The sequence below is a fragment of the Dreissena polymorpha genome, chromosome 1 (assembly GCF_020536995.1).
Source record: "Dreissena polymorpha isolate Duluth1 chromosome 1, UMN_Dpol_1.0, whole genome shotgun sequence".
Taxonomy (NCBI): Eukaryota; Metazoa; Mollusca; class Bivalvia; order Myida; family Dreissenidae; genus Dreissena; species Dreissena polymorpha.
The window spans coordinates 195169286-195226960 of NC_068355.1; the positions used below are offsets into that span (position 1 = coordinate 195169286).

At 36.4% G+C, this 57675-nt stretch overlaps 1 protein-coding gene and 2 long non-coding RNA genes across 4 annotated transcripts; 1 reads left to right on the forward strand and 2 right to left on the reverse strand.

Moving 5' to 3' along the window:
- Window positions 1–12218: 12218 nt before the first annotated feature.
- Window positions 12219–22191, reverse strand: LOC127865525 (uncharacterized). The gene is made up of 8 exons (XM_052405374.1): window positions 22183–22191; window positions 21198–21369; window positions 16752–16835; window positions 16160–16293; window positions 14818–14971; window positions 14328–14455; window positions 13617–13779; window positions 12219–12969 (listed from the first exon to the last, which is right to left on the reverse strand). Exons 1-8 carry the CDS (start codon window positions 22189–22191, stop codon window positions 12722–12724), a joined length of 1092 nt encoding a protein of 363 aa, XP_052261334.1. The 3' UTR covers window positions 12219–12721.
- A 14977-nt stretch (window positions 22192–37168) lies between these two features.
- Window positions 37169–49305, forward strand: LOC127864465 (uncharacterized). Of its 2 annotated transcripts, none has more exons than XR_008042048.1 (3): window positions 37169–37301; window positions 48542–48657; window positions 48914–49305. It is a non-coding gene; the product is annotated as an uncharacterized LOC127864465 (long non-coding RNA). The 2 variants fall into 2 exon arrangements; XR_008042049.1 differs by lacking the exon at window positions 37169–37301 and adding an exon at window positions 43031–43260.
- LOC127864467 (uncharacterized) lies at window positions 46141–47516 on the reverse strand. The gene is made up of 3 exons (XR_008042051.1): window positions 47434–47516; window positions 46902–47003; window positions 46141–46536 (listed from the first exon to the last, which is right to left on the reverse strand). It is a non-coding gene; the product is annotated as an uncharacterized LOC127864467 (long non-coding RNA).
- Window positions 49306–57675: the final 8370 nt, after the last annotated feature.

Genomic DNA, 57675 nt, shown 5'->3' on the forward strand with positions numbered 1-57675 from the left:
AAACAACCTCAAAAAACAGGTAGGAAAAAGACCCATAACTTTCTTATTACCCCCCTTACCCCGGCTGTAAAACCCTCACGCTCTAGATAGCTAACCCCTCTATTTATTTACGCGATATCAGGTATCCAAGTATCACAGCAGAGGAGCATTAGATATATAAAGAGAGTTTGATCGTAAAAAAGTTCGTATTTAACACTGTTGCAAAAATCAAAGGGCCATAACTCCTGAACGGATAGTTCGATTCCCAAAATTCAAACTGTTCCTGGTGGTGCTTGGCTAGACTTTTCCAACGGTGCCCATATTTTTTTTTTGGGGGGGGGGGTCACATGACCTACAAGAGGGTCATCTTCTTGTGCCACAAATATGCCACAATAGTCACTTGCAAACAATATCCCCGATGTGAGTGAGAAAATTATTTTTAGGGGTGAACTTTTGACCCCTAATGGGGTTAAGGTGTATGATTGGTATTTAAGTTCTGTACCTTTAGAGGGTGCCAACGCAATCCAGTGTCCGGACTAGGGTCGAAGATTTACGGACTTTTTACGATCAAACATAGGGTAAACTCAAGGGCCCAGATGGTTCCCTAAAATTCGACCCTCTGGTCTGGGAACGCTTCTATCGTTTCAGCTAGCTCCAAATTATATATGTACCAAATTTGACCTCTCTTGATTAACCCTATTTTTGTATAGGGTTTGAATAAAGCAATAGTGAAAAATCGACTTAGATCCTAATAAGGGAGATTTAAGATTACATATTAGTACATATCAGAGCGTACTTAATAAATAAGAGGTTTTTGTCAAACAACGGTTTTGTTCTTAAAATATGCCCTACTCAGAGCGCATCGTGCTACACTTTGTCATGAATTATCGTCTTATTAACCTCATGTCAAGGGGAAACAGTTGAGGCTAGAATAAATAGAAATTGAATCACTTTTCCGGTAACGTTAAATGTAACATGATACTAAATAATTGAGTCATGTAGGAGCTGTACACTCTTAAACAATCTTAGTTTACTCGAAGGCAGGGTTAACACGTTAGACTATTTTTCTGGTTTTATCTTTTGGGGATATTAATGGGGCATGCATATGTGTTTCCTACTAAATCGATCCCTGAAATACGATAAATTTGGAGACTATAGTGGAAAATTGCACTGGAAAAGGTTACATTCTATTAGAAAACGGCTGGATAAAAGAAGGTGCAAAAACAGTCGATTTTGATTTGTGTCATGTTCTTTCTTGGTGTGTACATGACATACCTTTTATATTGCTTAAATAGCTTTAGCTTAGAATGCCCTTTAAGAAAAAGTATGGTTATTGGGGTATGTCTCTAAATTAAAAATGTTGCATTTATTTTCGCTTATAGTTGTCGCTTTTACATTGAAATAGTAAGGAAAAATATTAAGTATATTGTGACCGTAATAGATTCTTATGGTAAACATATCATATCTAATTTGAAATGCAAAACACATATTGTTCAATTGAAACATTGTATTGCACGGTCTCGTTGTTAGTTTTTTAAGCGTTTTGTAGCCTTTTAATCATAACTCCTTTTATTAATAATTCAAATAATAAAGGTATGCAATAACATTTTAACTACCGGTAATTAAACTAATTATGGATTTTTTAAATTGCCCTTTTGTTTGTGACATTCTTCTAATGTGCAACCATTAGTTATATGAAGTACTTTGTCTTTACATTTACTTATAGAGCTTGGCATAATTTAGAATCACGTGAACATCAGATTTATCTTCAAACAGTCACTAAAATGTGCTGTGTTTGGGTAAACAAACGAAGTTAAACGCATATAATTTCAGTGGCTACTTTATTATTATTCAACGATAGAAGCGATCAATGCCTAACAACTAACTAACCAGATCAGAGGTCAACCTGCAGTTATGAAGAACATGGGGCGGGGCGTTGCTACGCTTCATTTACAAGTAGGCGTGGCGTAGCGGCATTATCTAAATACCCAACAATTATCCCCTTTTAATTTTATTGATCATACATGTTAATAAAAATGAACTTACAAACACATGCGTTTACATGTAAATATCAATGTACACAATTCTAACAATTATAATGAATAATCAATAAAACCTTGAACATTTCAAGTTCATGACCTCTTAACTAAGCATGACCTTTTATTCATTATAACATGCAATCAGAGAACATTAGTGAGCGTCCGAATTCGACACAGGTTGTAAAAACAACTGATGACCTCTCCTGACAACTAAAGTTAATGTCTGTATGTCACTATAAAACGTAATTGGCTAAACATTAAACCATCAGTGTCATTAGAACTGCAGGCGCTCGGGCGGTCTTCTATTGCGTAATGGATAGCGTCTTTCTGGCAATCGTAAATCCGTATCATTACAACGATTATCCCGGGACTCATTTATTTCCATCGAATTTGGTACCGGCTGAAGTTCACTGACATTTGTGTTCGCGGCATTTAAAATAGTTTCTAAGGGTGTGAAAACAAGTACATTTATGCCAGAATACTTCTGCATTTCCGACGCGCGAAGCTGATCAACATGGCGTTCACATGTCATATTATTCCCGATATCTACTTTGCATAATAGTGGACCATCTCGAGAAACTATTGACCCAGGGATCCATTTTTCCCTTGAAGTAGGTCTGAAATCTCGCGCTAAGACACGTTGGCCTAATTCGAATTCGCGAACTTTTCTATTGTCAGCCATTGACAATTGCATTTGACAGTTAGTGACTCGTGTCTGTATGTCGGGTATCATCAAATCAAGTTTACTGCGCAAATTCCGACCGAAAAACAGTTTTTCAGGAGTTTCCCCCGTCGTACAATGTGGCGTATTACGATATGCCGACGAGACAGAGTTGATCTTCAAATTGAAATCGGTGTTTTCATGCATTAAAGCGCGCATTGCAGATTTGAAAGAGCCATTGAACCTTTTCACAAGACCATTTGTGGACGGTTTTGCTACCGCAGTTCTTATATGACATATCCCGTTTCTCTTCATCAACAGAGAAAATTCTTCAGATGTAAATTGACAACCATTGTCTGATACTAATTGCTTGGGAAAGCGGTATCTTGCGAATATTGTACGCAATTCTTCAATTGTTCTTTCAGAAGTTATCGATTTCATTTCGATGACTTCTGGCCATTTCGAATGAGCATCTACGATAACAAAGAACATGCGTCCAAGAAATGGACCTATGAAATCTACATGTATTCGCTCCCAACTTGACGTAGGCCATTCCCACGGGTGTAACTGAACTTTCGCAGGCGATTTCTGTTGCATCTGACACGGTTCGCATCTTTTAACCATGTGTTCGATGTCAGTGTCAATGCCAGGCCACCAGACGTAACTACGCGCTAGTGCCTTCATTTCAACGATACCTGGATGGCTGATGTGCAATAAATCAAGCACACGTTCGCGCATCTTAATGAGAATTATCACCCTAATGCCCCACATTAAGCATCCGTGGTGAATCGTCAATTCATTTCGTCGCGCGTAATAGCCTTTCAAAAGAGGGTCATTATCATTGGTATTCAAACATTGTTGTACATGCCTAAATACGCATGACATAACTGCTGATTTCCGCGCTCGTGACCGGAATTTGTTCTAACTGAGAAGTGTAGAGCACATCTTCAACTGAAATTTCTTTACCCTTTTCTTTTGACGGCGCGGGGAAACGCGACAATCCGTCCACATTAGTATGCATTTTAGTACTTTTGTACTGTATATCGTAATCCAATCCAGAGAGAAATATAGAATATCTCTAATCGCGTGCGGCAGTCGTTGCCGGAATGCTTTTGCTCGGGCTGAATATTGAAGTGAGGGGTTAACAATCAGTAACCAATGTGAACTTTCCCCATAGAGATATTGGTAATACTTTTGTTCTGCCCAATAAATTGCAAATGCTTCTTTATCGATTTGAGCATATTTCATTTCAAAATATTAATCTTACAAGTTTAGTAGCTTACAATTCAAATATGTGTGAAAAATATTTTTTTTATAATGTCAATCTACAGAATTTAATAAAAATGAAAAAGCTCGTAAATCTCAGATGTGAAAAATATGACTTTTTAATAATAGCAATCTAAATAACTAAATGTGTCTTGTTCTGAGAAAACTGGGCTTAATGTATGTGCGTAAAGTGTCGTCCCAGATTAGCCTGTGCAGTCGGCAAAGGCTTATCAGGAACAGAACTTTCCGCCTTAATTGGATTTTTGTTAAGAGGAGACTTCATTTAAACGAAAAATGTCATAAAAGCGGAAAGTGTCGTCCCTGATTAGCCTATGCGGACTGCACAGGCTAATCTGGGACGACACTTTACGCACATGCATTATGCACAGTTTTCTCAGAACACGAATAATAGCAATCTAAATACATAACTAGCTCGTACCGACAAACTCATATTTCTTGGTCGTATGCGCGTCGAGTACGTCATTGTCGGTTGAGGTCACCTGACCCAGCGTACCGGAAGTGGAACCCACGGTTGCGCAGTACACGTAGGAGGTTTGCGACAGGAAGGGTTTGTTGTCGTCCTATTCCTTGATCTTTATGTTGAACTAAAATTTAGAAAAGGCTTAACCATAAAGCATAATTGTTTGAAAGTAATCTAATTATGGCCTCATGAAATAAACTAGCAATCTCCACGCAGAGTTGTCGTTCCTTACATACAATATCGTCCATCACATGAAAATCCTTCCAAAATGTGTTGGATTATATTTGTTTGTTTAAGTATTATATTATGAAAATTAAGATAATTTAAATATTTTTTTTAAGTTTAGGTTAATAATTTTAAAAAAATACCGAAATGAAAAAAAATTACAATGGTAAAATTATTGTACCACGTGGTTAGGCTATCATAACGTGTTGGTTATGAAGTCAGTGATTTGATCCGGCTATGCTGGTTTTAGTCAAATCTCTGCGCGGAGGTTGATAAACTAGATGTTTGTCACAACGATTGCTTTCCATTTCACTTAATTTTAAAATTTTACTTTATCAACCACGTCAACATTCCACTTTTAATTTGTGGATGACGACGTAACCTACGTCAGTCCCATAGTCACTTATATGCAATGTTGACGCATTTTACAAAAAGTTTCCTTTATGACGTCTTAACTTTTGCAAACTTGCCTAATCGTTCGTCCCCAGCCTGCTGAATATATGTATCCCGGAAAAAGCAACTTTTTGGAAAAACCACTAATCTGCTGGTACAAATAAACATGACCCATTTATAATCCTTTCAAAATCACACACCGTTTCAACCGTTATTATTTAAAGTAAGCTATCATTGGCTGATTTAATGTACCAGCGTTGTTTGTACCGGGGTGATTAGTGGGTTTTTCTAAACTCGTGCTTTTCCGGGATCAGTCTATTGACGCCATCACATTTAGTTTTTGAAATAATGTGTGACGTATTTCAGTCATATTTATAGTCTACACCTTGGTGTTACTCGAACTCATCGAGTCGGTGGTCTTAAGAATCAGTACAAGACATTGAGTATACACTCCGGGTCCTTCTTCATTATTATTTGCCATTTCGAATTACAGACAAGGGCATCCCCTTCGTTTTGCCTTTTTCATCAGCCTTTCATCGCCTACATTATCATATAAGTTAATAATTTACGTCATTGCCTACGTCATCATGTGAGTCATCGAAAACGTCATTTAAAATGTAATCGCTTACGGCAACATATACGTAATTATTTACATCAGTTTTATCTAAATCCATTAAAGAAATAAGAAAGACACTAAGGTTATAATAGTTCGCTCACATCCATGTGTATTGTCTAATTCAGAGAAAGGCACCAATATTACGATGACCGTCATCGTCTACGTCAGACTCACCGTGGCGGTGGTCTCCAGTCCCCGGCGGTCGGTGACCGTGACGGTGCACAGACTTACCGTGGCGATGGTCTCCAGTCCCCGGCGGTCCGTGGCCGTGACGGTGCACAGACTTACCGTGGCGGTGGTCTCCAGTCCCCGGCGGTCGGTGACCGTGACGGTGCACAGACTTACCGTGGCGGTGGTCTCCAGTCCCCGGTGGTCGGTGGCCGTGACGGTGCATGGACTTATCGTGGCAGGTCATCAGACCCCGGCGGTCGGTGGCCGTCACGGTGCAGAGACTTACCGTTGAAGTGGTCTCCAGACCCCGGCGGTCGGTGGCCGTGACGGTGTACAGACTTACCGTGGCGGTGGTCGTCAATCCACGGCGGTCAGTGGCCGTCACGGTGCACACAATAGTCTCCTCCCCCAAACGCTTGTTGGCCGCGTCCAGGTCCCACTCCTTGGTCATGGTAACGCATCCGGTGAGGGGATCCATGACGAAGACGCCAAGGCCCCGGGGGCACGACATCTTGTACGTGTGGACGTCGCCCACATCTTCGTCCTCGATGTCGTTCTTGAAGTCCGGATAGCTGATCTGCTCTCTGGGCTACAATTGAAGTAGTCTGGATTACCTGCCCTTATGTATACAATTTGTTTAAAATAGAAGCTGGGAACCAGACTAGAGCTCAAGTTGTTTACAACGTTAACTGTCATTTAAGATAAATTGGTCGTTGTCGGCTCAGGTATTACTTGAAAGCAACCCGGGTACTCGTAAGTATACTACAATGTACCCCGAGTACGGCAAATTTCCTTATAGACACCCGGTCATACTTCGTAATACTTTTTAGTATCATTGCCGCACACTAAGTACATTGAAGTTTACTTAAGAGAACTCTGGGTCCATTTTAATAGTAAGTTAGCCGACAATGACCAATTGAATGTTAGTTAAGCATAACCGTCGTAAACCTTTACAAAAATATTCATATTAATTCATTGTTAAACATGTGCTTAGTTTAAATAAAAAATGCAAATATCGACTAATTTTTCAATATGCGATAATATATGTTCGTTAAATTAACTTATCGATGTCTTCATTTATCAAGCTGTTAGATTTACTCGGCAGTAAAGTTATGTGAACAATGGTACTTATTCAGATTGTACGAATGTAAAGTCAAATATTTTTAGAACCAAGTATTAGTAATTATCGGATTATCATTATTTAACGATCGATAAACAATTCTGCACCGTTCTAATGCGTGGCTTAAGCCTCGTGGTTTCATTCATACAAATCCAAACACCAAATGAGCCGCTTTCTGATAAAACTGGGCTTAATGCATGTGCGTAAAGTGTCATCCCAGATGAGCCTGTGTAGTCCGCACAGGCTAACCAGGGACGTCACTTTCCGCTTGTATGACATTTTTCGTTTAAATGAAGTCTCTTCTTAGCAAAAATCCAATTAAGACGGATAGTTATGCCCAGTTTTCTCAGAACGCGACTCAAATAGTTTTTCCTGACCGATACACAACAATAAAACGAAAGCTATTTATAAAACACGCTTTAATTGATGTCTACAATGAGCGTCTTAAAAGCAACATATTAATACGAGCTATAAATAAACGGGAGTCATTCATCCATGACAAAATCAAAATTCGAAATCACTTTTACATGTACGTTTTGTCACACGTTACACATACGTATAATTGATTTTTATGTTGCAATAATATTAAAATTTCACATCAGAAAGATCTATATTTAGAAGGCGATATATTCAGATTTCAAACGTGTAAACGTGACCTTTTCATAGATCACACATATAAACGTTACATCTTCACATTTCGCACATGTTAACGTGACATATTCACAGGTCACAGATGTTAATGTATTCACACTTAACACATGTAAACCTGACATACTCACAGTTAACACATGTAAATGTGACATACTTTTTCGTTGGTGGGGGTCAGGGAGTTTTTTAAAATTTAAGCATCAAATGGCGCATTCTGGTGCGTTTTTATGCCTGATACCTGAGCTTATACACGTCTATTGCAGGCATATTCTGAATTACAAAAGTTGCGACAGACAGACAGACGATGGAGAAGTGATCTCTATATGTCGCAGTTTGTACTTTGTAGCAGGCGATACAACAATAAGGATCATGTGGGTTGAAAGAACGTTCTTCGGGATTTTTTGCCCGAAATTCCGTTTTTGAAATTTGGAATTCGTTGGTTGGTTTGGAGTAGACATATTGAAATGACACATAAAAGTGGTAAAAAACAATAAATAAGTTTTTTAGAATTATCGATTTACTTTGAGTTATTACACTTAATTCAGGTATCTTGAGGTATCTTTAATTTTGTGCAAATTAAGGACTATTGGCTATAGGCACATTTGTTTTATGTTACTCTTTTCTTTTAATTAATAAAAACAAGAAAAGGCGTAGGTCATACCGACAATTTAAGATTCCCAGGATTAATTACTCAAGAATAAAGGGATTATCGTTATAAAAGAGACCGATCGATTAACAACATAATTGACACGTACACTACCGCGGGCGGATGATGACAATCAACAATACACGTGTCATAACCGCGAAAGCGTGATTACCTTGATTCGTGGTAAAGATATTTTCAAATATACGGGTATTGAAATGAAAAAATGAAAAAGGTCTTTGCCGAAATTTCATTTTTGCAGAAAATATTAGGGCGGCGGCCGGCCACCGCCCCTGACGCCCCAACCCCGACGTATCTGAGTGGTCAATTAGTAACCCACACAAGGCATTTTCAAAATGGACGCACGTGTAATTGTCACTCTTAATAGTGACACAAACAAAACGCGAACGGACGCACATACATCACGTGACAACCCAAGACATAAAACAAGCGTGACATTTCTACACTCGACGCATTCGCACGCTGCGAGTAGCTCATTACCCCGCCTTCGTCGTTTTTCGTGATCGTCCAAGTCGTTGTTGTGAATTCCGGTTTCTCGTTGACGTCACTGATGAGCAGCGTCGAAGTCTCGGTCGTGGAATTGCCGTAGCCGTCGTAGGCGTGAATCACGACCTCGTACGAGAGTTTGTTGTCCTTTTCGAAATTAATCACGGACTTGGCGCGAATTTCGCCCGCTGAAAAGAAATCAAAGCGCTGAGAGCCTTAAAAAACTGTATGCGAGCCGATATACGTTATTAATATCAACGCGATTTATGAGTTTTATTTGTATACGACTCCAAACTAGGGTCTTTTTGTGTGGTAAAATATAGTTCGCACATAAACTGTAGAATACTTCACAATCGTAAATATTTGCCGACATGACATTCAGTGGTTTTCAAAAATGCCTGTTTCGTGGGCACGTTAATTCGTGTATTTTTCATTTTGGAGACAAACAAGAATTTGCGTCGCTCATTTTCCGATAAGTTTGTAAAAAAATATCAAATGAATATTAATTATTTTACAGAACAAAAAAAGGCTAACACTGCTTTCGATCTAACGATCGTGTATTAAAAACTCGAGGGAACAACATTTCTTGATATTCAATGCTTTAACTTTCAGTTAAGTTGCTATCGCTGGAACCAGTCGGGGAGAAATGTGAAATAATGAAAAATACCCGCCCTTGTCAAAACTCCTACGACTAATAATATTTGAATACTATTTGAGTATATATATTTTTTTTTTACAATGAATAGCACGCTTTCTTAAACATAGATTACTTGCGTAACATCTCATTTACATACATAACTTGATCCAAAAAGTTAAAGTGTTGATGAAGGTGTTTATCAACTGCGCTAAAAGAAGTACATATCACTTTCGTTTTATTTTAAAAGTGCAGTTTTAGTTTTTAACAAAGCGCATATCCTATTTTAATTAAATGATTTTGATTTTTTTTCCAATTTACAAAAAAAAAAAAAAAACACGGAAAAACATGTAAACGCCGTACTTGCAGAATCGCATGTGAAATAATCTGCGCCACCGTCCATGAAGTTGCAAAAGTACTTTATGACGTCTCCAACATCCGGGTCCTCGTGATTTACGTCATATATAACGTCACCGGCGGCGTTGTTTTCGTAGACGGCTAAAACGTCGATTTTTGGAACGTTCGTCAGCTTTGGCACAGTGTTTATATCTGGATTAAAAAACAGTTTAAATATGAAAACGCACACACGCAAAACAGATTTACATCTACGGAAATATTCCCAGGGAAAATCCATAAAGCGGTTAAAAAAGAAAATAAACAAAGCCGGTACTGCTTTCATAATTTTTTCCTTCAAAAAAAAGTTTTCGCTTTGGTAAATAAATTTTGAGTATTGCTAGAAAGGATTGATTGATTCATACTTTGTGGAATCTAAGAACAGTGCCAAAATGATTGTTTTGAAACAAATGTTATGATACAGATTAAGCATCTTACAGTGCCATGTCAGCATTATAATTCTTTGTAGTTTAAACCTATTTATTTTAGCTCGATTGCATCGAAAGCCTAAGGCTTATTGAAAGGCTCTAGAGTCCGAGTCCGTATCCTAGGACTCAAAACCAGTACTTGGTGTCTTTGGGGAGATCGAAAGAACGCTCCCACAACTCGAACTCATCACCACCCGGTCGTTGGGCGGACACCATATCCACTACACAACGGGGACTCTCTTTTTCTCTTTAACACCAGATCAAGAAGTGACCGAGTGAACAGAAACATTTAAGCAGGGGAGACAAATACAATTGCCTGTTATCTTGTTACTTAATCTTAATTACCTCCCCTCCAATAATCAAGGCGGAAAGGCAAACAATGACAGAAAGGAATATTTTAATGCGAAACTGGTCGGAGCGATTCGTAGCTATAAGACGAATCTCGACATTAAATGGTACATTTCACATGCACTGACAACATTAAATACCATGACATAAACAGCGAACACAATTACGAATATTGTCGTCGATTTGATTTGTTTCCTTTCGTCAGTTGTGGGTGTTCGTGTTTTGGTTTTATTTTTCCATCTGCTTTTTTTCAAAGGCGGAGAAACATTGACAAAACTAGAATATATCCGGTAACTGTGTCTAAAACGGATACGTTAACATTTACGTAACCAATGTTTGTGGTTTCGGTTTTGTTATCCTCGCTAAATCAATTTATCCAACACTTACCCAGTTGTCTCAATGTACTGACCAGCTATTACCACAATGACGGTGTACGGAGTCGGATTCTTGTTATACTTGTCTGTTGCCACAACAGTTGGAACGAGTTGTTAGGGTACGAATGAAGATCCGCATTCGTTACTATGTCTCCATCTAGAATTGCGCAATAGATTATGCCTGTACACAAGCTATCATTAATTAATTGAAGATTGATGCGGCGAATACCATCTGTTTTTTAAGATATGCAAATGAAGATGGTTGTACGCAATATAATGAATATTACTTCAATACATTTTCAAATTTTACCGAACCACAAAAAAGTAAAGAAAACAATTTAAGCAAACTTCAAAAGGCGGAGACTATAGAGTACCGCCGTTGTAATTGAAAATCCGTGTATACTTCAATAAATTACCTTTTAATGGACACTTTACATCATAGATTTTGGATTTGGGAACAAAAAGAGATTAAATTACGTAGCTGTGTTAAAAGCATTTTTTCAAGTTAAAAAATTACAGAATTTATGTGCTAACGAAATAGTCATTTTTTATGACGGAATTGTGTGCTGACGAAAATAAATTGGTCAACCCATGAAATCATTAAAAAAATAATAAAAGTTAAAATACTTTTACAGTGAATGGCTTTTTGTGATACATTATTCAGTGCATTTATGTTAACTCGTATTCCACAAAAGCTTATTTTTAAATCGAGCCACTTATTATGGTTATTAAATCTAAAGCACACTCTTAGATTAAACATGGGGCGTTTTCATAACAGGGCGGAAACCTTTATACACTTCGTTACCGCGTAAATGATTCACTCCGCGTGAAATATCTACTGAATAACCTACTCGGAGACATGATGAATGGACACGTGGCATTCAGGGTACAGGACAGTATACTGTAGATGACGTTATCGTTTTCCACGTCACTTCCGGAAGCGGTAAACACGGTGTCGGTAGCGCTGAAGTCTTTTGCGATGAGGCTAAGTTTTGTAATAGGCGACCCTTTGACGAAAGGTAAAATCGTTTGAAGCACTCAATAAAAACAGTTTGAAGATTCTTAAAGCAACTCAATGGCATCGTGATCCAAAATAAGGTTGATTCTATAAAACTAGTCCTCCGAACAGGCTAATCAAGGACGACACTTTCCGCTGTTATTGTGTTTTTCGTTTAAAGAACTTCAAATCCGGTGCCAGCGCAAAGTGTCGTCCCTTATAAAGCTGTGCGGTCTGCACAGGCTTTTTCGGGAAAACACTTAACGCACGTGCATTGAGACACGTTCTCCTAAAGCGAGGATCATTATGAGAGGGGGGTATAATGCGGGTTATAAAATTACAGCTCCTGCTCTCTTGCTGATATGTTAGCGGCATTTAAACAATTAATACAAGTATTAAAGGGTATAAAACGGCGAAAATACCTGTCTCGGCATGGACGTCACCATCTTTTTTGTCACGTGAATACCATATCTTGTAAGTCACACAAAGCTGTTTAAACGATGTTAATTAAAACAAACCGTAAGACGTTATAGCGGGAGACTTAAGGAATTATATTAAATCAATAAATTTCATAAACACGTTTTTATTTTAACAAACACGTTTTTTTGGATATCTTTAACATAAATCATGTTTCGGCCATAGCTTTCATCAGTAGTATGATTCGAAGCATAAACACAAAAAGTGACGTCAACGTAATACAGTAAAGTAACGTCGTTTGGCAAACAAAAAGACATCATGCGCAATACAAAGATGGATCAAAGTTAATACAATACTTTATAAGTAATACTATAATTCATTTTAAAAGTATCTAAATAACGCTAGAATTTTCGCAAGAATGTCCTTAATCAAGCATATGTTGTTCGGCTTACTGCTAATGTTGTCGATCGTCGGTGCTTTGTTATCGTTAATATGGACGGTGAAAATCTTCTCCGCCCCTTTGACCCCCGCGGCGTCGCTGCACTGAATGTGCAGGTTGTAGAAGGGGTTCGTGTCGTAGCTAAGCGACCGCCCAGCCACCGCCACGCTGACGTAGTAGATCACCCATACTGAAAGAAATCGTGCAGTCGTAATGAAGTCATAAATATGGGACATTCTCAAGAAAACATGTTTATTTATTGCATATTTTACTGGCATGTCTTCAAAAGAATGTATGTTTTGTATTATCTGCAAACGCATGTTTGTTTTTGTACATGCAAGTTACTGATGCTCACATCAAATAAACTGTCCTATTCTGTTCTATAAAAATACTTTAATTTAGTCTTTTGGCGATTTTAATATTATACATAATGACAATAGTGGATATGGCGTCATAAAGAAGTTGTTTAAAATAAGTAGAACATGAATGACGTCACTAGATGCAAGAATATAATTACTGAAAGGTAATACTTATAACGTAAACTGACGACATAAATATAAATATACTGTTTATACTGAAATTATGTTCATCAATGTTTCTAAATATAGAAGAAAAATGTAGGCCTATCCTGCATGTATAGATCGACGTTGCGTAATGGATATTGTGTCCGCCTAGCGACTGGGAGGTCATGGGTTCAAATACCACTGCGGAAGCTTTCTTTTGATCCCCAGTCCCAGAGACATCAAGTTACGCAGAAAACAAACTCAATAGCGTTTAAATAAGCCTGAGGTGTTTTATGCAGTAGAGCCAAAATAAATGGATATATACTGTTTATACCTTTTGTGGCGGGCTCGTATTTGACGTTAAACTCGTTATACGTCGGTGACGTCTGAACGCAGTCAGCCGCGTCCTCCGATAACGTCAACGTCGTGAGTTGCTTTTCCGCAGTCTGCCACTCGTCCAGAGTTGACGCCGTCGGCAAACTCGTTATCTTTGGACCCTTAAATGATACAGTATACATTGGGTTTCGTTTTTGAACTTGACTTAACCCATTTATGCCTAGAGTCTTTAAAAAAGGCATTGGCAAACAGCGCAGACCCAGATGAGACGCCGCATGATGCGGCGTCTCATCTGGGTCTGCGCTGTTTGCCTAAAGGAATTTATGTAAGAAATATTCTAAATATAGAAATAAATATACTCGACATCCCTATTTTTGGAAATAAATTGATCAAATTTAGAAGGATGGGAGAGTCCACTAGGCATAAATGGGTTAATGTATTTGCTTGAAGTGTCGTTCGTGCACAGGCACAGTCTAATCTGGGACGGCACCTAATGCGCATGCATTTACACCAATTTTATCAGAAAGACGCTCTCGTGAGGATGTACAAATCAACGTTAATCGCGACGTAAATATCAACGTTACTCGCGACGTAAATATCAACGTTATTCATTACGTAAATATCAACGCTACTCACGACGTAAATATCAAGATTTACTCAACACGTAAATATCAACGTTACTCAATACGTTAATATCAACGTTACTCACGACGTTTTGGACTTTGACGACGTAAGTATCCGTGGTTTGAAGAAGGCCGTCAGTGCACGTGACGTCAAGATTATACGTCGCCTTTGTCTCAAAGTTCAGAGCTCCATCCGTCTTCACGATTTGGTTGCCTGAAAGACGTCTGTGCGTGAGCGCAATATAAGTCTCATTCTGCGAAGCCTGGACTTAATGCATGTGCTAAAGCGTCATCTCAGATCAGCCTATGCAGTTCACACAGGCTAATCAGGGACGACACTGTCCACCTGAACTGGATTTTTGCTAAAGAGGCTTCCTTTAAACAAAACAAATAAATACCATAAAAGCGCAATTCGTGGAATTATGATTTTTTGGGAAACAAATGAGGAAATTGCGTCGGTCATTTTCCGATTTGTTTGTGCTAAATTCGTAAATGGGTCGACCCATGAAATCAAGGAAAATTAATACCCCACAAATAAAAATGATTTTACACTAATACGAGAGATTATGTACTAACCAGTGACGGCGAATGGTCCCCCGTCAGCGCTGGTCATTGAGCAGGTGGCGTCAGACTTATCGAAAGTTACGTAATCCAACGTCTTTAACGTCAACGGTCCGCTAAGGGGATCAGCGACGTCACTGGAGCCCCCTGGGTTAGTGATCACCGGTGCCTACGGAAATATATCAAAACGGGGCTAAATGCATATGCGCACAGGCTTATCAGGTACGACACTTTCCGCTTAAAAAATTATGGAAACTTTCGTTTGAAGGTTGTCTCTCCTAAATGAAAGTCCAGTAAAGCTTCGTCCCAGATAAGCCTGTGCAGTCCGCACAGGCTCATCGGTGACACAACTTTTTTCATAAGTTGGATTTTTTCATAGGAGACCTCATTTAAACAAAAAACTCTGTAAAAGCATTTATTGACAAACATTAACACTTCCTTGCAATATAGTCACACCTCAGTTAAAATATTCACCAATGGAAATGCGTTTAATATCTTACCTGACTTACAACTTCAGCCTAGCATTTGACACATTTTGAAAGGCTTTAAAGGGACCTTTTCACAGATTTTGGCATATTTTAAAGTTTGTGATTAAATGATTTATATTGATAAATGTAATCATTGGGTCTCTAAAGCTCCAGTAAAAAAATAAAGAATGAAACTTACAAAGTAAAAAAGAAAAAAGTAACCCTAAGCAGGGCTCAAACCAGTGACCCCTGTAGTCTTGGAGTAAAAACCAATTACACCGCTCGGCCATCCTGTCAAGTATGCATGAAGGATGTATTTTATACTAAATATAAGCAAACTTAGTAGTTTAACAAAATTTAACGACAACAGAACTCTCGAAATTATTCAATAGTTTCGCGTTGCAACACTTTATAATTTTCAGGTTTTTAAATCGTCAAAAGATGCATATAATGAATATTTTAGAGCATGGTAAATGTTCAGTTTTACTGTTCCCTCACACATATCATAATTAAAACGAATATGTGCGAATTTGAAACAACTTTTTTATCAATGCATGAAGGATGTATTTTATACTAAATATAAGCAAACTTAGTAGTTTAACAAAATTAAACGACAACAGAACTCTCGAAATTATTCAATCGTTTCGCGTTGCAATGCTTTATAATTTTCAGGTTTTTAAATCGTCAAAAGATGCATATAATGGATATTTTAGAGCATGGTAAATGTTCAGTTTTACTGTTCCCTCACACATATCATAATTAAAACGAATATGTGCGAATTTGAAACAACTTTTTTATCAATTTTGCCAAACTGCCAAAATGTGGAAAGGCCCCTTTAACATTTACACTCATTTTTGTCTGCAACGATGGAAAAGAGGCCCTTGACGTACCGTATTGATTATGTTCACAATCAGCGTCTCTTTGACGGTGGACACGGAGTCGCCGCACGTGATCTCGACGTTCACGGCTCCGGAACTTCTTTCGAAATCGAATACGCCTGGATTGTGGGCGAACACCAGGTACTCTGCATGAAGATGTAAATATTGCTTAATTGGTCGTTGTCGGCTCAAGTCTTATTTAAAAGTATCTCAGGTTCTCTAAAGTACTCTCGTAAGTTATGAAATATGCACAAAACTATACTAAATAAACATACACACCCCTTTTTTTAATGTATCGTTTAAATCGCGTTTGATTAACATTATAAGACCAACACACGCTGACAATCATATCTTAGCAACTTTTACATTGTTTTACCCAAACTACTTTTTACAAAAAAGCGTGTTTGTTTTATACAAATATTATCATTTGTAAAAAGCATAAAGTGAAAAGAAAATTGGTTGCATTCGGTGGAAATTGATTTTAATTGACTCGTAATCATAAAAAAATAAATATTTTGAATGATCACTCGTGAATTAAAATCGATAATCCACCTGAACAAATACCCTTAATGTAAACAATGACGTAAATGGTGACGTCACGTACGGGTATTTGGTGGTGTCACAGTACTTTGCTCCAAAGGTAGAATGCCCACGGCAAGTGCAGTAGCGCTCAAGTTATATGGTGGAACTGCAAATAAACAGAAAAAAAGCTCTTTGAACATAGTTATACCCTGGAATACCAAAAGGAACAAATCCGCATTTGAGGCGTATTGTTTTGTTGACAAAGCGTGATGTTCTATTGACGCAGTTATCTTTTTACACATAAACAACATTTTGTTAGAACTTAATTTGAAGAAAACAATCCGAAGAAAATGTAATAGCAAATTAAAATAGCACACTTTGGCTGGTAACAGAGAACGTATTTGGTTTGGTAACAATGCATTGAGCAACTGTTTGACGGAATAGTCTTCCGAAACATGTGAGCGATCGAGCGCCATACACATACAGAATAAAATAGTTTTTAATTTGCGATATCATCAGAGGTGAGCGCAACGAGCAAAATAATAAAAGTCATTGTGTAAGTATTTGCTGATCATTTAACAAGCGCATTCAGCTTATTAGATGTTGTCATTTTGTATTATCATCCGTTTTAAGAAAACTAAACAGTATGTGTGGTAAAATTTGTAGGCTTTTCCAAATTGAAAATAATAGAAATCAACGCTGCTTTAAAAAAAATGGATGCGGGGCTAACTGGACCATGAAGGCGCAATAATTATTATATTTAATTATTATTTTAATACGATGTTCAATTTGATCAAATTTGTTTGGCCTTACAATTGAATAAATTATAAGTATATGGGCCGTGCTCTGTTAAAAAAGGGTTTAATGCATGTGCTTAAATTGCCGTCCCTGATTAGCCTGTGGAGTCCACACAGGTTAATCTGGGACGAAACTTTTCGTTTTTATAATATTTTTCGTTTTAAGAAAGTCTCTATTTAGCAAAAATCAAGTTTAGGCGGATAGCGTCGTCTATTATTAACCTGTTCGGACTGCTAATGCTTATCTGGGACGACACTTTACGCACATGCATTAAAGCCCATTTTTGCAGAGCGCGGCTAAAATAAAGTTAGAAATCCTAAACCACAAGCTCGACGTCGTTTAAAAAATGACATTATTTATATAGATATCAATAGTTTTATCCAATCAATTCTTAAAATTCTTAAATCCGTGTTTATAACATAAGGCATATTTCGACGATGAATGGATCTATATTTCCACACAAGGCAAATGGTTTGTAAAAATTAACCCATTTACGCCAATTGGACTCTCCCATCCTTCTAAATTGGATCGATTTATTTCCATAATTAGGGATGTCTAGTATATTTATATCTATTTTTAGAATATTTCTTATAAAAATTCCTTTAAGCAAACAGCGCAGACCCTGATGATACGCCGAATCATGCGGCGTCTCATCTGGTTCTACGCTGTTTGCCAAGGCCTTTTTTCTAGACGCTAGGCATAAATGGGTTAAAAATCCTACAAAGTTACACATACCGCCTAGGTCCGATGCTGTGAGAGTATATAGTAATGTTTTAGACGTCACTGACTCGGCTATTGACGGTAAAGTAACGGCAGGAAGGTTAACAAACACCGGAGGCTGACAGAGAAACATACACTAATTATTTAATGAAATGAGCCGGTTTGATTAAAAACGGGGTTTAAAGGCACCTTTTTAATTTATGGTAAATTTAGAAAATTAAACAAAAATGTTTCAGATTCGCAAATTTTCGTTGTTGTTATGATATTTGCCAGGAAACTGTAATACTTAAATTTTACCATGCACTAAAATTTTCATTATATGCATCTTTTGACGATTTAAAAACCTGGAAAGTATAAAGCGTTGCAACGCGAAATGATTGAAATAATTTGGAGAGTTCTGTTGTTGTCGTTATATTTTGTTATATGAGGATTGCTTATATAAAGTATAAAAAACATCACTAATTGTATGAGCACGGATGGCCGAGTAGTCTAAGCGTAAGTTTTACTCCAGGGGTCAGTGGTTTGAGCCGAGTTGATGGTTACTTTTTTTCTTTCTTTAATTGTATTCGTGTTTTTACTGGAGCTTTTTAGATCCAATATTTACATTTATCAATAAAAAGAATTTAATGCCAACTTCAATTCATACACAAATCTGTGAAAAGGCCCGTTAAAGGAATATGCATGAAGTGTCATCCCAGGGACAAGCATTTCCGCTTAAACTGTGTTTTCGCTACGGAGAGACCTCCTTAAAACACAAAATACCATTCAAATGAAAAGTGTCGTTCCCGACTGGCCTGTGCGCACTTCACAGGCTAACCCGGGACGATACTGTACGCCAATGAATTGAGACCCGTTTTCTCAGAGAACAGTTCATTTGGTTTGAAACCTTTTGATCATCACTAAAAAAAGACCGTTTTTGAAGAACTACAGGAACCACTTGCAAAAAATTACCATATAAATGCTCAATTTCTAAACTATGATAAACGTATAAGAACTCAAAATAAAACCCGTTTAATATGTATAACAATGTTTGTTATAGGTTTGTAGTACCACCTCAGGAACTGAAAGAGTTATTTCCGTTTGTGTAACCTTTTTTCTAAACTATGTTAAACCTGCAAGAATTCAAAATCAAACCAATGTGTTTCCTTGTAATACCATCTTAGGTACTTGACGTGTTATTTCATTATGTGTGGACAGACAGAATGACTATATGAATATGGATCGACATATATACATAAAGCCAAATGTTTAAACCACATTTCTCGATTATTGATGGTGTACTTATTTTAGTTATAATAACAATATTAAGCTTTGTCTCATTTTAAGTTACAGTGAAATTACCCTTGACCAATGGTGGAAAAGGGGCGGGGCGTAATTTCCTCTTTATTAGAATGCCAAGTTTATTCTTTGCTTTCCGATGGTCCATAGAAAATAATAGTGAATTAAAAATGATATTTCACTGTTTCAAACAGTGAAAATAACAGTGAAAGTTATTGATAATTTTCATTGTTTTACCGGAACTATTTTTAGATATCTTTGGTTTCCCCCACTTAAAGGCAATTTTACTAAGGGCGACTATTCTGCATTAATGTTTATAAAACATACAGATGAGCTTCATTTTAAAAACATGGGGGCACCCAACGGGGAATTTTATTGTCCGGAATGGCAAAACACACTAATAATCATTTGTAAGCATAAACAAAAATGCTGCACCACTTGTGAAAATCTTTTTCTATGATCACTCGTGAATTAAAATCGATATTCTACCGATCCAACACATATCCTCTATATAATCAATGACAAGGCTACATGCCGGACTGTTCTTCGTCTTGGATTACTTACGCTATTTTTCAGCTCCTGCTGGTACAAATAAACATGACCCATGTATAATCCTTTCAAAATTACACACCGTATCAACCGTTATAAGTTTAAAGTAACCTATCATTGTTTGATTTAATGGACCAGCGTTGTTTGTACCGGGGTGATTAGTGGGTTTCTCTTAACTCGTGTTTTTCAGGTATAGATCTATTGATTGAAAAAAACGCCCTGTTACCTGATATAAAAATCAGTCACCTTTGTATACAGGGTGCGTGACTTTGTGGGGGGACCCAATTGAACTTTATTTGATGTAAACACACCGGTTGTGGTGCTTCTTCAAATAATTTGTTTAAACAATTTTTCTTGAGATGTTCAACTTGTGCATAAAAGACAGTTTTAATGCTGCTTATGGCAATGTGAAATACATCAGAATTAATTGATTTAATAAGCCTGTTTCTTTTCCAAAAATTGATTTGTAACGCATTCATGTACACGCTTACGCTGCACGCAACGTGAAATTTAGGCACCGATTTCAGACGTATTCAATGATGTGTTCTTTAATCTTAAGCTATCCGAATAAAATGCTGGATAAAAAACTTTCTTGTATGCACAAAAGATTTGTGCAAATGTATCTCAACAACTTAAGATATTTGCAAAATAAAGTTCTTAACGTTGTGTTTACATTCTGTCCAGCTCGTGTGTAAAGCCCTGTGAACCCCCCGTTGATCCTGCATCGTGTATAACGTTGATATCACCATAACGGTATGATAAAAGGCACAACTGTGATTGCATACAGTAGAAAATAACGTCTCCGCGTTATCTGACTTAGCCAATTAAAAATGAGTATTATATACGAGGTCATATAAAACTTAAACTGATGTGACCTTGAAACGCATTTATCCGTGACTCCATTGAGTCTTTTCTGTGAAAACTAGGCTAAATGTATGGTCGTAAAGTGTCGTCCCAGATTATCATGTGCAATCTACACAGGCTAATCAGGGACGACAATTTCCGCTTAAGCTGGATTTTCGTGTAGAATCGACTTCATAAAAACGAAAACAACATATAAAAGCGAAAAGTGTCGTCACCTTTTAGCCTGGGTCCGCTCAGAGACCACTTTTAAAGCACATGCATTAAGCCCAGTTTTTCCAGAACGAGGATTAAATTGGTATTGATTTTTCCAGTTTATTACTTGGTGCCACGCCGGCGACCACTTCAAAAAGGGCGTTTTCCGGCGCTCTTGCAGAGCACGTAACGGTGTCGTCGCTATCGGTGACGCTGAATGTGTGAAGGGTTTCGGTGGCGTGTTTGAGACCGTCGAAAATGTTAGATCCGGTAGCAGGCAGTGCAGTGAAAACCGGTGGCTGAAGTCAAATAATAAAATCATTACACAGGATATTATGTCATCACTATCAAAGATTTTCTGTTACTAGTTACCATTTGGCATGGATATTCACTGAATTTCTAGCTAGAACAAAGTCAAGTCAATACTTTTATCAATAATCGAAGACCACACGTCCAAAACAGTGCTGTCTGCACCGGCTAATATGGGACGACACTTTAAAAGTCCCACGCATCAAACCCGGTCTTCTCAGAAATAGGCTCGTATCTTTCAACAAAACGTTTTTAAATCCTCAAGCCAACAACATCGGCTCAAGCCAAAAAATGAATGTTTCTCTCGATAGCAAATATATATGTCAAACATTATAGACTCGGAATAAGTTGTTGCTGCCGGCATAGCTACGCGCAATTTGCGTTTTTGGGTTCAAGCGACAAACACTCGAAACGAAGTGTCACTGTTTATATGAATTGCATCAGTTCTTGAGAATGTATTTTAAAAAATCAGGATTGGTCGTTTTTGAAAGAGCATACACAATATACAAACAGTATAATGCTCCTTAAGCAATTCATTAGAATTTCCATATCCTTTAACCCATTTATGTCTAGCGTCTAGTAAAAAGACCTGGGTAAAAAGCGTAGACCCAGATGAGACGCCGAATGATGCGGCGTCTCATCAGGGTCTGCGCTGTTTGCTTAAATGAATTTCTGTAAGAAATATTCTAACTATAGTTATAAATATACTGTACATCCCTAATTTTGGAAAGAACTTGATCCCATCTAGAAGGATGAGAGAGTCCACTAGGCATACATGGCTTAAAAACGTGAACGCAACTTACCGAGTCCATGATGTTGACGTTAAACGTCCCCGTGATGTCATTGACAACATTTCCGTCTGTGCACTTGATTGTTAGCGGCAGCGGAACAGCCTAGTCATTGAAGTCGATAGACGCCTGGGTAACGGCGTTTCTGATCCACACTTCGAACTCTGTAATACAATGGAACTAGATTTCAGCCCTCACAATTAATATTTCAAAGCGGAAAATCTCGTCTCTGATGAGCGTACGCGGACTGCACAGGCTAATCTGAGACGACTCTGTACGTACATGCATTAAGCCCCGTTTTCCAAGAACGAGGCGCGCATGAGTTACGTTTACTAAGACGTGTTAAATACCGACATATAAAAATAAGTTAAATACTTACAGTAACAGTTCAAATATTTATATGAACCGCCCTCTGTGAAAATGGGGGTTTAGGCATGTGCGTAGAGTGTCGTCCCAGATCATCCTGCCCGGTCCTGTACAGGCTCATCAGGGACGAAACTTTTCGCCTTAACAAGACAAATTGCCAAGAAGAGACTTTCTTGAAACGAAAAATATCATAAAAGCGATAAGTGTCGTTCCTGATACATACTGCACAAGCTTATTTGGGATGACACTTAACGCACATGCATTAAACCCCTTTCTCACAGAGCGCGGCCCATTTATTTTTTACTAAATTGTTACCCAGTTTCTGGGGATCGGTCGGTGACGCCACTTTTCTGATCTCATAGACTGTTGTCACAGGTGACGTCACAGAACATGTCGTATCCGGGTCCGTAGTTGTGAACTTCCCCAATAGCGTCGCACAGCCACCGAACCAGCTTTAAATTCCTGTGGTTAGAAAACAAAAAAAATAAGATGCTAGATCTTTATGCTAGGAAGATGTAACTCGTTTTACGATTGATTTTTTTGGATGCACTACTTAATTATTGCAACAATTATAATATCAGAAAACAGATTGGTTCCTGATAAGCGTCATATCAATCGGACGTGAAGTAAAAAATGTGACGTCATTGTATAATATCATAAGGACTATTCCTAAAAAGGGTTTTTAATGCATGTGCGTAGAGTGTCGTCCCAGATTAGCCTGTGCAGTCGGCAAAGGCTAATCTGGGACGATCCTTTCCGCTTGTATGGTATTTTTAGTTTCAAGGAATGGGCTCATTAAGGTCATTGGATTCGAAAACCTGGAAAGACGGATTATTTGTGTAGTTATTATAATAATAAAATTCATTATGAAATATACATCTTCCGCCCGGACAAGTTGTATTATGCCAAGCTGTATTCTGAAGAAACATACCCGGCTTTTGAGGATCTGCCGGTGACATCAAGGGTCTGATCTCATACACTGACGTCACCGGTGACATAATACTGCACGTCGTGTCGGGGTCGGTAACGGTGAATACACCAAGTGACGTCGCGATGACGGTCGAGTCGGAAATAGACGGAGATGTTCCGGGAATTCCCGAAACGAACGTCGGAGGCTGAATAGTAAATACACTCATTTATTATTATTATTATTATTATTATTATTATAATTATTATTATCATTATTATTATCCCACACCCCGCACCGCCCCCAACCCCGCACCGCTTTGTCAAGCTCAAATAACTCAGGAATGTGTGGACCCCACACCCCGCACCGCTTTGTCAAGCTCAAATAACTCAGGGATGTGTGGTTCCCACACCCCGCACCGCCCCCACACCCCGCACCGCTTTATCAAGCTCAAATAACTCAGGAATGTGTGGACCCCACACCCCGCACCGCCCCCACACCCCGCACCGCTTTATCAAGCTCAAATAACTCAGGAATGTGTGGACCCCACACCCCGCACCGCTTTGTAAAGCTCAAATAACTCAGGAATGTGTGGACCCCACACCCCGCACCGCTTTGTCAAGCTCAAATAGCTCAGGAATGTGTGGACCCCACACCCCGCACCAACCCCACACCCGCACCGCTTTGTCAAGCTCAAATAACTCAGGAATGTGTGGACCCCACACCCCGCACCGCTATGTCAAGCTTAAATTACTCAGGAATGTGTGGACCCCACACCCCGCACCGCCCCCACACCCCGCACCGCTTTGTCAAGCTCAAATTTCTCAGGAATGTGTGGACCCCACACCTCGCACCGCTTTGTCAAGCTCAAATAACTCAGGAATGTGTGGATCCCACACCTCGCACCGCTTTGTCAAGCTCAAATAACTCAGGAATATGTGGACCCCACTCCTCGCACCGCCCCCACACCCCGCACCGCTCTGTCAAGCTCAAATTACTCAGGAATGTGTGGACCCCACACCTCGCACCGCTTTGTCAAGCTCAAATAACTCAGGAATGTGTGGACCCCACACCTCGCACCGCCCCCACACCCCGCACCGCTTTGTCAAGCTCAAATTACTCAGGAATATGTGGACCCCACACCTCGCACCGCTTTGTCAAGCTCAAATAACTCAGGAATGTGTGGACCCCACACCTCGCACCGCCCCCACACCCCGCACCGCGTTGTCAAGCTCAAATTACTCAGGAATGTGTGGACCCCACACCTCGCACCGCTTTGTCAAGCTCAAATAACTCAGAAATGTGTGGACCCCACACCTCGCACCGCTTTGTCAAGCTCAAATAACTCAGGAATGTGTGGACCCCACACCTCGCACCGCCCCAACACCCCGCACCGCTTTGTCAAGCTCAAATTACTCAGGAATGTGTGGACCCCACACCTCGCACCGCTTTGTCAAGCTCAAATAACTCAGGAATGTGTGGACCCCACACCTCGCACCGCCCCCACACCCCGCACCGCTTTGTCAAGCTCAAATTACTCAGGAATGTGTAGACCCCACACCTCGCACCGCTTTGTCAAGCTCAAATAACTCAGGAATGTGTGGATCCCACACCCCGCACCGCTTTGTCAAGCTCAAATAACTCAGGAATGTGTGGACCACCCCACACCCCGCACCGCTTTGTCAAGCTCAAATTACTCAGGAATGTGTGGACCCCACACCCCGCACCGCTTTGTCAAGCTCAAATAACTCAGGAATGTGTGGACCCCACACCCCGCACCGCCCCCACACCCCGCACCGCTTTGTCAAGTTCAAATAACTCAGGAATGTGTGGACCACGGGCGATTTCTTGCATGCCATGGAGATAACACACACATACATGTATTTCAATTTTTAATTCAGTCAAATGAGAAATTTAGGGTACGTTCGATCCTGTTATATTTAATATAACAGCCATGCCCATGACTGTAATGGTACATAACTCAGAAATTTATAGATTCTTAGGCGCTTTTTGGGGGACAAATAAACGGACCGACCGACCGAGCTTCTCCTAAACTTCGTCCATGGCCCGGATGCAAGCTCATGTGGGAGAAAATAAAAAAATAAGCCTCGCTCTGGGAAAACCGGGTGTAATGCATGTGCTTAAATTGTCGTCTCACTGTGCGAAATGCGGAATACACAGGCTTATCAGTGACGGCACTTTCCGCTTCACAGTATTTTCACTAAGAAGAGGTTTCATTTAAAAGCGGAAAGCTCATTAGAGAGAGAACTGCGAACACTAATCTGGAACGACACTTTACGCACATGCATTAAGCCCTTTTTTCCAGAACGCAGCACAATTCTACACGTACCGCGTCAAAAATGTCCACGTTGTAACTGCTGGTGATTTGGTCCGTCCCGTCACTGCACGTGATTGGGAACTCCACCAAAAACCTAAAAGGTCGGAAGCGTTGTTGAAAATTATCGATATTCACTGAAATCAGTATACCAACACGATTCATCTCATTGAATGACGATATATTACTTTCATTCGCCCACTTTGATTCCACTTTGAACATGCAAGGGCTCTGCTTTGACCTGGAGCAGAAGTTTGAATCTGTGTAGAAGTCTTACATAAATTCTCAACTTGGGCTACCTAAAATAAATGCGGTCATTATTCATATAACTCGACGTGTAAGGCAAGTTATTCAAGGTATGCGGAGTTAGGGACATTTGAACTCCAATCTCGAATTAAAGAAAAAGGAAAATGCTTTCTTTGTTAATGCAATGATACTCAAACAAGAGGTAACACTGAGGGTGATTATAAACCTAACCTACCGCTTTGGCTTGGATGCTGAGATTTGACGATGAATTGTTTGTATTGTTTTAATTGTCCTTGTGAAAACATATCCCAGCATGATGGCAACAACATTATTGTCCCATACGTTCTTTGATGAGTATAATAAATGTAAATGCATGTCTTTATACTACACATGATTGTCTTTTATTGTACTAATCATAGCGTTTGACCTTTCAAAATATCGATACAGAGAGGTAATTACGCATCACTTAAACCAAATTACGATACACGATCATAATGGTCGCACTGTAATCATCTTTACACTTATATGTATACTACATTATTTGAGATTGGTTCGTGTTTATGGTTAAAAAACACATAGTATTCTAAAGAGCAAAGCTTGTGTTCGAGTGTATTAAAAGTCACATATAAAAATGAATTATTAATTGGAATGTATATAATACGAAATAACGAGTTATTTGATTCTAATGTAATCTGACAACTATGAGAATTAAATGTTACGGTTCTATCAGAAGGATTATGGATTCATCTGGTGCGGTTTATTATTTATCAATTTTACAAAAATAAGCATACTATATTTTTAAGAGTTAGAATCTACGGGATACGTTTTATTTTACAGTTTTTTTCAGTTGATAAACAACGAATATAAGTTCTTATGGCGTTAGCCATTTTTTTTGTAAATGCACAAATCCGAACGAACACTCGTTGTTAATTTATAAAGAACGATAAAGTAAACGTCATTGCTTGTAGGTTCATGCATGGCAGCACTCCAATATAAGTCTGTTTTGTAGTAATTCACTTTATTTAAAATTAAAAAGCTATTTAATTGAAATATATAGATAATTAACACGTTTTTTAATCTGAATAATATCATCAAACATTACTTCGTTCGTTTTGGCCTTTTTGTCAAACTAATAATTATACAGTTAGTATGTTAATTTTATGCAATGTTGGGTATAAATAAAAATCATTATTTTGTTTATATAATAAATTATTAAAACAACTTCTCTGTATTAACAACAACTACAACTATAAAATAGTCATATAACTATATAAACAATTATATCAATGCAAATTCATTATTTACAAAATGATAATACTGGTCTCTGCAATATTACTCTATGCGGAAAGCATTCCAAATGACATAGCGCACACATTCAGCACATCCAAACAAAATTAGGATCGATAATCTCGCCTAGTTCACGCACACGCGACATCATATAATGCCATGCAAATATTATTTCAAAGGGGCATACAGACTAAGGTTTCCATGAACGTTGTTTTTGAAATCTCATTCCGAAACGAAATTTGAACGAGGTTAAACGTATGATTGGTGAAATGCATATTAATCGATAGTAATAACATAGTTGCACATGAACATGTTTGTTTTGTTTGACTGCGAAGTAAGGTAAGATTAAGGTTATTGCTAATTTATCCTTAAGCAAAAACGTGCTGTTAAACTTAGTTGTGTAAACTTGAAAAACAATAAACATTCCTGATACTGCTTACATGTGTAACACCAAAAACACCTTTTAACTCATCGTATTAGTTAATAGGTAAAATTAAGTTTATTACAAACCCGCACGCTTACAAGCGTCGGTAATTATTATAACAGTGTATATGATGTTTTCGCCGCATTGCCGACGCCCTTGCAGACGAATTATAAGCAATTTCTGAAATAACAAAAACACTGAGGCTAGAATCAAACATTATCGATCTAACAATTCCGCTATTCAACGGTTTGATATTTACTTCAAAATTCATTTTAAATTAACGACAGATCGTTTAGAGTTCGTTCGACGTAAATATTCGTTAAGGTGAGCTTGTGTGAATTTCACTTGTAAACGGGAGTATGAGTAATAAATGAACTGCTTATACAGACAATATGAACATGTAAAGTTAAATTTTATATCATAATAACAACGTTATTTTTCTGGTTGAAGATGACTCGAACAACGCGAAACAAGCCTAAACATACAACACGGTAACAGAGGAAAATGTGGAAAATTAATACAGATGTGGTATAAACGTTAACAGGTGATGAAGAATTTTCACTCAGACTTTCACGTGTTCTTGATGACCACACCTTTAGTGAAGACTTCAAAAAACCTTAAAAATAATAGAAATATAACTATTATGAACTTGAACAATCTTATATACACCAAATGTTTGAATACAAAAAAATCGAATTAATTGTTTTGGAAGTCAAATTGAAGGATCAACCACGAAATGAATGAATTCCGACACTGATGAATTATGGTGTATTAAAATGTTTCATTTGATATTGGATTCAGAAGAGCCGGCGGTGTCGTTTAACAGTGAGAGTGTTATGAGCACCCAGTGTTGTGCATCCCAGTACTGTAAACGTACTTTGAGTTAACCGGTCAAACAAGAGGATCATTTTCGAAACAACGTGTGTCCAAGTGAACATTTTCAACTGAAAATATTTGTTTCAGATTTTTTTAAACCTAAAATTAGAACATAGGACACTTACAGGTAATATTAACAATGACATATTGTTCGACAGCGGGAGGATGTAATATAACAAAGTTATTGGCACGGACCGACGCAGCGTTGCGGAGAAAGAGATCATGTATACGCATTTTACTGCAAAAGTATACCGCCCGAGTGCAATTTTGTTATTGATATGCCCGCCATGGTTACTGGCCCTCCGAAAAGACGTTGAACAAAGCCAAGAGGTATGGCGTCTTTATTGTTCCACAAGAACCCCCCCCATAGTACGGCCATTTGAACGTACGATAATGTTGAGAAAAATGGCGTTGTTTTAGTTCGACAGAGACTCCCCAACATCACGAATATTTTTAGAAACGATGGTTTTAATGATTATTGGCGAATATCCACAATTTTACAGAACGACAACTTATGTTCAGTTTGGGCGCCGTACATCTCAAAGCATATGTTCTTGCAAAAAATGATCAGAAAAGAGAACTTTGCTAGGTATGACATCGACAAGATGAGCACATGTCATTTCAAGACAGCCTTGTTTTTTGCTGTCGAAAATTCCCCGCCGGATGTGTGGAAAAATGAAAATCTTGTCAATTGTGTTAAGTACATTCTTTCGACCTTGAGGCGTTTCTTAACTCGCCGGTTTTTTCCACATTTTACAATTGAGAAAGTTAACCTGTTTGATGGGAAAATTGAAAGACACGAGTTCCCGCAAATTCTCAATACACTGTCAGATATTGTGATGTCAATACCTGAAACACTCGAGAAAATACAAATGGATAGTCTCGGGCCGATACTTAAACAATATATGAAGAAACCAATCAAAGAAATAAACTTGGATCATCAAATAAGGTCAGCATTGTCCAACTATATGGTTTTACATTTTCGCAAATTTCTTCCTCCTTTCGATCGATTTGAATTTAATGACAACGGTGTCACTATGAAACAAATTATCTTTGTAAACAATATATGGTTCTGAATCTACACTGTCCACGCAATCTAGATAAAGCACGTAAAGGTACAGATAATTGGAACTACGCTTTGCACAGTGTGATCTCAGTTATGGCGCATATTTAAATCGGGACGCAATAACTGTCAAGCCGCATGAATAGTTAGCTGGTCTGGATAAATGCATAGTTTCCTGGTCTGTCAAGGCAGGCATGAATGGAGCAGAAAACTTGTTTCGTGAGTCAATAAAATCGAAAATGGTTTCCTGCTATATGTAGTATGCTTCATTCCTTTATTGCGTCGATGATGTTATTGCAGCGAGTGAAATATTTGACCAGGTGCAGAATATAATACAAGAAGAGCAGTACAACAATGTTACCAAATGTTTTGATTCACCAGCGGATTCCTTGGTATAAGAAAGGACAGCCCAGCAACCGTACGCAGAATCTTTTAAACAAATGCACTATATATTTATGTTATTTAGAGAAGCAGAGGCAATGTGTGTTCCTTAATTCCTGCGATATGAATTTAACCGACCCTGTATCGGAACGACAGATCCAACGGGCCTCCCAAAGCCATTTACACACCCGATGACTGTTCTTCTGTGCCAATTGAGACATTCCTCTACTATCTGCAGTATCTTGCATACAGGAAACTCAACAAAGAAACCAACGCACGCGAATGCGCCTAAAACATTGGGAGAGCGTTCAAAGCTCTAATTCCCTTAATTGAAATTGAAAACGGAAAACAGAACAACATACGATTTCGAAAGCATTTCGATACATCTTTGAATATGCTTGGTCATTGCTTGGAAATGGAGGGGAAATTAGTTTTTGCTTTGCAGACTTGCTCACATTCTGTACAATGGAAACGTCAACAAACTGCGACCGTTCTGTATATGCTTCGACTTCTGTGGCAGCATGTTAAAAGTCTGCGGAAGATTTGACAATTTTACTAAGAAGTCTAAGTTACACGCAATCTTCTAACTATATAATGTATGAGAATCAACCCTTTTTTATGTACTGAAGTTAATTTACACCCCACTGACTTCGTTTACCTTTACGCCACACACCTACCATAGTTTTTTAGATGTAAAGGGCAAAAATAACGTGTATGTTGTTCTCATACATGTGTACGTTGCAGTTTTAAATCGGGTAGATTTCACCGTAAAAATGCAAAATATTAAGGTATATTATATGAAAGTAATATTATGCGTTGCAACAGTATTTATGATATAAATCTTACAAAGTATTTTAACTAATCTGCAATTAGAATTATGTTTGATCGTAGACAGGTTATAGTATATATCACTTTGTTTATATGTATTATCCTGTCAACAACTGCAGTAGCATCCATTTGTACATTATTTGTTGTATTAATTTTAACATCAAACTTATCATTGTTTATGTTCTCCCAGTTCAGTTGACGTACAACGATAATGTTAACACATTAAACTGAACATCTCAGGAACAGTTAACTATTTGTTTAAATAAATTTTAATAAAGCATGTTGAAGAAGGATCATGGACTTCTTTGCGCATTATTGGGTTACTTAAAGCGGTCTTATTCACTATCATTAATAATTGATAGCATACGTCAGCTAGTTCTGTAATGCGTTTCGTTTTCGTTATCATTCTTTGTGATCTTTAGAAAACTGAATACATTCTATCGACTGTCAATACTTTGCAAATACAATCATATATCAGCACCGAGGTTTTTTGTTACGGGAATAAACAGAGCTGAATGTATTTCGTTTAAATTTGAAACCATTTATTTACAATCAATTTAATTCAAGATGAATGCCAACGCGTCCAAATACATAACCTATCAATACAAAACATTAAAATATTCATATACTGTTCATTAAATTGTGTATTTGTAAAGTTTTGACTTTAATAAAAGTTAAACTTATAGTTATTATACTTGACCAAGTTAATGTTAACACTAAGTTTCTACAGGCGAGTTTAGATGCACGCTTTACACAATTAGTATAATTTAGGTAAGGTGTGGTATTGTTCATACATTCATTTGCGGAATATGCTACAATTTTTATTCATATGTTTATAGTTGCAAGTTAAAACAACACGGTTTATTTCGCTCTGGTTTTATTGAATGTTTTATATTGGTACTAATACAAATATTATGTTCTTCCATATGCCATTATGTCGATCAAGCAAAAATCCCCTAAAGTGTACATGTTATGACAAAATATAATCTGCCATGTTCAATACTTGCAGCTAAGTAATACAGAAACTTTAGCGAATCGCTGTAATATGTTTATAATAACAATGATAGAGCGGTTTAACAAAATGAGGGCACACTTTGAAATTAAGGCAGTGGGCGTAAAATTATCGATTATGCATAAGGTTTAACTGGTTAGTTGTAAACTACCTTACTCGTGATATTTCCTACGGCAGACGTATGTAAGCCTGTCAGATATATACATTCCTTACATTCCGAAAAATGAAACATAAATTGTAAAATGAATGTGAGCAACGCTTTTGAGGCAAACGCCCTTTTAAAGGTAACTTCAATCACGAATGACGACAAAAAAATTTCTAAAAAAATACCGCTTTTTTACTATTATTAGTTTATATTGATTACAATATCACGACTGGTATATAACATTACTTGAAAAAAGTTGTTAAGATTTCATATTTTCAGTATATTCGGTCATACATTTTACTGGGTACCGGTTCCAGGTAACTACCAGTTCACACCAGTAGATTGGTCATCATCGGCACGTGGTTTACGTATTTTATCTAACAGCTCGTAATCCGAAGAATTCCAAATACTCAAGAACCGCGTCAACCACGTTGCCATATGGCAGACTTTCGAATCTAAGGAACTCCAGAATATGATCAAATATCTTACTATCGCAGTCGATCACGTATCTTCCATCCTTGTCTTTGTCAATCTCTTGACGTCCGCTAATCATTGAAGCCAACATACTTCTAGGGTATTTGGTCAGTGTGGACAATTTTGTTGTTCTATATCGACCGTCAACATTTAAATCGATGACATTTGGGAACTGAAAAACAATAGAATGCATTGACGAATATATGTTTGGTACGGTAAAGGAATAAACCGGCAGACCGTCAAGCAGACATATAAACAGATTGAATGAAAGTCTCATTAGCAGTGTGTTGACATCAATAACCCCAAAATAACCCCATTGTTCGCCCTGAGCTTTAAATACAGTAGACGTCTAGTGCGCTCAACCCTTTTTGTCAATAACCACTGCCCCGGTCTGTTAACACTTTATATACTTTGCACATATACGTTATGAGTACATATTATCATCAGCATCATCAATAAAATAGTCCTTATTCAATTCTCTATGTTTTATTTTAGCACATTATTTTCGTATGCAATCTATCATAACACATACAAAATGAAATGGTGTTTGTATCTGATATTGTTTTTTTACACATAAATGACAAACACATACGTATTATGACGCCCATATGCCCGTATGTCTTCAATGTGCAACGGGGACCGACCTCAGTGGAAACGCCATTAATTGAGGTATTTTGTTTTATGTATGGTTAAACATGTGCACGTGTGGCATGCCATTAATGCAATATTCTTCACACAATTCAGACAACGGACCTGAACTTAATATGTTTAAGAAAAGTTTGCATGTCTATACGTATACCCCATACAATACTCGATAGTAATAACATATTCATGTAATGGCAAGCGGGATGCTTAAACCTACTGCTTATTTCTTTTTGTATTCTTGTTATTTTAGTTTAATGACAGCGGGATGTATTAGGACCAATGGCTCAATATTAAGCTCACTTCATTACATTATGAAACCTTTAGTTTGAGAGAAATATACACAACGCAACTATGACTAATTCGTTAACATTAATTTTTATTTGAGCGAATTATGTATATAACATATTTCGACATTCATTTTCGCAAAATAACATACTAAATTAACATTAAAAAGCATTATGCATGCACTTCAATAAGAAATTATGTTAGCAATAACATCCATAAACTTATGATTTCTACTAGTGCAGTTAAATCATAAGAATTCGAATATTGCATATTTACATATGACGGAATTGTGCATCAGCTTTATAAAACCAACACTCACGTCTTGGCAGTAACATCACGCCTATGAACTAAAAAACTAGACTGACTATATGCTTACCGTATTATTTTAATATTGCAACATTATACACTTGAAGATAATGAAGCCCATCATTTTATCACAAATGTGCTCAAAATGATGCGAACATGCGGGTTTGTTACTATGTGTTTTTCCTCCTTTATAACGGTTTCCTCTAAATTAGTAAATAACACACATCGAATTGGGAATAAATATATTTATAACTCGAATACTGAGAAAGCAGTGCATGTTTCGCGCTAAAACATAACTGTACTATATCCGCTTAATAACATTTTACATACGATACATATCCAACCGCGAATAATTGTATTTACTCATTTCTACTTGCGTTGATACATTTTACCCTTTACATCGTGTAACTCTCTTAGTCTTTAAATCAGATGTGTAAGTTTTTGCTTACTTTAAACCACTTCGCCTCCGTAAACACGATGTGTATGGAAATATCTGTCTTAGAATTTAATGCTTTTTATACGTTTAAGTTTCCATCAGACGTTTTAGATAATGGTGTTTAAGACAAGTACGTAGATCGTGCGCTTCTTCCTGGGCGCTTTTACAGTCGCGGGGCGTATTTGATCCGTTATATAATAATTTGATTAGCTATTTCACTAATAAATACTTCTCACACAGTTCAACTGTTAAGTGTCTAATCGTTCGAAACATACCACATGAGTAACGTAGGATACGCATCAGTTTGATTTTGAGGTGGAAATAAATACCTGTGTTCTTTCTTCATACAATCTTGGACCTGGCTCCCCTGGCTTTAAGTTCCTGGTCTAAACGTCACAAAAGTACATGTAGTTTTTAGTGGAACTAAAACAAAACATTCTTGAACAGGAACTATGGTCTAAGGTCGCCATGGTGCAATGGATTTGGTGTCCGCCTAGCGACCGGGAGGTCACGGGTTCGATCCGCACCATTGGAACGTTCTTTAGATCTCGCCCAAATACAACAAGTACTGGCTCTAGGCCCAGGAAACGGACACGAGAGCGTTTATATAAGCCTTAGGCTTTTGATGCTATCGAGCTAAAATAAAGAGGTGTAAACTAACAGGAACTAAACAAGTTACGTTGGCACACATGGTATTTAAGGATCATCGCTTTCAAGCGCTCAATATTTCTTATGTACACCTCACCACCAGTGTAATTGTTAGCCCTATGCACTTACATAACTAGTTCCATTTTTGGAACTTTAACATGTCATTAAACACATTAATCTATACATCGTGTTTACTCGGATTAACGAGAGGATTGGTTTATGGACACTGTTATAATTTTGATTGTTAGCGAAATGTCGGATTTTACTCATTCTCATTGTTTTATTTAGCTTGTATCACTGTATACGTGTTTAACGTGTCGGCATCCCCAACAGCATGATAGGGATCAACATATATTTTGTTCAAATACCGATTTGAGAAAACACTCTTTATTGTTTAATGATCGGAACATAATTGCTGTTTATTTACCCGCCTATGTTAAATAATGCGATCTTAGATTCATCGCCGAGGATGCAATCTTCAGTGTATTTTACCTCAATACTTCCATCATCAGTATATTCAATACCAAACTGTTATTGTAAGAGGGCTAATATTTTTGCAACGTTTAAGTTACGAAGATTGCTCTGTGTTTAACCTTGGAAAGTAAGTTGTCTTTCCGAGCCATTCGTGTATGGAGTCTATGTGTTATATATAATTATTATAGCAATATATATGTATACGTTGCGGTAGATATAGTTGATACAATACCTTCAATTGTCTTGCCGCTTTATCCATCAAGCCATTTCGGGTACATCGCTAACTTTATATCCATAAATGTGTTATACAGTTTGTTAAACCTAAACACTACGCAAATAACAAACTCAAACACAACAAATTGACAAATTGATCATTTTTAGGCATCTGACTATACATGTACTTGCAAAACTATATTGAAAATAACTTACAAATAGTCATAGATATGGTGACTAAAAATGTACGGATGGTTTACTTGTTTTATATATCAATACAATCGTAGGAAACACTACTTTTGGGTATAGTAAAACTGAACGTGAATTCACAAATGTGTTTTGCACAACGAGTTATCTAACGCGCATATATTAAACTGTCCTCTCTGATTATTAAACACTCGATTGTGAAACTAGCTCACTACATTCGAGCAAATCATATTAAGTTTGTTTGTTGCTTTAAAAGGATATTATACGATTGTATATGTGTTAAATTGTAATGTTTTCATAAAATTATGTTAACATAACATAAAATAGGCAAGAACACGAATTTCATAAAATGCAGCAAAGATAGAATTAGCGCACTTAGCCGATTGTATCGAAGATATTTCGTGAATATTTTCCTTCAATAACCGAAGCATTCGTCTTTTTATTAGTATCGGAGTTAGTGTTCGTGTGTCGTATGAATGGATATCGTTGCATGAAATTAAAATCGTATAACTAAATTTAGATTCACATCGTACATGCATGACATACATGCTGGCGAATTCGACTGTTCAGACATTTTTGATTTCAGAATTAAGTATCTTGCTTATTTCGCTTGTATTGTCAAATGTTCTTCTTAACTTTTATTTTAATGTATATTGAACTATATGTATAATAAGTATTATACACATTAAATATAAATTCATTAATATTTGACAACATCGTATAATCACCTTTTAACGTTGATGTGTTATGACATAATTGTTAATTTTTATGGAAACAAATATATTGTTATTACTGAATAATCTATGATGTTGTGTGTTTTATTGTACATTTTGATAAACGTTACAAGTTTATGTTGCGTTAAATAAAACTTTAAAATACGAAACACACTGTGAAATGTAATTACAACATCAATTCGTGTTAGAATGTTATTCCATACAATCTTCAAATTAATACAAAAAAGATAGACCAATACAATTACTTCGCAAAAAATCAATGGACCGAAACGAAACTCACACTTGATCTGTAAGTCATGTAGTTTGACTTATATACCAAAAATCAGCTCAAATCTGAAAGCATTTCAGGAACAACTTCCGGGACACGGTTATTTTAGAATTTCCAAGTCCAAGGCCAGCAACACATAAATCAATTAACCGAAACATAACTCACAATCCATCTGTAAATAATGCAAGGTGGACTCGCATGCTTGAGTTCAGCTCTATATCTGAAAGCTTTGCGCAAAAGACTTCCGGATCACGGTTATTATCGATAAAATGCACTGTACATTCATCACTTTGAGCGCCTTATAAAAATGACATATTTTAAAGTTTAAGACAGTGGATTTATATAGAATATATAGAGGAGTCGCGCAGTGCATTTGTGTCCAGGACGAGCGAATTAAACTACTGATGCAAAAATTGCGTCTTAGCTTTCATACTAAATATTACTAAAATGATTGTCAGCGTGGTAACATTAATTACAAAAAAATATAGTAACATTTGTTTATCCACGGTGCCTATACCACGTGACTTTTTGAGATCTGTGTGGGGAGTAAAATATCAACAAAAGCGCGACGAAGGTAAGATTTTTAAGGATAACTTTTTTAATATGTCACCATTTTTAATGGGATAAAGTGGAGAGCCCGCTCATTCATGATAGTTTTCTATAGGTATCATGATTTTATAAAACAAATAAGTATTTTTTCAGTAAAGTGCAACCGCGCGTTTGAACGGTTAGAAAAGGGTAGGATCAGTGTGGGGACATTATTTATTTTTTACACAAAAACATCACCTCTGGTGAAATTAAGAAATAAATTTTATGGGCGGAGCTTACACTATATCATTTTCCATCCATTTTCAGGTTTCTGTTATTTATTTACGAAACAAAATTCAAGAAAACTATTCTTACAGTAATATGATCTGTGTGGTATACGTTTTTCAACGGATCTGTGTGGTATACTGTTTTTAAGTTTTTCAGTTCTATTTAGTTGTTTAAAAAAATGCTTGTCAACAATGTATTTGAAACTGGATTTTTAAATGCGCTAGCATGTAAAACACATATATTGCTGCAAATTTGTTAAGCTTTATAACATCCAACTGGCCACAACTCATAAACAGAGGGTTTAATATACAAAAATGTTCGTCAGGGTCTGTAGATTTCAGAACAAGATGTCGTTTTTCTGGAAAGTGCTGGAGGGCTTAGAAATCCAAGATGGCGTCCAAGATGGCCGCCGTTTTATGATTCAATTACTTATAAAGATGAATTGAATATGTTTATTGAAAATCTATATGTACTACCTTTAATATCTGATAGAAGTAATCCATTGATATAGGGCGGCTTCTACCAAACAGATCACCAAGGTCACCAAAGGTCAAGGTCATTTCATGGTCAAAATGGAAAAATAAACGAAAATTTGAGTATTGACATATCATTTTCTTTTTTAATTCAAATGCTTTACATTTGCTGTGATAACTAACCTCTTTATTATATTGCCACATTTACAAGCTTCATTTTAAACAAAAGTAAATGCCTAAAATTGTGTTGATAACCATGGTAACCAAGACTACATACGCTATGTGGCCATTTTCCTGGTTTGTGGAAAGTCATTTGGCATTATAACCATCAAGTTTAATAAGTTTGCTTCTAATCGTTAATAAATACTTTAAGACTTATCAAGGCAAATGTAAAGAACAGCTATGCAGTGTTCCATGTATCATATTTATTCAACAATCAAATCTAACCAGGTATAAGTGCTTGATACAGACTCATAAACGTTATTTACAAATGTTGTAAATTATGAGGTTTTACATCGTTTTTACTAATAGAAATGATGCAAATTACAAAATATGTTTTAAAGTTACAAACACTGAAAAACAACTCCTGTAAACCAGGAAGTGACTGACTGTCAAACGTCCTACTTGTTGCTTTCGGAAGACGTGGAATCCTCGTTGACTCGGCTGGCGCACTGCTGACCAACATGCTTGTCATCGCATGAGTCGTCCTTTTACCATCAACTGTTCGCTCATTCAGATTCCAGTTATCAGCAACTGCCACTACAAGCTTCCCCCTTTGGTCTCTAGGTAGTATATTGTCTGGTACAATGCCACCAGAGTCTGTTATTTTGTGTGATGCAATGTTCTGTTGGGCTGCTAATGTCAAGAATAACCGAAGATCTGGATATGAGATGGAATAAACAAGAGAGTACATATCTTCAATCAGATGGCGGCTGCCAAACTCGTTGTTGAGTTGTATCTCTAAGCCCAGGTGTTTAGGGGATGGGTTTTACGTGACAACTGTAGTTAGGTCACAAGCAACAGCTAGACATCTTGTAATGGTCTTCTCAGAAGCTTCCTTGTAGCATTTTTGTCATTTAACCAACACACTGCCTTGTAGAGAAGAGGCTCCACAAACTGCTTCTGATCTGACAATTTGATTTTTTCTGGAGCGTAAAAGAAATCATCAAATTTAGGTTTATTCTCTATAATTCGTCTTCTCAAAATACCCATCGCCTTATGAACTACAGCTTCATCTGTGTCGTCCTCTGACTCTGGTCGTATGAACACTCATTGTCATCTTGAATGACCTGTTCCATCTCCTTTGACTTCTGACAGCATCATTAATAGTCAAACTAGACGAACAAACTAGGTCAGGCTTTTCATGCTGATGAATAAAGGATACCTCTGGCCATAATTTTTCAAACAACTTTTTCAAATTGGAACTTTTATAAGAGTTTGCATCATTTGAACATCCTTCTGATTCAGCAATTTCAACAAAACGTTTTTTTAATGTAGGAAAGAAGAACATCTTTTTATCAACAACAATAGAATGCTAAAATTCATTTTTAATTATCTCGTCAATTATTGTGTATGAAATTGGTTGGTTTTCAGAAGTGGCCTTATTGGGTGTCAGCCCGGAAAATGCATAAGTATTACACTGGTAGTATTTAGTCAAACAACCTTTTTTCTATGATATCGAGTCTCAATGGCTACAAGATAACCATTTGGAACACTTGCCAATCTGTCAATAATGGCTACATCATTTATTGCAGTAGCAATATCTTACACTTTGCGATATATAGAGTTAGAGTCTGAATATAAGAGGTTTCAACTAGGCCAAACAAAACAAAATGTGTGTTTCGGGTAACCCGACCCTACCTACGACTTTGGTCCCGACCCTACTTTTTTTCGTCTTGTAAAAAAAACCCCGAAAAAAATAGTGCCCGGAAATAACCGCGCATTTGCCACTACCGCTATCGTTATCAATCATCCGATTTTACGCCCGGCAATTATCGATTGCATACTATAATCCAGCGTAGAATTTCATAAATGTCCAAGGATACGCATAGTATTGACGATTTTGACAGACACGCTCCATTATCCGCAAAGAGTCGCGTTCGCACATTTTAATCCCTTTTGTTGAAACATCGCTGTCTACACAATAGGTCAGTAGAACCGCTAAGCGTGTTTTTTAAAGGACCGGAACTTATTTCATACTCGACCTCAAAATCATTAGAACTAATGTTCTGAGCAAGTTTAATGATAATTGGACAAAATGATATGTGTTTTTAAGTGTTTACATGGTTTCCCAGACGCAAAAGAAGAAAATCCAGACCGGAATCATTTACAAACTCAGCCGAGATATCATTAAAAAATGTTCTGATTGAAATTAATGATGATTGTCTTTAAGCGCGTCCACAATATATCACTATAGCCTCGAACAACTGCCTCACCTCCTTGTTTCACTATAGCCACATAAGAAAACTGCCCTACCCAACAGCGGCCATGTTTTTAAAAGGACAAGGGCCATTTTCAAACTTTGCTGATATATCATTTGAAAAAAAAGGTTCTATGCAAGTCTCATAATGATTGTGCAAAACATCTTCTAGAGTGTCACAAGGTTTGACTATACCCATGTTAAAACAGCTGCTACCCCCTCCCGCAGACAGCCATGTTTTTAACGAACAAAAATCGTTTGCAAACACTCTTCTGATATATCATAAAAACACATGTTCTGGGTACGCTACATGAAGATTGTGTAACACATGTTTCTTCTAGAGTTTTCACAAGCCCTTTTTTCGGCGTAAGCTGTATTAAGCCAGCTTTTCACCCTGACTTGACCTTTGTAAGTGTCCAATAATACTCAAATAAAATTTCCCGCGGCTAGGTACGAATGAATACACTTCATTTATTCCATTGGCTGATTTGAGTATAACACCAGAACATTGGAAACATATCCGCGTCTTTGTAACACTGTTTTACGGCATGAAACAATTTTATCTCTAATGAAAAGGCTCAATAGATAGAACAGTTTTACAATCAATTTTCGACATAAATACAGTTTGTGCGTTCACCTTTTATTTTCAGAGAATTACCAGCGCAAAAGCGTTTATACTAAAGGCTATGTTGTCATATTTAGTACTTACTTGCATTGCATTTCAACTCGCGAGGTTTCGGGTCAATTCGCGGCCATTTGTGAAAGTCAGAGTTTATATACAGTTCATCACCGGAGTTCGCAGAAGGGGTTGCGAAGTGTTACACCGGTCTTACTGACAATAACGTAGTGACTGTTATGCATTGCATTCCAATCCGCAAGGTATCAAGGTCAGTTTGCGGTCAGTTGCAGAAATCTTTATATAAACGCCGTCTCGTAAACTTTGTGCACTTGAAGTCTGTTTTGATCAGAAAGATACTAAATAAAGATATTCGGCGATATTATTGTGGTATGTCAATCATCGATTTTTAATATGGTTTCAACATTTGCATGATAAGGACCAATTTTGATAAAATTAATTAGAAATATTTATCCATTTAGACCAGTTTATTTATGAGCACAATAATTCACTATACTATAATTATGCAATTAAATAAGATTCGAGTATTGCCGGCTGACCTATATGCACTCGTTTATTTTCATGTTTCTTGTGTTTTTCTATTCTGTAAATATAGATATCTGAGTAATAATATCACATAAAGCAAAATAAGCCACGAAATCTGGCGCAGCACCCCGTAATTGATTTGCTTATGATGTAGCTAAGAACTGCGCAGAAAAAAAGCATCCGCTACTTTTTATCTCATAGAGATAACTTTTGATCGTTCATAAACATCGACCACAATCAACGCCGTATATCTTTTTTTTAAAGATATTTCTTGTTTAATCTGACCTAGTGACGTTGTCCGAAATATCATTGCGACAAATGTGCTGAAAAATTTCGTGAAAATTGAGCAATCCATGTGTGCTCTGAAGTGTTAATATGGTACATGATAACGAACAGACGACGCACACAATATTGTCACAAAAGGTCTTCGTGAGCAATGTGTACTCAGATAAGATAAAATCATTGTGCACACATCAGCAGTGAAAACAAACAGCTTGGCGAAGAAATCAGAACATGCTATCAGTAGAAATCACTTGATGGGGATAATTGTCTTTACATTTGGGCATAGTTATGATTTCCCACACTTAATGATAATATCCTTGTTTTTGGAGAGCTTTTCAAACAAACTTCTCACAGGAGGCCAAATTGTTTTACCGCCGAGGATTAGTTTTATGACTTTTTTGTCTGACTCAGGAATTAATTTCAAGCAAGGATGTATTTGGACACAACTTAAAATATAAGTCGGGTGAAATTACAGAAACATTTGCCGAACAGCGCCAACGAGCAGAAGCACACTTTTGGATCTACCTTTAATCCAATTCCAAACACACTTGGAAAAAAAATGATTTAAATGAACACGTTACTGAAAAAAAACGCATTGTAATCGGTAGAATAACGAACAATTTGCTATAATTAATTGCATAGAGATAGAATTATACAAGCGATTGCGCTAGAAGCCTTAAGAGTTAATCGATTAAGTACACACGCAATAATAAGTAAACATATATATCGCACCAAGCGCTTTTGAACAGACACATTTTTTTTCGTCAAACAAAATTCGTTTCAATGAAATAAAAGACACTTTGTTTTATAAGAACTCATTATAGTTTAGCGAGACTCTTTTTTCAAACGTTCTGTACTGTGACACTGGTATCATCGAAGTTGCAAACTGTGACCTATTTCGGCTTGAATCAGCAAGCTACGACTTATTTTAGCATGGGTTATCAAGCAGTAGAGGGCTATTAGTAAGCTATCTTCACCCTCGAATATAAACGAGTTCACTCGCATTAATATTTACTATTCGAATACAGTATTGCTATGGGGAAAGAAACACACACGACAGAATTGCAGAGTATTATGTTCATGTATATATGGCTTTTTCAGATTGAAGTCGAAGATCTGGGCAAAATTTTGCAACAATTTAATTTGTCAACCAAGTTTTACAAGCAATGCAGTTAACCGCCCTATAATAATTTTTAAACTGAGCACTGTTAGATTACAAGACAAACGCGTTGGTTTCTGTCCACTCGAACACATGTAGCTGGTAATTTGCTCCGATTAGTGCAGATTAACTGAGGACTCTCCATATCACGTATGATAAATAGGCTCTCATCTTTGTTTACTTGTCAGGATTACGGTATCCACCGACGGTTTTGATCTCAAAGTGAGTAAGAATTATCTGTAAGCATCGACTGTTTTGGAACAATATCTTGTTGAGAACATGGATGTGTAGAATCTTGCAGAAATGAACCACTTTGTAGCATCTATTGACATCAATGTCAAGCATGTTTATACTTGGAGATTAATCTCCCAATATTAGTATTGTGCCTTATTCATGATTAAATTACATGTGCTGACATATATGTATGGAGTGTCTCATTTAAAACAAATATGCAAAGTTTTAGCAAGCATAATATAATAAGTACACAGGTTATCAGATAATTTGCAAGTAGAATTTTACAAGGTTTATTTAAAAACACGTTCAAGTTAAAAGTGGCAAAATGCATTATTTCATTTATGTTAAATTAAAGTCAATATATCTGCCCATTAAACTCTTAACAATTGTTCCATGATTTGGAATTGGGTTAAAACTAATTAAGTTTAAACTTCATGAACGTTATACGTGATGCATTTTACGTACATAAACTACAGCCATGACTTAACATACCCTCTCACCACTTTGAAACAGCAAACAAAATTGTGTCTTGAACATCATACACTTCATGTTATTGCCATATTTCAAGTTTAAAATCTATCGCTTGAGAAATATGGAAAAAAAATCACTTCACAAACGGAGAAAATTGTATACCTTTGCTATAATAGGTTTACTATCAAGGCTAAATATCTCAAGAACGTGTGGATCACTGCTCATGAAAAAGTGTCTTGCACATCTTCACTTTAAAGGGGATTACATATTCCAAGTTTTGATTAAATAGCTTGACAAATGAAGTTGCTCAACAAACTTTAAACATTTGATTCGGACAAACGAACAAACCCATCATCCGACCAACCAATCGACCGACCGCCCAACAGCGTGACTCCTACATAACTCCCTGTCAAACTTCGGTGTATAATCAATTTTGTTTTTTTAGCTCACCTGAGCGATAGCTCGGGGTGAGCTATTGTGATCACTCAGCGTCCGTCGTCCGTCCGTCCGTAAACAATTTGTAAACATCTTCTTCTACTAAACCATTGAGCCAACTTCAACTAAATTTCATGTGGAGCATCCCTAGGTCATGGGACAAAAGAATTTTTAAAAAAATTTGATCACATGACCAAGATGGCCGCCATGACCATATATGGTAAAAACCTTAAAAAATCTTCTTGTCAGAAACCGCTCATCAGATTTTCAAAAAATTTCACAGGGATGACCTTTGAAGGCTCCCCTGAAAAAGTTGTTCAAAGAAATTTGATTCGTCAAAAAACATGGCCGCAGGAGCTCGTTGAACTTTGCATGTTTATTCGTTTTTGCCTATTTTGTAAAAACTTTCAAAAATCTTCCACATTTTTTGTCCGATCCTTTCCAAATTTGCACAGTGTCTTTATATCAATGAGGACACGAACCCTACAAAAAATGAGCATTATTGGTCCATTTAGTACAGAATTACCTCCCCTTGAATTGAGAAAATGGTGTTTATGCAATAAAGTCCAAATTTTTCATCCAATACTTTCCAAACTTGTTTTAATAATTAGCAATTAAAAGCCCACATATAGATCTATGAAATTGACACAAGATATGGTCAACGTACCGCTTATAATACTTTTTAATAGTGCTATTTTTTTCATAATTTTGTTTTTCTAAATGCTTTTCAGTAGATAAAAGTGGCCTAGTATACGTATACAACTAAAGCATGAAACCCAGTTGACGACGACCCCTATAGCTACATACGAGCTTGACACAAGATTGTCACTGCACAGTTTATATTTTGTCTCTAATATATATATATATATATATATATATATATATATATATATATATATATATATATATATATATATATATATATATATATATATATAAATATATATATATATATATATATATATATATATATATATATATATATATGAGAAAGAAATTGTTCAAACAGTGTAAAACATGAGTATCTTATATATGAGAAAGAAATTGTTCAAGCAGTGTAAAACATTAGTATCTTATACCCTAGCGCTTTCGACTATACGTCTGTATATCTGTATACACCCCTGAAGAAGATGTATAGTCGAAAGCGCTAGGGTATAAGATACTCATGTTTTACACTGTTTGAACAATTTCTTTCTCATACATATACTTATTTCTTATTGTTCTTTTATCCTCATGGGATCCAGTGTTTTTGAAAGGATATTCGTTGGTGTTTTATTATATTTCTCAACCATATATATATATATAATGTAGTGATACTAATGTGAGCATGTAATATACAAAATGTTTATTATTGCTTCAAACAGTAAAATTGTGAATGTGAATCGAATTACGTGTCAATGTTTTTCTAACAGTTTGAATAACAGTTATAAAGGGGGTTTATTCCGCCTGTCTGAAAACTGGAAGGGGGTTTGTTCCGCTATGGAAGGGTGTTTCTTCCGTTTATGCAAAATGTGAAAGGGGGTTTCTTCCGCTATGCTATTTTTAGGGAATGGTGTTTCTTCCGAAGGGGGTTTATTCCGGGATTCGTTTTGACAACACCCAACACTTAATCCAGTTTCGTTTGGATTTTCTGTTGCACCAGTATACAGTACAATAACTGTTTCAATGGTGACTTATGTAAACGTCCGTAACGATAAATATACATTGTGTTTGATTTGCAATTAATTTTGAGGAAATGTCAAGTTCCAAATCATTCGCTATATCATTCTGCTAAAATTTACCACGGAACATTAAACGCAAATTGAATGCACGCACGCGTTCCATGCGTTTGACGTGACGTTGTTCATGTAGGGAATAATTTGCGCGCGCTTTTCTCAAGAGAAAAGATTAAAACACACTGTACATTTACAGTTTGTTTGAAAAATGTGATAACGTCGAGTAAAAATTAAATAGGGTAGAGTGTTTCAGATTACAAATTTAATTATGCGCATTTGAGAATTCAACAAGAAACGGAATATGGTCCAATTTCTAGGACACGCATACTTCGGTACGATGTTTTTTTTCCGGATATTCCCATTGCAAAAGCATGTGAGCCATCGCAAAACCAGAAAAAAAATACTTACCCTACCTAATTTTTTTTTCAGCCGTTTCCCGAAACACATTTTTTTTTGTTTGGCCCTAGTGACCAACTTCTGCTAAAACCTCTTGATGTATTGTCTCAATGACGGCTGCACTTTTCACGACAAATGAAGCGCTGTGATTTCCAGTCAAAGTTCTCAAAAGTGGACCTCGTCTTAAAAAGGTGTTCTTGTGTTTTCCTTGTCATCCATTGTTGAGTCATCATAGGACCATCTGGGCCTGAAAAACAGAAATACATATGAAATCCTTTGCAGAAAAATTTGAAGAGAGAGAATTTGAAATGACATTAATGTTCTACTCTCAATGATCATGTTTGAGAGAAATCAAACTATGATATTTATGAATATCATTATCATTGTCATACCAGACCAGGATCACCACATGGTTGTCATATATGTCTTCAGTACACTCCTCTGCTTCATTTTTTTGAAGCAAACAAAAATCATCTTTGATTAATTATAACTTGCCTGTGTTCCCATTGTAAGTACATTTATATCTAACTATTAAGTATACACAAACCTCTTTTATAAATGACTGTAATAATGGATCAACAGAATTACAATTAACAATATATACTTTCATACTTTGCAGTCATATTAGATGTTTAAGCTCTCTCCAGATGTAGCCATGTTTTCTTCCCCGAAGACTGTGGCATTCCCTTGGCTGATGAAGTTCTTTTGTCGAACCTATTAATATATTCCAAACTATAGTTTAGAATAGGCAGAAATTAACATATATTAGGCATACACAATAATTCATCAACAGAAAAAAAATATTAAAAACTCAAATAAGTTAAATTAAAAGATCATAAAATGAGTGAAAACAATGTCTGCTTACTAGTACCTATCCGAGTACTACTCAAGTTTTGGAAAAACAAATAGTAGCACCTCTTATTTAATACAGTGTAGGTTTCATGTTAGGGTTTCAGATTTTCAGGCACACTACTTTTGCATGTATTCAAACGGATTTTAGTAAATATATGTGATGAATAACATCAATGACATTGCAGACAAATTTCCTTGTGATGATGTTTGAGAAAATGTTTTATCAATTAAAATCTATAAACATAGCATGTAGTTATGAAACGAACAATGAATAAACATGTTAAATACTTACCATATTAGATGTACATGGAAATGAAAACTGTGAAAATGACAAAACAAGTTTGACATTGGTGTCTGCTAACTTTTATTTATATGGTAAATTTATATCAAAGGGGAGTAACTCAACAAATGTTTAGTATCTAAAATCAAATAATTCTTTATGTTATTATAGTTGTCATAGCTTTCAGAGTTTAAAGTTGACTCAGTTCATAAAAATGGTATATAATTTCATTTAAATGGATAACATATTACTGGTATAAAATCATAATTTAAGTTTTAAGCTATGAACACAATGTATCAAATGAAAGTACAGTTACAAATCACTTCATCAATTAAAATATTATTTTATGATATCTGGATCGTATTCTTGACCATAAAGTTTTCTTTTTCATTTGTTTTAAAGGATATTAATACACTTATTAATTTTACCTGACTTTAAGTACATTTTAATCAAATACTTGATAGTTATACATAGAGATATTAGACTTTGCCCCCAAAATTGGAGCATTTTTTGCTGATTTTCAGTTAAATATGCACAAAAATGCATTTCATTACATGGTAATAGGTAAATAAAGCATTTAAGATACACATCCCTTTCATTAATGTTGATTTAGAAGGAGGATAGAAATTTTCCCCACATAAAATAAAAGTTGTAATGTATACAGTGAGTTGGACACTTTTGGCGGCCATTTTGGACGCAATCTTGGATTTTGAAGCCCTCCAGCACTTTTCGAACAAATGAAATCTCATACCATAATCTACAGACCCAGACGAACATTTCTGTATATAAAACTCTTTGTTTATGATCAGTGGCCAGTTACTCCCCTAAATAAGCGACTTATGTGTGCCTGTTTGCAGCACTAATAATGGCTATACACTACGCTTGCACCGCTTGTTGAACTAATACATAATTATGATTTACAGGCATGCTGTACAATCCCCATTATAATATTAAAATCTTACGCGGGAGCATCTTAAATCGATGACAAGTCCATGCTTACCTTAAATAAGTGTACACTTTATGTTATTGTATCAAATTCCATTTTTATTTTGGCGCCAAACACTACTGTCAGGTGAAGTAATGTATCGTATATTATTTTTGATATTATATTTGCTTTAAGGTATGGCTCAATGCTCCGAATGCGGAAAAATGTCGAAGACCAGAGCTGGATTATTGCGCCACATTAGGGGACACGCTAACTCTGGAAACTATATATGCTGTGAGAAAGCATTTCAGGTAAGATTAAATACCTTAAAAATAGTAACATTTTTATACATTTATGCTAACCAGATGAACGGATTTTCTTGAAACAACACAAATATACAATATATCCCATCTCTCAGGTTATCATATATTTTGAAATAACTCAATAATCGTCAAATCGTTTGTAATTTAAAACTAACGAACGCTTGTCCTCAGATACTAACATTTTTTAAATAGCGTGTCTACGCATTGAAATGTCACGTGAATAAAATATGTTGTTTTTTCTCAGGATGCCTACAATCTTAGAAGGCTTCAACGAACAAATCACCCCAATGTCACGTGTGTGTACAGTGCGGCAGGAGCTTTGCGGACAAGTACCTACTCGTGGCTAGAGAGAAAAGTGCAAAAAAGAGGGATTGGTGATATGTTACCAGTGTGGGTTGGCAGTTAGGAGTGAGAATGACCTCAGAGAGCACGTCGATACCCACATGCATGACAAGTGTTACAGTAGTGAGGAGTGTTTCAAAACGTACAAACGCAAAACAAACCTTTCTCGATACGTGAGGACTTCACATAAATCCGTGAATACTGATTAAAAATCATAATGGTTTACAGTTTGTCTGTGTAACTTCATTATCGTTTTACGTTATTTAATTCGTTGTTTTACTTTTACTTTACTTTTCAAAATTATTCTAAAGTTATCCGAATTTGATTAATTTTTAGGTTTCGTTTAGTTTGTTTGTGTGTTTTCAAATAATTGTGCAATAATTTGGATGTACGTTATTCATAAATATATCGCATCTGTGATTTGTATTATCGAATCTGTGATTCTTTTTTAATTATAACTTGATTAAAGTTTTGCGATGTTTTATCGTTGGTTTCAATTTTAAATACCGCTGTCACGAGCTAGTTCGATAATCATAAGCAGCCAGGGTTTCTAATACTAGGGTTTTACACGATTGCTTTACATAATTAACTGCCTGCTAATAATTACTCTAGGCCGTGGTAATTGACAGTAAACAATGTATGCAATGTGGTTGTGTATACAATACAATACTCCTTAATTCGAATTACGCGTTGACATTCTTCAGAGCTGCATCCATCCACAACACAGAATCGTACATATATAATCATATAATATAATATTTATTCATTTACTTTTTATATTCTCTTCAAAATAATTAACGCTAAAGATAAGCATACACTTGTTACACTGAATACAACGACATAATTTATAACATGACATTATCACCAACACATGGCGAATGATTGTCAATATCTATACTATATAATAAACTAATGCAACAATATGAATTCCATATATGAAATAAAACACACAAACACACACATATATATATGTTTCTACTATGACCAGTATTTTGTTTTTAATAAACATACCGTTTACCTTAAACTTTAAATAACAACAAAATGACAAGCCAATACGTCTGGTGGATTCTGTTTTATCAGTTTGCATTCCAAATTTGATTTTAAAACATACGTATTACTCAGGAAAGAACATGCCTTTGCTTTTTGTCAACCTGCGTAATATTTGACACAATTTCTATTGCAGAATTTGTGTCAGAATTAAAATGTCCATTGTGTTCGTCTATCCGCATTCTTATTGTTGGCAACAGTTTGCTATCGTTTCGTCTCGCCCGCTCCCACCTTACTCCTCGTGTCCCCTTCTGTATAGCATTCCTGTCTCGTGAAACTGTTTCCTCTATTTTTTCTTCCCTTAACCCTTGTCCGCTCACTAGTGCCAAATAGGTGTTACTGAAATGAATGAATTTTTAAATAATAATAATAGATCTACTACTACTACTATTACTACTACTAGTAGTAGTAGTAATAGTTGTAGTAGTAGTAGTAGTAGTAGTAGTAGTAGTAGTAGTAGTAGTAGTAGTAGTAGTAGTAGTAGTAGTAGTAGTAGTAGTAGTAGTAGTAGCAGTATTAGTTTAGTAGTAGTAGTAGCAGAAATAGTAGTAATAGTAGTAGTAGTAGTAGTAGTAGTAGTAGAAGTAGTAGTAATTGTTGTATTGAAATAATTGAAATTAATAAAAAATATATATATTGTCGTTATTATCTCAATTTATCCGTAAATTGTAGAAACACGGATACCACACAGATCCTTCTAAACACGTATACCACACAGATCATATTACTGTTAGAATATTTTTCTTGATTTTGTTTTCATAAATATATGAAAGAAACCTGAAAAAAGAATGCAAAATGATATAGTGTAAGCTCCGCCCATAAAGTTTATTGCTTTATTTCACGAGAGGTGATGTTTCTGTGTCATAATAAAATAATGTCCCCACACTGATCCTACCTTTTCTAACCGTTCAAACGCGCGGTTGCACTTTACTGAAAAAATATTCATTTGTTTTACAAAATCATGATACCTATAGAAAACTCTCATGAATGAGCGGGCTCTCCACTTTATCCCATTGAAAATGATGACATATTAAAAAAGTTATCCTTAAAAATCTTACCTTTGTCGTGCTTTTGTTGACATTTAACTCCCCACACAGATCTTAAAAAGTCACGTGGTATAGGCACCGTGTTATCGCAAATATGAAATAAACACACGTTAACATACCCTTTTGTCCATATTCGTATACTTTCCAAAGCCGCTTATATCGGATCGTTATACCGAAGTGAAGATTAAATTTGACTGATATGAATAAATGCAAAGCTTACAAGCACGCGTTTGCCTCTATCGTGTTTTAATTTATCTTCTCATTATGAAAACAAACATACCACTGATTGTATTTTGACGTCAGCAACCCCGTCGTTAAATACTTGTAGGCAGTTTATACAAAGGTTTATTACATCTTGACTATTACTTTTAACGTATCTCGAGATACTTAATAGTTCATTGAACAAAGTTATGTATACTAATTTCAAGAACAAACGATGACTCGTGAAATAGGTATAAATTGGGACCGTTACGTTAACACGTATCTATCTTATGTATGTAAATCTTGAAAAGTATCTGACACAATTTATCGTAATATCATTTATAATTAATCAGTTGTTACCTTAATGTTCCGTTATACCTTCAACACTTTTGTTGTGGGGATTTTGTTTGTTGCTGTTTTATTGTAAATAAACTTCTTAGGTTAATAATTTCACATTATAAGTCATGTTAATTTATACGTGCCTTTCGAATCATTCGATGCATATCGATTGTTAATTTACAATATACAATATTACACGTTCATATTCGTTATTACCCCCTTAGTGTTGTTTTAGTGCTAAGTGGCTCAAACATCTTGATCTCCGTTTTTGTACTTTATGACAAGTGTTAAGTTAATCAGATATAGCTTCTACAGAAAAAAGCATCGCGGACGCTGTCATGAAACGGATCGGCAATATTGTTGGACTACATATCAGAAGATCGTGTTGTTAGATGCCTGAAACGTATTCAAAACGATTTTAAGGATTTTCTCGACATTATTCTTATGTCCATTCAGCCATTACCTTTGATTCTAAAGTGTCGCTGTACAGTTTTCAACCATTGTAACCGTAGGACCTGTGACTGATGTCAGATCTTGTCTTATGTATTGTAAAGTAAGGCTCGAATACCAGAGTACACTTTTGACGATACTGTATTATATCGAGATTCAAAAGCTAAGTATCACTCGTGTTAACAATAATTGCAAAGTAATGTACCAAGTTTTCATTTCCGAAATTCCAAAACTCAAAACAAAATAGGAAATAAAGAAGAAGTGCGTAGTCTTAAGACAGGAACCGGAAGTGGAAAATGTATCTTTCGAGGTGATTCAGCAAGGAGGAGAGACGCCGAAGACACTATGCCCATGTATCTGGGAAGAGTAGAAATGATCAGAGGAGTGGACCCAGTCACTGATCATATCCCTTTCAAATAAGGCAACCTTATGTTGTGCGAGATTATCCGCACCATGAGCCTTATCAGTCATCCAACCAAAGCCATGCTATGCATCAGTCTCAATCGATTGAAAAGACAGGCCTTGCAATTGCCGGCCGAAGAACAGGTTGGATTGAGAGCTATTCTTGGTAGCAGTACCGCTCATGTCCGAATAATAATTGCTATGGTGACCGCAGCGATTGCTAGACTGAGCGATTGTGGACAAGCAGTTACATTAGCTTCCTCACCGAGAACAGGCTGTACACCTCATAGTCTCCATCATATTGTAAGTCTGCTAGACCTAGACGCTTCAGGCAGGCACATAACGCAATATACAGGCATTTGAAAACAAATGTATCCGAAGACTGATCCGCATTTCCTACACGGTGCACAATACCGAAGAATGCGTCCGCAACACTAGATGCCCCACAAGAGGTAAGCACGGGTATGAATATAATTCAACTCTTATTTGTTTATGTTAAATTGTTCTTGGTCTTACATGTATGTTGTTGTTGATTTCCTTAGAGTTTATCTCCATAATGGTGCCTACTACTCATAACAATAATGTGGACAGATTGTGGTAGAAACGTTGCAGGTAGAAAAGAGCTTCAACTGAAAGTGTGTTTTGCCATTATTTTTATGAGCGGAAGATGATCGATTATGTTCGATTATGATTTGTGATAATGATTTAGGTGCATTAGTGTCATGCATAATTCGTAATGTAATGCACATCTGCTTAATTAAATACTGTAATTATATCAATACTAATAGCAGTGAACGTGAGTTGTGTGAGTTGTTAAGCAATTTTTTTGTTGTTAATTTATCGTTTGTGTTTGTTTTCTGTTTGGAAGGCAAGTTGGTCTGACAAGTAAAACGCGGATAGCTTACGAGGTCAGTTTACATTTCTTAGGCCAGTTGGTCGGATGTGGATGGGCCAGTTGACTTGTGTGGTCAGTTGGACAAAATTTATTAAAACGCAAATTTATATTGCATTAACAGATGTTTTCCACTTGATCTTTTCAGTAACTGGATAGTTTGAATGGCATATTAAATTTTGGAGAACACCATAGTAGCAAGACAGCTCGAAATATATATTGTGTCTGTGTATAATAAAGTATTAGGAAATTTGTAATGAGGAGGAGGTCCTGAGAGTTATTGTGAATATGTATAATTATATGTTTACTCATAGCTATGAGTAAATTAAATTATTCTCTTTTTGATACATCGTGTTGATTATGTGCATGTTAGTTTGAAGAGATAGAACTGTAATGGTTTAGCGCGAAAATACAAGGGTTTCTCGTTTTGGCGTTCATGAGGATGCAGAAAAGTACCGATTCTCCCAGATTACTTGTTATCAGAAATTAAAAGTCTTCGTTTTTGAGTTAAATTCCAAAACGTGCAATATTACAGGTTGACTTTGGATATGTTTGGTGTGTTGTGTACAGTCAATACTTCGAAAATCTACCAGCAAACCCAGTATTAATGGATGCGTATTTGATTTATTGTATTAATGCTTGTAGTAAATCAAACTTACTATGACTGTTTATTATACCGATTGGCTGATATTTTTGTCCATGGAAACTAGCCCTGAGTAGCTAAATAGAGTGAACTGTCAAATACGATTCAAACGATACGATTCTTTTTGAAAACTATTTAAGCACTGTGTGCTTTTCTTGGAAAAGCTTTATTAATCTGACTAATGGGAAATAGAAACGTATTACAAATGTGGGTTATTGTTCATTTTCCTAAATTAACTCTTCCCATTATACTAATAACATAAATCATGATAATGATACTTATAATCTTCATGATCTTCTTAATCATTTAATAACAATTTAAAACAAAACTACATAAATTTAATTACTTTCTTTAACGATCTTTAGAAAGAAGCTACATCAATATTTCATACAAGGTTGCAATTAAGCCAAAATAACACCCTCAATTAAAACATAGCAGCTATATTTTTCGTACGACCGTAATCAATTTTTAACTCATTTGCGATAGGATAAAAGTTCAAGCAAGTTACACACATGCCACTTCTTGAGTGTTAACACGGATTTAGTGTAACCATGTAATGAAAACATCGCTGCGGACATGTTTTTGCAACGTACAGGAATAATTTGTAAACTGGGAAATTATATTATAATAGCACATATTACGAGGAATAAGCATGATGATGCTACTTAAACGTAAATGTTCTAGTTCAGCATACAATATAACAGGGTTGTGATGTTTTCGCCCATCAACAAATTTCCAGGGATCTTATCTTGTATCTGGGGTCATTTCTGAGGTGCTCTACATAAAAAACAACAACCAGGGGGTAGAACCGATTTTGTAGTCATATTCGTTGTATGAAAATGTGAGGGATACTTGTTTGCTCGAATGAATGCACTTGAGAACTTACGAAAATGAATATTGTCCAGAGAACGATTTCAATGATTGCCGAATCAGATACAAACTAATTTAATTATTCCAAAAGAATTGTTGAATTTGAAATCTTATTATTAGATGTAAAAAACGTGTTTTTTTTAAAATAAATATTGTTGTAAAGTCCCACTAGTTGGCTAATGTTTTGGTCCATTGTTTGGGGTGTATAGTTCCGTTTTATGCATATTACGTTGTATAAAATTGGTCGACATAAATTTCCACCTTTAAGAACCTTTCTAAAAATGTGACAAGACGTACAACCTACAATATTCATATGTATATCATACATATACAAAAATAATAATTTATACATTTGATTGAATACACATGCGCCATAATAGTATATGCTGACTGGGCATATTTTATCAACGCAAAGAAAAAACAGTTTTCAACACTGTATCAGATTACACGTTGACGCTACACGCGAACTATTGTTGACGAAATTTTATATAACAGTCTGTTTACCCCAATATTAGCATGTCCGCAGTAAGCGTGTACGATTTCTAGTTCGTATTGTGTGTACAAAGTACACTGATGCACATGAATAGCGGCTTCAGCGTTCACAGATTCAATTAAAATAACTTATGCTGAATATATTAGATAAATGCATGTTCTTAATTTTATCGTCGAGGTTCGGTAAGCATGTGCACACATCGAGGACGATTGGAGAGATACCTGATATTTTGTTTGAATTCATCCAACCTAAATACAGTTAAATCTTGATGTCCTTATTTATATCCAACCAGTGCGATGCTTTTAAAGGTAATTACATGAAAACGAAATATTTATTGTATAAGTATTTTAATTCAATCGCATTGCTATGAAATTCTATAATAATGTACACATAAATGCTTTATGAATAACTATTGTATAAGTATGGGCTTTATGCTCTTAATACCGGTGTAAAACCCCACTGATATGCATTCACCGTTAAAAATCAGTGATCCTGTATTTATTGTATTGTGTCTGTGTACTGTGTTTTCTGTTTCTTTGCTAGTTTTGCAACATTTGTTTTGTCTGACTATTTGACAGTATATACTTTGCCATAACTAAAAAGGTGTTATATTACAGTTGTTTTCCTAATGATACAACTGAAGGTCCAATGTTTTTATACATGGAACAGCAGATATGGTATAGCAGAATAATTGTATCCAATGTGCATGGGCAAATTTGCATTTCGATAGTTAATATTCAGTACCTGTTATTTCCCTAGCTCACGGTATTGCACTTTGATATAATGTACCTGACTGTTCGATGCAATCTCATAACCTTTTATTTCGCACTTTGTATTCATTGCATCGTCGACATATGGTACCTTTAATCATGGACATATGAAACGAAAATCCAACTCTGAAATGCGTCAGTAGAAAATGATCGACAACTGAATGTAATTTATCGAGCCGTCTTCTTTATATATGCTGTTTTTATCCCACTTTTACAGCGAAATCGGTTGATTAAAGCCCCGTTGATTAAATTTCATCTATAATCAACGGCAAGGCTATAATCAATGGCACGAAATGACGTCATGAACTGCCGAACCGGGACTACTTTTTCCCACGCACCTCGTCACCTGTATTTGCCAAGTGCATCAATAATAAAAACAATCTCAAATGTTTGTCAATCTTAATGACCTTAAAACAAAGGAAAGTAGCAAAAAAACGAGTTTTTTTGTCATTTATTGTCATTAAAACCTAGTATTAGGTAAATTTAACACTATGCAAATAGGTTCTGTTGTTGCTCCCCTTTGAAGAAGTCAGTTCGAGTTGCTCCCCTTTGACCGTAGAAAACAATCGTCTGGACCAAGAAATCCTGTGTTCATTTACAAGATGACCTCGGATATGCGTCCATCTGATTTTTCTTTAAAGCATCTTTTTTACCTGGCAATACGCACAAATGACACTGCATCCCGGTGATTCTTGCGTCAACAATTGGGTGTCAACAAGTTAGGTTAGATGCTGAAGGCCATGGCAAAAGACGCCGGCTTTCTCAAGCACAAGAGAATAACGAACCACTCAGTTCGCAAATTCCTGGTCCAAAAACTTCGAAATGCAAACATTCCACCCACTGAAACCATGGCCATAACAGGGCACAAAAATGTCCAGTCCATAACCAATTATTCCAACATATCTGTTGAACAGCAGCAAAAGTGTTCATTCTTGCTCAGTCCAGTAAATGTACCAATCCAACAGATTCCTCTTGCTCACCTTCACGCACTGAAACTATGGCCGAAATGCAGCCTAGACAACCGATGTCTACCGTCGAACAAGTTGATCTTGATGTTCGCCCCACCCAGTCACTTCACTTGCAAATGTCTTTCTCTAGTTCGAACAACTTTGCCTCACAATTCTTTGGTGCCACTTTCAACATTCAAAATGTTAATGTATATAATTAGCTTTAATCCAAGTAATCTTTGTTATTTTGTCACGAAATAACCACATATTATAACAAAGAAGGAAATATTGTGCACCTCGTGATCGACTCGATAGTTTGATATCGAAAGTGAATCGTGTGTGGTGTTAGGCTACGTTGTAAACAAATGTAGTTCCTTGTGTATAACAACTTAATGCCATATTGATATCATAAAACTTAAAGATTTGCAATTCAATATGATTAAAATTGTAATAAATAACGCTCGACACTTTGTTACAGAACGATATTCTGATTTAAAAAAATGATTATTTGATCAGCGGTTATTTTTGGAACGCGGAGTAATACACTGACCTTGGTTACACTAC

Excerpts from the sequence above, each read along its gene's own strand:
- LOC127865525 (XM_052405374.1), bottom strand. Across the intron at positions 16,294-16,751 it reads TGTGACACCACCAAATACCC|AGTACCTGGTGTTCGCCCAC; the intron begins GTACGTGACGTC and ends ATCTTCATGCAG. Across the intron at positions 12,970-13,616 it reads ATACGAGCCCGCCACAAAAG|TATGGGTGATCTACTACGTC; the intron begins GTATAAACAGTA and ends GATTTCTTTCAG.